This window comes from Salmo salar, chromosome 18 (assembly GCF_965601325.2).
Source record: "Salmo salar chromosome 18, fSalSal1, whole genome shotgun sequence".
Classification (NCBI taxonomy): Eukaryota; Metazoa; Chordata; class Actinopteri; order Salmoniformes; family Salmonidae; genus Salmo; species Salmo salar.
The window spans coordinates 18011291-18083379 of record NC_138308.1 but is presented as its reverse complement, the minus strand read 5'-3'; the positions used below and the strand labels follow the sequence as shown (position 1 = coordinate 18083379).

At 42.2% G+C, this 72089-nt stretch overlaps 2 protein-coding genes across 2 annotated transcripts; one reads left to right on the top strand and one right to left on the bottom strand.

The window, feature by feature from the left end:
* Positions 1-13424: 13424 nt before the first annotated feature.
* Positions 13425-49963, bottom strand: ccdc85a (coiled-coil domain containing 85A). Its single transcript, XM_014154588.3, has 4 exons — positions 49311-49963; positions 46382-47429; positions 16895-16952; positions 13425-14118 (listed from the first exon to the last, which is right to left on the bottom strand). Exons 1-4 carry the CDS (start codon positions 49533-49535, stop codon positions 14103-14105), a joined length of 1347 nt encoding a protein of 448 aa, XP_014010063.3. The 5' UTR covers positions 49536-49963; the 3' UTR covers positions 13425-14102.
* Positions 49964-65953: 15990 nt separating this feature from the next.
* soul2 (heme-binding protein soul2) lies at positions 65954-68569 on the top strand. Its single transcript, XM_014154587.3, has 4 exons — positions 65954-66250; positions 66348-66474; positions 67919-68096; positions 68205-68569. Exons 1-4 carry the CDS (start codon positions 66116-66118, stop codon positions 68377-68379), a joined length of 615 nt encoding a protein of 204 aa, XP_014010062.1. The 5' UTR covers positions 65954-66115; the 3' UTR covers positions 68380-68569.
* Positions 68570-72089: the final 3520 nt, after the last annotated feature.

The window sequence follows — 72089 nt, the reverse complement described above, 5'->3', positions numbered from 1 at the left end:
AAACTGACTTTATCGAACAAAATGACCATTTGTTGTGTAGTTGGGACCCTTGGGATTGCAAACAGATGAAGATCTTCAAAGGTAAGTGATTTATTTCATCGCTATTTCTGACTTTTGTGACTCCTCTGCTGGTTTGGAAAATGTTTTTAATGCTTTTGTGTGTGGGGCGCTGTCCTCAGATAATCGCATGGTATGCTTTCGCCGTAAAGCTTTTTTGAAATTAAAGAGGCTGGATTAACAAGAAGTTAAGCTTTTAAATTATGTATGACACTTGTATTTTCATGAATGTTTAATATTACGATTTTTGTATTTTGAATTTGCAATTTCTGCAATTTCACCGGATGTTGTCGAGATGGGGCGCTAGCATCCCACCTAGCCTTAAGAAGTTTTTAAGTAAAAAATGTATAAGTAAAAAATTTAAAATAGACAATAAAAGTAACAAATAATTAAAAAGCAGCAATAAAATAACAAGCGAGCCTATATACAGGGGGTACAGGTACAGAGTCAATGTGCGGGAGCACCGGTTAGTCGAGGTAATTGAGGTAATATGTACATATAGGTAGAGTTAAAGTGACTATGCATAGATTATAAAGAGAGAGTAGCAGCAGATAGCTTGCCGCCCGGTAGAAGATAGAACAGTCCATAATCATCTCCTTTGTCTTGATCACGTTGAGGGAGAGGTTGTTTTCTTTGCACCACACGGTCAGGTCTCTGACCTCCTCCCTATAGGCTGTCTCATCGTTGTTGGCGATCAGGCCTACCACTGTTTCATCGTCAAACTTGATGATGGTGTTGGAGTCGTGCCTGTCCATGCAGTCATGAGTGAACAGGAAGTACAGAAGGGGACTGAGCACGCACTCCTGAGGGGCCCCTGTGTTGAGGATCAGCGTGGCGGATGTATTGTTCCCTACCCTCACCACCTGGGGGCGGCCCGTCAGGAAATCCAGGATCCAGTTGTGTTTAGTTCCAGGGTCCTTAATTTAGTGATGAGCTTTGGGGGCACTATGGTGTCGAAAGCTGAGCTGTAGTCAATGAATAGCATTCTCACATAGGTGTTCCTTTTGTCCAGGTGGGAAAGGGCAGTGTGGAGTGCAATAGAGATTGCATCATCTGTGGATCTGTTGGAGCGGTATGCAAATTGGAGTGGGTCTAGGGTTTCTGGGATAATGGTGTTGATGTGAGCCATGGCCAGCCTTTCAAAGCACTTCATGGCTACAGACATAAATGCTTCGGGTTGGTATTAATTCAGGCAGGTTACCTTAGTGTTCTTGGGCACAGGGACTATGGGGGTCTGCTTGAAACATGTTGGTATTACAGACTCAGTCAGAGACAGGTTGAAAATGTCAGTGAAGACACTTGCCAGTTGGTCAGCGCATGCTCGGAGTACACGTCCTGGTAATCCGTCTGGCCCTGTGACCTTGTGAATGTTGACCTATTTAAAGGTCTTACTCACATCGGCTACGGAGAGCGTGATCACACAGTCGTCCGGGACAGCTGGTGCTCTCATACATGTTTCAGTGTTACTTGCCTCGAAGCGGGCATAGAAGTAATTTAGCTCGTCTGGTAGGTTTGTGTCACTGGGCAGCTCGTGGCTGTGCTTCCCTTTGTAGTCTGTAATAGTGGGATTTCTTATAAGCTTCCGGGTTAGAGCTCGCTCCTTGAAAGCGGCAGCTCTACCCTTTAGCTCAGTGCGGATGTTGCTTGTAATCAATGGCTTCTGGTTGGGGTATGTACGTACGGTCACTGTTGGGACGATATCATCGATGCACTTATTGATGAAGCCAGTGACTGATGTGGTGTACTCTTCAATGCCATCGGAAGAATCCCGGAACATATTCCAGTCTGTGCTAGCAAAACAGTCCTGTAGCTTAGCATCCACTTCATTTCCGTATTGTGCACACCACTGGTACATCCTGTTTGAGTTTTTGCTTGTAAGCAGGAAATAAGGAGGATAGAGTTATGGTTAGATTTGCCAAATGGAGGGCGAGGGAGAGCTTTGTATGCGTTGCTGTGTGTGGAGTTAATCTAGAATGTTTTTCACCTCTAGTTACAGAGTTTATATGCTGTTAAAAATTTGGTAAGGCAGATTTCAATTTACCTGCAGCATGAGATCGACACAGGTGATGCTCGGCCCATCAAGATGCGTCCCCGCCGTATCCCGCTGGCACGCCAGGAGGCGGCAGACAAGGCTGTGTTGGAGATGCAGCGGGCAGACTTCATCAAGCCCTCAGACAGCCCCTGGGCGGCGCCAGTCGTCATGGTTCCTAAGAAGGGGGGCAAGCTGAGGTTCTGTGCGGACTACAGGCGGCTGAATGAGGTAACCAGGAAGGACTCATACCCCATACTACGTATCGATGAGTCACTGGACCTGGTTAGGGGGTCCTCCTGGTTCTCCTCACTAGACCTCTGCAGTTGCTACTGGCAGGTGCCCCTCTCCCCAGAGGCCATAGCCAAAACTGCGTTCTCCACTAACAAAGAACACTGGCAGTTCAAGGTCCTGCGCTTCGGCCTGTGCAATGTTCCAGCTACTTTTGAGCGTTTGATGGACAGGGTGCTGGATGGCATCCCCTGACAGCAGTGTCTGGTATACCTCGATGACATCCTGGCCCATGGCAGCTCCTTCCAGTTTACCGGGTGCAGCTTTCTCCCAGGGGGAGAAAGGTGTCACTGCACCGGGACAGGTTAGCCTCATACAGAGGGGCCTCTTCTCCCCAAACCCCAGGGACCCCCACAATTCCTCTCTCTGGCAATGACATTCTCCAGGCACCCACCCCCAGGTGCCTCAGACAAGGCTCCAGACAGCCCACTCCCCCAGTCTCCCTCCATGTGTCACCGCGTGGTTCCCCGGAGCCACGGACTGTATTACCCATTCCCGCATCCTTGTCCCCCATATCCCTGCCTTCCTCCCCTGGGTCCCAGAGGGGCAGCCCCCTGCCATGGACAGAGCCCCCTGTTTCACATCTGGACACTCTGCGACCATCACGGCCGCGCAGGCAAAGGAGACCTCCGGGTCGCTGCAGAGACTTTGTTTGTTCCCTCGGGGACGAGGGAATTTGTGGTGGGGGGGCTGTGTAGTGACCCGCACAGACAGATGTGTGTTATGTGTTAGGCTATTAGTTGGTTGTGTTGTACTTACCAGTACCCAGTGTTTGCAGGGTCCGACATGCCAATCAACCCGCTATCTGCCAATCACGGGAATGCCTGGAATGTTCTGATGCCGGTTGGCGGAGTGGTGTGTGTGTGTGTGGGGGGGGGGGGGGGTGGAGCATTGGAAGTTAAGACCAGGTTTAGCCATTGTTCTCTCTCTTACGTCTGGCCTTCACAAGAGGTCACGGTTGTTTTATTCGGTATCCTTCATTTATTTGGCGTGGGCTATGGCCAAACAGTAGCCTGTGTGAAGTTGGGTTAATAAACCGTAAATTCATAAACTCAAACCTCTGTCTGGACAATTGTTCCTTTATGATCTAGTCAGGTCATTACAATAGCGTCTTGAAAATGACTGGTTGCTGAGTTAGACAGGCACGGTCATTGAGGCACAGAGTGTAAAACTGTGGAAACCCAGATAATCATAATAGTGTCTGAGCGTTTAGGTCTGTTGCCATGGTGATGAAGTCATGTCGCCCATGGTTGGGCAGCGTTATGTAAGTGTGTGGGGGGTGGGGATGCGGTTGGATACATCATGGGCAACATGCTACAAAGCAACACAACAGAAAGAGGAGTGTGTTTGTGGCTGCATGCACGTTTGTGATTATTTCACAAGTCTGGATTTCATCAAGTATTTACCTGCTTTCAAGTTTACAAGCAAATATTTAGATGGTGGTAATGTATCAAACATAACCCAGAATCCCTTTGATCAAATTGCATTGAGGTAACTACTGTAAGCGGTCGAATACAATACAATGTATACAATGTATGCCCTTGGGTCTTGCATTACATTTGTGTAAGTAGCCCCTTTCAGACTTCTAGGTCAGTATGACTCAACAGTGTGTGGAAACGGTACTGTACTGAACAACCAGTTGAAGACATTGACCACGTTTACATGCGCACAGTATTCCGGATAGTAGCTCATATCCCGTTGAAGGTCTTATTCAGGATAAAATGTTTCCATGCACCTTTGATATCCCGCTAACAAGTATCCCCATATCCATGAAGAAACAGAATATTCCTAATTAAAGTTAATGGAGTTAATGTTAAATGGAATAGTAATTGAAATATGGACACCGACTGTAGGCCTATAACCGCTCACATGTAGCGTAATATAATATTAACTACTGCAGAATTATGCATTTCTTGTAGTAAAGTGATAGAACAAATGTTTATTTTGTCTCGGGTGCAGAAATTGAGAAATATGATTTATTTCTTTCAGCATCTCTTGAGAAAATGCGAAAGCGCGTGTAATGTGTTATCTTTCACACTGTTATGCAAGCAGACCGTATTTCAACCACTTAAAATATCAGCCTGTTCTCATAGACTAGACTTAACATAGCAAATGTAAATCCGGGACACTCAAATTATATAGTATTATTTGTTAGGTTTGGTATGATTACATAAGACAGAAGGTTATGTAAGGCAAAAACATAAGGAGGGTGTAACAGAGCAACCTGGTCTCAGAGCATTTCATATTACAGTTTTTTACAATCACTTTGGCACTAATTTCGGAACCTTGATGTCATTTTTCAAAACTCTAGACACAAAACTCACAACCAATGATCAAAATGCTAATTTTTCAAAACTCTTAACACTTTTTCCAATTGCTTAGATACAATATACATAAAGCTAAGATCATTTGTTCATTGAACTAAAATCACCTGTTCAAAATGACACAACTTAACATCAAAGTATTACCATTTCAAAATGCAATTCACGGTGTTGTATGTTAAGGGATGCCCTTCTGCACACCACTGTTTTAAACAGCTGTTATTTAAGCATGTGTGGCCTTTCTGTTAGCTTGAATGAGTCTGGACATTCTCCTCTGACCTCTCTCATTAACAAGGTGTTTTTGCCCACAGAACTGCCGCTCACTGAATGTGTTTTGTTTATCGCACCATTCTCTGTAAACTCTAGAGACTGTAGTGCGTAAAAATCCCAGGAAGGCAGCTGTTTCTGAGATGCTGGAATCACCATGTGTGGCATCAACAATTATACCACGGTCAAAGTTGCTTAGATTACACATCTTGCCCGTTCTAATGTTAGGTCGAACAACAACGAAAGCTCTCTATTCTATATACTCTATATATTGAGTTGCAGGCAGCCACATGATTCGCTGTTTGAATGTAACCTTCCTTGATGGGCTAAATCAGGTCTGTAGAGCTGATGGCATGACTTATGTCATTGTGTGGGATAATGTCAGGTTCCACCATGTTCAAATGGTGCAAGCATGGTTTCAGGCCCATCCACAATTTACCACCCTGTACTTACCCCCATACTCTCCTTTCCTAAAACCCGATTGAGGATTTTTTCTCCACATGGAGGTGGAAGGTATATGATAGGTGCCCTCACAAACAAGCCACCCTTCTCCAGGCCATGAATGACGCATGCAATGACATCACGGCAGACCAGTGTCAGGTCTGGATTCGCCCGAAGATTCTTCCCAAGATGTTTGGCTAATGAAAACATCCATTGTGATGTGGATGAGAACCTATGGCCAAATCCACAAGACAGGGTTGAGGGAAATATAGAAGTACAGTAATCAATCATTGTTTTGCTTTTACAGTAAGCCAGGTGAGGAACACTGCAGTTGACGTTTTACTGTAGTTTTTTTCTTTTTTTGTAGCTAATTATTTTTGCTTTGATTCAAAGAAACCTATGAGTGATTTTATTGTATTTCATCAATACATTTCAGATTTTGTTCAAGGATTCCACTGTGTCTGTCTCTTTATTAGTCCTTTTACAGTGATGTATTTACGTGTAGTAGCATAATGAAACATGTATCACATATTTGTAGTACAATATTTAATGATTGTACGAACAACTACACAGTGAAACTATCGGTATCTTGTGTGTGGGTGATCTAAATTAATGTTCCTATGGTATTTCATGATAAATTAGTTATTTGAACCAATGATTCTGCAAGTGCAAGGTTTCTTTAAAGATATGAATGCACAATGCAATATTTTGAACGTTGGACAGCCTGTGTTACAAGTGATGACCGTTTAGAGTTTTGTGTCTAGAGTTTAGAAAAATGACCACAAGGTTCTGAAAATAGTGCCAAAGGGATTGTAAAAAACGGTATTATTATGTACGTAAATCCGAGAAACTCAATTTAGTATATGTTACGTTTGGTATGGTTACATAAGACAGATGGTTACTTCAGGCAAAAACAAAAGGAGGTTGGCTATTCAGGGTGGATGGGTGGGTGTATAATATGAAACTCATCATGGACAACGTTAGCATTTTAGATGAATAGCAACTTTTCAACTACTTACTACTTTTTAGCTACTTCGCAACTACTTAGCATGTTAGCTAACCCTTCCCCTAACCATAACCCTTTTAGCTAACCCTTCACCTAACCTTAACCCTTCAGCTAACACTTCCCCTAACCTTAACCCTTTAACCTAACTCCTAACCTTAACCCTAACCCCTAGCCTAGCTAACTTTAGCCAGCTAGACAACATTAGCCACCTAATCACCATGCTATTGTTAGCCACAACAAATTAGAATTCGTAAAATATAATACGTTTTACATACAGTACCAGTAAAAAGTTTGTACACACCAACTAATTCAAGGGTTTTTCTTTATTTGTTCTATTTTCTACATTGCAGAATAATACAACATAGAATCATGTAGTAACCAAACAAATCAAAATATATTTTATATTTGAGATTCTGAAAAGTAGCCACACTTTGCCTTGATGACAGCTTTGCACACTCTTGGCATTCTCTCAAGAAGCTTCACCTGGAACGCTTTTCCAAGAGTCTTGAAGGAGTTCCCACAAATGCTGAGCACTTGTTGGCTGCTTTTCCTTCACTCTGCGGCCAACTCATCCCAAACCATCTCAATTGGGTTGAGGTCGGGTGATTGTGGAGGCCAGGTCATCTGATGCAGCACTCCATCACTCTCCTTCTTGGTAAAATAGCCTTTACACAGCCTGGAGGTGTGTTGGGTCAGTGTCCTGTTGAAAAACAAATGATAGTCCCACTAAGCCAAAACCACATGGGATGGCATGTTGCGGCAGAATGCTGTGGTAGCCATGCTGGTTAAGTGTGCCTTGAATCCTAAATCAATCACAGACAGTGTCACCACCAAAGCACCCCCACACCATCACACCTCCTCCTCCATGCTTCACGGTGGGAACTACACATGCGGAGATCATCCGGTCTCCTACTCTGCATCTCAGAAAGACACGGTGGTTGGAACCAAAAATCTCAAATTTGGACTCATCAAACCAAAGGACAGATTTCCACTGGTCTAATGTCAATTGCTCGTGTTTCTTGGCCCAAGCAAGTCTCTTCTTATTATTGGTATCTTTTAATAGTGGTTTCTTTGCAGCAATTTGACCATGAACCCCTGATTCTCCTCTGAACAGTTGATGTTGAGATGTGTCTGTTACTTGAACTCTGTGAAGCATTTATTTGGGCTGCAATTTCAAAGGCTGGTAACTGGTAATGAACTTATCCTCTGCAGCAGAGATAACTCTGGGTCTTCCTTTCCTGTGGCGGTCCTCATGAGAGCCAGTTTCATCATAGCGCTTGATGGTTCTTGCGACCGCACTTTCAAAGTTCTTGAAATTGACTGACCTTCATGTCTTAAAGTAATGATGGACAGTCGTTTCTCTTTGCTTATTTGAGCTGTTCTTGCCATAATATGGACCAGGTCTTTTACCAAATAGGGCTATCTTCTGTATACCAACCCTACCTTGTCACAACCCAAGTGATTGGCTCAAATGCATTAAGAAGGAAAGAAATTCCACAAATTAACTTTCAACAACACACACCTGTTAATTGAAATGCATTCCAGGTGACAAACTCATGAAGCTGGTTGAGAGAATGCCAAGAGTGTGCAAAGCTGTCATGAAGGCAAAGGGTGGCTACTTTGAAGAATCTCAAATATTAAATACATTTTGATTTGTTTAACACTTTTTTGGTTACTACATGATTCCATATGTGTTATTTCAGTGTTGATGTCTTTACTATTATTCTACAATGTAAAAAATAGTAAAAATAAAGAAAAACCCTGGAATGAGTAGGTTTGTCCAAACTTTTGACAGATAATATATATTTAAAATATTATATATTTAAAATTTTAAAAATGGTATTCTGATTTTTGAAGAGCCCTAAAGGAAATATTACCATGATTATTCAACCAACCAACCCCAAAGCTGCACAATTAATCAATTGAATTGCAGTAGAAGCCATCTGTAATGTTTCATAAAACAAATTAATGAATGAGTCCATTGAGGGTACGTGTGTACAAAGAACACTTTTTTGGTTACTACATGATTTCATATGTGTTATTTCATAGTTTTGACATCTTCACTATTATTGTCACACCCTGATCTGTTTCACCTGTCATTCTGAATGTCTCCACCCCCTCCAGGTGTCTCTTATTTTCCCCAGTGTATTTATCCCTGTGTTTCCTGTCTCTCTGTGTCAGTTTGTCTTGTATGTTTCCAAGTCAACCAGCGTTTTTCCCGTTCTCCTGCTTTTTGCATTCTCCTTTTTCTAGTCCTCCCGGTTTTTACCCTTGCCTGTTTCTGGACTTTGTACCCACCTGCCTGACCATTCTGCCTGCCTTGACCATGAGCCTGTCTGCCACTTTGTACCTCCTGGACTCTGATCTGGTTTTGACCTTTTTGCCTGTCCATGACCATTCTCTTGCCTACCCCTTTGGATTAATAAACATTGTAAGACTCCAACCATCTGCCTCCTGTGTCTGCATTTAGGTCTCACCTTGTGCCGTGATAATTATTCTACAATGTAGACAATAGTAAAAATAAAGAAAAACCCTGAAATGAGTAGGTAGGTCCAAAACTTTTGACTGGTACTGTATTCGTAATATATCATAAATGTATCAAGTTCACAACATTGTACGTTTTGCAAATTCCGTAACATCATATGAAATGGATGATGGACATCTACAAATTAATACATACCAAACTAAACGTAAAATATGATACTAAATGGAGCATCTCGGATTTACATGTATTTATTTATTTTATTTCACCTTTATTTAACCAGGTGGACTAGTTGAGGACAAGTTCTCATTCGCAACTGCGACCTGGCCAAGATAAAGCATAGCAATTCGACACATACAACAACACAGAGTTGCACATGGAATAAACAAAACATACAGTCAATAATACAGTAGAACAAAAGAAAACAAAAAGTCTATATACAGTGAGTGCAAATGAGGTAAGTTAAGGCAATAAATAGGCCATGGTGGTGAAGTAATTACAATATAGGAATTAAACACTGGAATGGTAGATGTGCAGAAGATGAATGTGCAAGTAGAGATACTGGAGTGCAAAGGAGCAAGATAAATAAATAAATACAGTATGGGGATGAGGTAGGTAGATAGATGGGCTGTTTACAGATGGGCTATGTACAGGTGCAGTGATCTGTGAGCTGCTCTGACAACTGGTGCTTAAAGCTAGTGAGGGAAATATGAGTCTCCAGCTTCAGAGATTTTTACAGTTTGAAAAGCAGTCCAGAATAATATGAAATATTCTGAGAGCAGGTTGCAGCTATGCACCCAAGATGAACTGAAGTCTTATCAGAAACGTGTTTCATAGTTTTCTCGCCTTTCATTTCCTTAAAACCGGTCAAACTGATGACATTTGGACAGTTTGCACAGGACCAATCTTTCCACTGTTTTGGAGTTATTGCGTTTTCTCCCCGGTCCCTAAACGAAACAGATAACTTCACCAGTGTTAACTGCATTCATTCTATAAATGTAAGACATTATTCTGGTGAGCACTACTTTATTTAGTCTTCTAGGGCAACAACTTATGACAGAAGAGAAGCTGCATGTACTGAAGAAAAATATAAACGCAACATGTAAAGTTTTGGTCTCATCATGAGCTGAAATAAAAGATCCCCCCCCAAAAAACATTTCTGTTAGTGAGCATTTCTCCTTCGCCAAGATAATCCATCCACCTGACAGGTGTGGCATATCAAGAAGCTGATTAAACAGCATGATCATTACACAGCTGCACCTTGTGCTGGGGACAAACGGCCACTCTAAAATGTGCAGTTTTTTCACAATGCCACAGATGTCTCAAGTTTTGAGGGAGTGTGCAATTGGCATGCTGACTGCAGGAATGTCCACCAGAGCTGTTGCCAGATAATTGAATGTTCATTTCTCTACCATAAGCCACCTTCAATGTTGTTTTAGGGAATTTGGCAGTACGTCCAACTGGCCTCACAACTGCAGACCACGTGTATGGCGAGCGGTTTGCTGATGTCAACGTTGTGAACAGAGTGCCCAATGGTGGCGGTGGGGTTATGTAATGGGCAAGCATAAGCTACGGACAACGAACACAATCGCATTTTATCGATGACAATTTTAATGCACTGAGATACCATGAAGAGATCCTGAGGCTCATGGCCCATTTTTTTAAGGTACAGTATCTGTGACCAACAGATGCATATCTGTATTCCCAGTCATGTGAAATCCATAGATTAGGGCCTAATGAATTTATTTCCAATGACTGATTTCCTTATATGAACTGTAACTCAGTAAAATCTTTGAAATTGTTGCATGTTGCACTTATATTTTTGTTTAATATACCTATATTTGACTAACAAATGGCCTATCAAATGTCAGAAATTATAATATGGCCACCTAAATTATAAGAAGAAATTTAGGGGTGAAAGTAGCCAGTAGGCTATACGGTCCAGTATGTAGTATCAGCAAAATCAAATATTATGAAATTACTATGGTGGATGGAACTGCGCAGGTAGCCTACTTTTTGAAGTGATTTGTTTGACAATCAGATGAAAACATCATCACACCACACCCATGATATGCAAAACTGAACTTGCGCAGACCGCAAAAAACAACAGTAACAGGATAAGCTGTTTACAAGGCACAGTATCCAGTCTAAGATCAGCATATCCCAGGCATCTTATACGTACGTGTAAGGCGTGGGTGTTTGCTGACGAGGAATCAAGTGCAGGAAGCAGCGAAGCAGGGTATTGGCTTTAATAGGCACAATGGCTGAAGCGACAAGCCAACCCAAACAGCGCTCAGAGCACACAACAAAACAAAGTGCCCCAAACACAAGGGACAAAACACAGCTTGCGCAAAACACACACACCACTGAAATGTACAACAACAGCGTGTCACCACGCACAGCATACAATGAAATAATCCCGCACAAAGAGCAGGCGGGCCTACTGGCTAATAAAGCCCGCTAATCAGCCCAACTCAGAACAGATGCACCTAATAACGAAAAGGGAGGAAACAAAAAGGGAATCAGTGGCAGCTAGTAGGCCGGTGACGACGGCCGCCGAGCGCCACCCGAGCAGGAGGGGGGGCCACCTTCGGTAGGAGTCGTGACAATACGGGTTTCTCATAACCGGGATACAAGCTTTTTCGGATGATTGTAAACAGGATATGATGTTTATATGCATCAACTCAAAAACAGAATCCTTGAGTATCCCGAATAATAACGGGATATTGGTGTGCATGTAAACATGGTCAATGTGACTATGGTGGCCCAGATGGTGATTATATATGGTGTGTTTGGCGATTTCAGATGGTCACAACCATATTGCTACATCCACCAAATGGGAGAAAACATACCTCAAATGCTGTTGAAGAACGGTGCACACAGTTTTGGGAAAATGTGGTTTCAGTACAAACCGCCACGCAACGTAGCAAACGTTGAACGCACCCCAGGTAGACTTCCAGGTGTAGTGTGTCACATAACTGACGGAGAGAGAAAATAGAGGCAAAGGAAAAGCTGCTTTACTCAATCCCTAGTGAGAACTACTGATTTATACACAGACAGTTCCCTACAGGGAACAGGGAATAACAATGAAGGGGAACAATCCATTGCAAATCCAGGACTTTGGATTCCCAAATCCCTAGGCTCTGACATTAGTGTGTGACTGTTATCCTGGATCAAATGTAGGATGTTTAGGACTTGAAAAAACAAGGTAGTTCTTCTATAATGAGAAATCCCCAGGGATCTCCATGCATGCACACACACACCACACACACACACACACACACACACACACACACACACACACAAACACACACACGTGCAGAAACAGACACACACAGAAAGTCACACAGTCACACACACAAGCACACACACCAGGTATCAAAGTGCTAGCGAAGGCATGTTGCTAATTAGACAATCCCAGTTCCTACGAATTGTGTTATTTTATTTGAACAATACTGCAGTAATGAAATCTATGCCATCCTCTTCAGCCCTCCCAGCCTACATTGACATTGCATGTCAAAGTAAGTACAGGCGGATAGACAGACACAGTGTGTTAAGTAGTCAGGTAGGCTGACACAGAGACACAGCTTGCAGGCAGTAGTGAGGGCAACCCTAGTAGGACCCACTACTGGTGCATTGCAGTGGGAACTCAGACAATCACAGGAGTAGGTTTGCAGTTCCGCCCTGCTGACAGAGTTAATGTTAATCAGCCCACCACTCCCCTCGCCTACCCCACACACAGGTGTGTGTTTGTAAGATAATTGTGTACAATGAAAATAAAACATTTTCCTTAGTGTGTATGCTTCCTTTGCGCGTGTATGTATGTTGGTTGGGAGAGTGTAGAGATGTATATGTGTTTCTAACTGCGAGTGTGTGTGCGAAGGTGGTTCTTATTGGAATTGATTTGATCTGATGCCATTTGAGTAAATAAATAATGTTCGACCATTTCCCATGGCAGCAACCCAGAGGAAAATCTATATGTTTACTGTATAATATAGTGTTACGGAAACACACAGACACAAGCTGACAATAGAGAGATATTGATCAGATAAGCCTGTGAATATCATGGAGGCCTCTTCGGTCAAGCGGAATGGTGAGCTTGATCATCATGAGCTTCTATCTGCTGTGTTGTGCCTGGATCGACGAGTTAAGCGCATAATTGCTGAATACCTGTTGCCGTTCCTTCTGCTGGGGTGAAATAGTCATTTTCTTCATCCTTAACATGAATCTATGCACTCCTAAACACAAACACACCTATCGTCAGTGTATGGTGTGTGTGTGGGGCCAAACAGAAGACAAGTCTCTCTGGATTAGGTATTTTACATAAAGACGCTTTATTATATTAGACATACATCTCTTGATATGATATTTATAGATATAATAAGACCAGTAGGTCAAAAATAATACTATCATTGTTATATATAGAAAACTAAGCAGATATACACTACTTTTGACTTATCTTAGTTCTGTCACCAAAAATCTAAAAAGTCACAGGGATTAGAGGTTATACAGTACAGTTTGTTAGTAATATGTGTGTGTGTGTGTGTGTGTGTGTGTGTGTGTGTGTGTGTGTGTGTGTGTGTGTGTGTGTGTGTGTGTATATAAGTGACCCCTCACAAATCACATGAATTGAGATTAGGATTTTGTTATGTTCTCTCCACAACCATTGTCATATTAGCTGGTGTTCACATTTGTAGATGTATAATAAGGGGCCAATATAATGCAATCTTCTCAGTTGAACTTTGACACAAGGTTTATGTACTGTACTGTAACACTGGTTGGAACTTCACACAAAGCTGAAAGGGGAACACAGTACTGTAATGCATTATGGAGAGCATGTGTTGGTCTGTAAAGGGCCTATGGCCTACAAGTCTTGTTCCTTTCTGTTTCATAGGCTTTTTTATCAAAGGAGGTAGGACTATTTTGTTGGCAACAGAGAGATAAAATTCACTGACAGTAATATTAATTTGGCAATCACACTACTGTGTTTCCTCTATCTGACATTAAGAAAGAGCATGGCTGAAGTGGGAGAGTCGCCCTCATCAAGACACTATCTTTCAATCTTTATTTTGGTCTTTCTTTCTTTCTCTCTCTTTTTTTTCTTTCTCTACAGCACCTCTCTCTCTAGTGTTTCTCTCTGTCTCTCCCCCTCTCTCTCTCTTTAGGGGCTCTGGTCACTGGAGCATGTATGTTGGAGGCTTGTCGGGGTCAGGAGGCATCAAAGCTGAAAGACAAGAGGGGAAAATGGGTATTACCATTACTGTGTATATACATTTTTTTGTTGCAAGTTGCGTGTGCGCATTAGGGATGGGGGTTTTTAAATAAATTCACTATTCGAATAGTAATTTCTGTCAGATATCCGGATATTGTAAATACATGTTATTTTTTTACTTAAGTTTTTTTTATCCTGAGCACTGTTGCTATAGCTAGCTAGGCTAATTCAGGCTACATGCTGCGCTTTTTCCCCAACCCCATTCAGATAAAACAACAGCTTACCTGTTGGTTGCTTGTTGTAGCTTACTGCTTCTCATTGAGAACTTTTAATTCCATAATTTTATTCCATCTTGCATTGCATTAGTGAACTCTCACTCCACTTGCTACACATTGAGCCTCTTTGTCACCTTGATTGGCCAACATCAACAAGCTACAGTGCCTATAGAAAGTCTACACCCCGTTGAACTTTCTTCACATTTTGCTGCGTTAAACTTAAATCTAAAATGGAATTATATTCCATGGAATTATATTCCATTTTTTTCTCCTACATATCTACACAACCTACTCCACCTTTTCAAAGTTAAAGAAAGCTATAAAACATTTTCCAAATTTAGAAAAAATAATACAACTGAAATATCATAATTGGACAAGTCTCCACCCGCCTGAGCTAATACTTGGTGGAAGCACCTTTGGCTGCCATTACAGCTGTGAATCATTTTCATTAAGATTCTACCAACTTTGCACAACTCTTAGAGCAACATACAGAGCATTCGGAAAGTATTCAGACCCCTTCCCTTTTTCCACATTTTGTTTCATTACAGTCTTATTGTAAAATCGATTAATTAAAACATTTTCCTAATCAATCTACACACAATAACCCATAATGACAAAGCGAAAACAGGTTCTTAGAATTTATGAAATACAGAAATACCTTATTTACATAAGTATTCAGACCCTTTACTATGAGACACAAAATTGAGCTCAGGTGCATCCTGTTTCCACAGATCATCCTTGAGATGTGTTTACAACTTGATTGGAATCCACCTGTGGTATATGTAATTGATTGGACATGATTTGGAAAGGCACACACCTGTCTATATAAGGTCCCACAGTTGACAGCACATGTCAGAGCAAAAGCCAAGCCATGAGATCAAAGGAATTGTCTGTAGAGCTCTGAGACAGGATTGTGTCGAGGAACAGATCTGGGGAAGGGTACCAACATATTTCTGCAGCATTGAAGGTCCCAAAGAACACAGTGGCCTCCATCATTCTTAAATGGAAGAGCACTCCACCAATCAGACCGTTATGGTAGAGTGGCCAGATGGAAGCCATGCCAAAAGGCACCTAGAAGACTTTCAGACCATGAGAAAGACTCTCTGGTCTGATGAAACCAAGAAACTCTTTGGCCTGAATGCTAAGTTTCACGTCTGGAGGAAACCTGGCACCATCCCTACGGTGAAGCATGGTGGTGGCAGCATCATGCTGTGGGGATGTTTTTCAGCAGCAGGGACTGGGAGACTAGTCAGGACCGAGGGAAAGATGAACGGAGCAAAGTAAAGAGAGATCCTTTTGGCAAACTCCTTGGGGTGGCAGGTAGCCTAGTGGTTAGAGCATTGGGCCAGTAACTGAAATGTTGGTGGATTGAATCCCTGAGCTGACAAGGTAAAAATCTGTCGTTCTGCCCCTGAACAAGGCAGTTAACCCACTGTTCCTAGGCCGTCATTGTAAATAAGAATTTATTCTTAACTGACTTGCCTGGTTAAATAAAAATAAATAAAATAACAATCCTTGTTGAAAACCTGCTCAGGACCTCAGACTGGGGCGAAGGTTCCCCTTCCAACAGGACAACGACCCTAAGCCCACAGCCAAGACAATGCAGGAGTGGCTTCGGAACAAGTCTCTGAATGTCCTTGAGTGGCCCAGCCAGAGCTCGGACATGAACCCGATTGAACATCTCTGAAGAGACATGAAAATAGCTGTGCAGCAACGCTCCTTATCCAACCTGACAGAGCTTGAGAGGATCTGCAGAGAATAATGGGAGAAACTCCCCTAAAACAGGTGTGCCAAGCTTGTAGCGTCATACCCAAGAAGACTTGAGGCTATAATCGCTGCCAAAGGGGCTTCAACAAAGTACTGAGTAAAAGATCTGAATACCTATGTAACAGTGGTATTTCCATTTTTTATTTTTAATACATTTGCAAACATTTCTAAAAACCTGTTTTGCTTTGTCATTATGGGGTATTGTGTGTAGATTGATGAGGAGGAAAAAACTATTCAATACATTTTAGATTAAGGCTGTAACGTAACAAAATATGGAAAAATTAAAATGGTCTGAATACTTTCTGAAGGCACTGTATGTGTGTTTGTTTTTGTGTGTGTGCATGCCTTTGTATGTATAGTACCAGTCAAAAGTGTGGACACACATACTCATTCTAGGGTTTTTCTTAATATTGTACTATTTTCTACATTTTCTACATACTAAAGACATCAAAACTATGAAATAACACACATGGAATAATGTTTTAGAGGTGACTAGCTGGTTGAGAGAATGCCAAGAGTATGCAAAGCTGTCATCAAGGCAAATGGTGGCTACTTTGAAGAATCTCAAATATAAAATATATTTTGATTTGTTTAACACTTTTTTGGTTACTACATGATTCCATGTGTGTTATTTCATAGTTTTGATGTCTTCACTATTATTCTACAATGTAGAAAATAGTAAAAATAAAGAAAAACCCTTGAATGAGTAGGTGTGTCCAGAATTTGACTGGTATTGTATGTCTCACCTGTCCCAAATCTTCACACTCCTACAGGTGTTGGTGCAGCAGCCAGCAGATATGAGAGCTGCAAACAACATCAATAAATATGATCAATAATGACCAAGGGACAAGCACAACATCCTGACAATAAAACCAGAATTGAATAGAATAAAATAAACATATTTAAGATTGAAAATATATTATAGTAGAGTATTGTCATGTGTCTGTCTTGATTTTCACAGTATATCCAGAGCAGTGTGTGTGTGTGTGTGTGTGTGTGTGTGTGTGTGTGTGTGTGTGTGTGTGTGTGTGTATGTGTGTGTGTGTGTGTGTGTGTGGCCATAGTAGTGAGTCACTGTACTAATTACAGTCATTAGGTGGAAAACAACCCCATAATTCAAGTGTGTTGTAATAAGGAAGCATCACTTAATCTGAGAGGACTGGATCTGCTGGTTTGATTTGCTTATAATGCCCTCTTAATTATTTATGTTTGATACACTGAGGACAACACACACACACCCCAGTTAGCACATAACGTTCTGAGAACCATATGTTTCTTAGAGCTTGGTGAGAGCAAGGTTGTCCTATGGTTATTTTGCATACAACCTTCCCACAAAGTTCTGTGAATGGTGCAGGATACCAAGCTAGCACATAACATGAAACATATGTTTATTAGGTGGGAATTTCAGTGCTTCAGCATAATGGTTAAATTTAAAGTAATGTTCTCAGAACGTTCAGAGAACGTTAAGAGACAACAATCTTCTGTGGGAATTTCAGTACTTGAGCATAACATTTTCTACAGGTTTCCTCATGGTTCTATTTACAGTCATGTTCACAGGACATTAAGAAGACATTCCATAAAAAATATAAGAAAACAGTAACATTCAAAGAATGTTATTTAAAAACATACATTCCGTTCTCAGCGTCAACAAAACTCTCTATGTTGTGTGTTCAGGTGTGTTGGCCGCGCCCACTAATTGGCCACACCTGGTTCTTAAAGAGTGCTTGTTTCCTTTGAAATTGGGTCAATTTGAATAGACTAAACTGAACAGCTTTGTATGAGTAAAAAAAACATGGCATGCTACTTCCATTCTGGTGGTGCAGTGGACTAATTCCATGGATAGAAAACAGAAGATCATTGTTTTGAATCTCACTGACGCTGTGCTACAATAAATCTATGCTTGGAGTTCAAATCAGTTAATAAAAACTAAACTGGCGGTGTTATTAAGTCATATTGAAACATTTTCTCAAAACATTATTTAATTACCTTAAAATAACCTATAATTTCAGTTCTCAGAACATTAATAAAATATCCCAGGAAAACATTCAGGGAACCATAGTAAAACATTCTCAGAACCTCCCAGCAACTGAAAAATATTTGTTCCCAGAAAAAGTAAAATTATAATTTCTGTTTTAAGAACGTTTAAAAAACGTTCTGTTTTAACGGTTGTCGTGGAACATTGCAAGATTATGTTATAATGCTTGTATTGTATTATAATGGTTGTTTTATTCGACAGAATAGAGTATTCTGTTAACTATTGTGTGTGTGTTTTACTGAGGATGGGCCTCTATGACATAACACTGACAGAGGAGATTTATGATGTCTTTGGGTGATAAAACCTAAAGAGCATTCCAGAGAACATGAGCTAATGGTTCTGTTCTATACCGTACCAGGGAGAGACGGTTCCAGTTTAGAGTAGGATGACCAGATACTGGTCTATACAATGAAAACTGTTGACACAGCAGTTGCTGTCTGCTATGTTTTATAGATATCTTTCATACAAATCTTAACCTTGTGACCATTCTATGTATCTGTTGTTCATCATGTAGGTTGAGAGGGGTGTATCTTGGCTATAAAAGATCTTTGTACTTTTGTGTTGTCACTTTCAATGGCGCATCATTGAAAGTCAAGTGCTATTGCAAAGCTTTTATTATTAAAGATGTAGTTTAAGTATAACTCTGACTGGTGTGTGAAGTTTAACACTCCTCATTTGGTAATGCAGAAATTAGCCACCACACGGTCAGGAAACTTATGGCTTCGTTCCCAAAACCAATGGGAACCAAAAAAATGTACGTTCCCACAACTTCCTAGAAACTAAATGTCTGTCATTCTGCCCCTGAGCAAAGCAGTTAACCCACTGTTCCCCGGGCGCCGAAGACGTAGATATCGATTAAGGCAGCCCCCGCATCTCTCTGATTCAGAGGGGTTTGGTTAAATGAGGAAGACACATTTCAGTTGAAGGCATTCAGTTGTACAACTGACTAGGTATCCCCCTTTCCCTTTCCCAGTGCAAATGAAAAACATGTTTTAAGTTCCAAAGTTACATCAACCTATAGCTAAGTTTTTGTTATTTGGAGTTAATAAATACTTTTTGATTTGGGTCGCAGCATATTATGCATATCTGCCACTGTAGCATAGCAGCAAAGGCTGGACAAATATTATTTAACTCTTGTTTTAATATGTTAAAATGCATCCTACTGTATGTACATAAGTGGACATTATCAAGGGCCATATTTTTTCAAATACAACAATGGCCAGTTTGGGTCGCAGTTGCACGTCTTTTTGTAAAAACAAATAGGCTATGTCTGGTCCATGAATTCTTTGTGTTTTTTCAATATGGCCCTTGTGCTGATTGAGTTTGACACCCCTTGGCTAGCGTATCTATTTATGTAACTAGCTATTTATTTTGCAAGTTAAAAACACGGAGCCTAACGTTAGCTAGCTAGTTGCTGGGAGGATGACATGTCATTGAATGAGTGGGTGAGTGACAGACTTTTTCCACTCATATCATTTTTCTTTGGCTATAGCTAGAGATGCTGCAGGTTCATTTGGTTAGCGAGCAAGACATGTGAATCACTATGCTAGCTAGCTATGCTGAACTTTATTCACAGTTAGCATATCTCTTAGTTATCAATCAAATGTATTTGGCATCGATCAAATGTGCGGGCAAGCAGGCAAGTTCCCATTCAGTTGTTAAAATGTGGGTTGGGGCAAGCTAGCATTTGCAGGCAAGGTGCAGAAGGACGAGCAGGCCATTATTCCCCATTGTTTATCAGTGCAATTTTGATGGAAAACTAGTTTGAGAGGCTTAATCTACTGTTCCCTCGTTAGATTTTAGCTCATCTCGGTCTGGCTAGCATTAGTTGTTGATCTTGTTGTTGATGTGATAGGCAACTGAGGGAGAGAGACTCCCTTTTCATGGTTGTTCGATCAATAGGATTGTGAAGTTTGCAAATGTAAGAGGACTCCCGTGGTATTTACATATTTGCAGAAATCCATTCAGGTGTATTTTGTAGCTTTTGGTGAATGCGTTCTAGTGATCTAATGTTGCGCTGTTACTACTGCCTGTAAACACACAGTCCAGTTCAAAGTGAATGATGGCAGGCCTGTGTGGCAAATGACTTATTTGCATATAAGTCTACTGTACCTCTGATTGGCTATGATGCACTGGTCTGCATCATGATGCAGGGGTCCCGTGTGGCTCAGTTGGTAGAGCATTGTGTTTGCAACGCCAGGGTTGTGGGTTCGATTCCCACGGGGGACCAGTATGGATAAAAAAAAATGGATAAAATGTATGCATTCACTACTGTAAGTCGCTCTGGATAAGAGCGTCTGCTAAATGACTAAAATGTAATGTAAATGTCTGCGTAGACAATGGTCCCAGACAGGACAGATGTTTTATTTGGTTTTAATTACAGCAGTGTCTATTAATTGTCCAAACGCGAGGCCGCTTTCCCACTCTATATTAATATTGAATTTTCACAAATGCCTTACTATACGTAATTCCCAAACATACTATGAATTTATGAAAACATGATAATGACCATTTCTCTCTTGTCAGAAAATGTACAAAAAAGGTGTAATATTCATCCTGGAGGTGTATATGAATGTTGCAAAAATGCTGTCAGTTCCACTTTAAAACAGTTACAGAGTTTAATTGCTGTGATAGGAGAAAACTAAGGATAGATCAACAACATTGTAGTTATTCCACAATACTAACCTAAATGACAGAGTGAGAAGACTGAAGCCTGTACAGAATAAAAATATTCCAAAACATGCATCCTCTTTGCAAAAAGGCACAAAAGTAAAACTGAAAAAATGTGTCAAAGAAATTATCTTTTGTCCTGAATATTATGTTTCGAGCAAATCCAACACAACACATCACTGAGTACCACTCTTCATATTTTCAAGCATGGTGGTGGCTGCATCATGTTATGGGTATGCTTGTCATCGGCAAGGACTAGGGAGTTTTTTAGGATAAAAAGAAATGGAAAAAAGTCTTTCTTTAACACAACAAAATGTGGAATAAGTCAAGGGGTATGAATACTTTCTGAAGGCACTGTACATATATGACTTGTTTCAGGAAACTAGGCATATGTCGCACTACTTCACAGGAGCGTCATTTGAACGCTCCTATCAAAATGTGTTTTTTGGCAGAAATGCCTTCTGGAATATGTGACCAATTTGTTAGCTTTAGCTAGCTGCAGATTCATACTACAGCTATGATAATGTTTGTATTGGTACTGTAGTACTAATGAGATTATCCTGGTTCATTGTTTAACTAGTTAGCTACCTAGCTAGCTAGCCAACATGTCTAAACAAAGGACTCCACTTCGGCCGGATTATTACATGACCCATCAAATTAGCGAGGTGTATCTGGGGGTAATTATGGCCATCTATTGTATTTCATGAACATGTGTACATGTCTAGACAATAGTGACCCATCCACTTAGCTAGATGTGGCTGGGGAGTGGGTATAGCATTTCCTTCACATGACCCATCAATTTAGACAAGTGTGTCGAGTAAGCATCATATAATGATAAAATATTTATACAATATTTTTATATGGACACTTTCTGTTTTTGATATTGCCACTAAGTAACCACTTCACTGTACCGTTTACACCTTCTGTATCCTGTGCATGTGACAACAAAACTAAGATTTTATTTGATATAGCTTGTGTTACCACATGGCCTCACACTTGAATCCTTAAAGAGATGGGTGTGGCTAAGGCTTTAGAGGGGGTGAACGATGCTGAAAGGGTGTAGACAAAGAACTCTCCAGTAGGTGTACCAAAAGATTCAAGGGCCAAGTGGGGTTAAAAGTTGATCAACTTTCAAAACAGAATTACTTTCCCATTGTTCCTCAACTTCAGTGTATGATATACAATTTTCTAGCTTTGAGTCTCTACTTTTATCCAATGTAAAAAAAAACACAATTTCAGATTTTGCTACATAAGACCAAATCTACTGTAGGCGGTCGGACACATATACATTTTTCCCTGTTGCCTATCGTGGATGTCCTTGGGCAGGGGCAGAGAAAAAGGCAAGACACTGCTTTGATAGTGATGATTAACACACATACCACCACACTGACTTTCTACGTGAAAAAAGGTATTTTAAAACCCAATACTTAGCCATCAATGGTCAAATATTAGGCAGTACATATGTATCCTATTTAGACCCTTCAGCCATCTTGGTTATTCATGCAGGACCAGTGGATCAAACTTCCAGTGAGCATGTGGCAGAACAGCTGTTCAGAAAGAAAAAATAAAGAAGAGGTGACTAGTGACCACAGTCATTCATCATCTGTCATACATGATGTGTGTGTTGTGTGTGTGTGTGCGTGCATGTTTATTTAATATTCTAAGTACAGAGAAAACACTGACAGGTGTTTTGAAGGGCTATCCTGCCCCTATCCTGTCCTCTAAGCAGAGAGACCCTGATCCTCCTGGCCCTCTCTGCCACTATTGACCTGCTTCCTCCTGCCCTCCCATTGGTCCAGCCAGAGACAGGGACAGACACCTCTGGCTATTCCACAGCTGTCTCCTCTGCTCTGCTGCACCTGTGTGTGTGTGTGTGTGTGTGTGTGTGTGTGTGTGTGTGTGTGTGTGTGTGTGTGTGTGTGTGTGTGTGTGTGTGTGTGTGTGTGTGTGTGTGTGTGTGTGTGTGTGTGTGTGTGTGTGGAGGGGGGTTGGCCCTCCTTCATTTTGTTAGGGTCCTCTGAGGCATAGCCTCATTGTGAGAGGAGGAAAGAGGAAAGAAGGGAGAATAGAAAGAGGCGACTGAACAACAGCGCCGGGCTTCTATGAAGACTTCAAAGAGTAAACACACACACACACACAAACACTACAAACACATATAAAGGTAAAGACAGACACACACACCACCTCAACAGTCTTCATTATGTTCCTGAATCCCTCTATGGCAGCCATTAGACACAGTGTCAGTGAAGGTCTGCTCTTAATCTGAACCTCTGCATTAGGCTATTTCCATGGTGGGCGAACAAAAAGCTCAAAGCACCAGGAACGACGCCTAAGTGTTGCTTACACTATCAAATAAACAGAGTGATTTCACTGCCTCTATTTGGATACATAACACACTGTACACTAAGATCAGTCAGAAGCCTGGAGCTGACATGGTTAGGGGAGTTAGTGTGTGTGTGCGTGCGTGCTTGCATGTGCGTGCGTGCCTGTACACGCATACTGTACATGCGCATGTGTGCGTGTCTATGTTCATGACAGTGTGTCTTATGTGGATAGGTTAGCTGCACATGTAAGCCATTAATAATATGTAAAATATTCCTCAGCAGACATAATAGGAAAAAGGCTTCAAAGTGGAAATGCAAATTAGAAGCCAGGGAAGCAGCTGTTGGCCTAGCTTAGGAGCTGTCCCCTGTAGAGGACCTCTGATCACTATCACACACACATACACATACTCACACACACTCACACACACTCACACACACTCACACACCCTCCAACATCCCATAATCCAACAGCAGTCCAGGTCAACACTTAATTAGTTTCCTACCAAATATCTGTGCTGGGCTTACCACCTTATTAACCTACTTCCTGCCTGCTAGCAACCAAAAGATAGAAAAATACTCAACAGTGACAGCACACACACACACACTTTCTTTCTCCCACTTCCACACACACTTCCCTGTTGTAGTTGTTTGTGGGAACTCCTAGCGCTCGCAGCTGGAAGACCCAGAGATGGAGTAAATAGAAGTGATTGGAGCACACCAGGGAACCCAGCGATATTAGGAGCTTAAACTACTATTTAAAAACCCTAAGATCAAACACACTCACACACTTACGCTGTGTGTGTGTGTGTGTGTTTTCTCTGGAGGCAAATTAGGCTCTCATCCTTAGTCCTACTGAAGGCATCCACCCACAACAGACCAATGTTCTATCTCTTCTCTTGTCTGTAGAAACACAGCAGGGGTATTGAGGAACACTATACTGTATTCAGTCCTGGTCTAGCTACTGATTGCCTGCCCTGGTACTGAGAGATCACAGGAGGCTGGTGAGAGGAGGACGGCTCATAAGAATGACTGGGATGGAGTAAATGGAGTGGTATCAAACTCATGGAAACCACATGTTTGATGTGCTTGATACCATTCCATTGATTCCGTCCCTGAGTGTCTAGTTTGAGAAACAGACGCCTCAGAAGTCCTCAACTGGCAGCTTCATTAAATAGTACTCACAAAACACCAATCTCAACGTCAACAGTGAAGTGGCGACTCCAGGATGCTGGCCTTCTAGGCAGAGTTCCTCTGTCCAGTGTCTGTGTTCTTTTGCCTATCTTAATCTTTTATTTTTATTGGCCAGTCTGAAATATGGCTTTTTCTTTGCAACTCTGCCTAGAAGGCCAGCATCCCGGAGTCGTGTTTTCACTGTTGACGTTGAGACTGGTGTTTTTGCGGGTACTATTTAATGAAGCTGCCAGTTGAGGACTTGTGAGGCGCTTATTTCTCAAACTAGACACTCTAATGTACTTGTTCTCTTGCTCAGTTGTGCACCGGGGCCTCCCACTCCTCTTTCTATTCTGGTTAGAGCCAGTTTGCGCAGTTCTGTGAAGTGAGTAGTACACAGCGTTGTACGAGATCTTCTTGGCAATTTCTCGCATGAAATAGCCTTCATTTCTCAGAACAAGAATAGACTGACGAGTTTCAGAAGAAAGTTCTTTGTTTCTGGCCATTTTGAGCCTGTAATCGAGCCCACAAATGCTGATGATCCAGATACTCAACTAGTCTAAAGAAAGCCAGTTTTATTGTTTCTGTAATCAGTACAACAGTTTTCAGCTGTGCTAACATAATTGCAAAAGGGTTCTCTAATGATCAATTATCCTTTTAAAATGCTAAACTTGGATTAGCTAACACAATGTGCCATTGGAACACAGGTGTGATGGTTGCTGATAATGGGCCTCTGTACACCTATGTAGATATTCCATTAAAAATCAGCCGTTTCTAGCTACAATAGTCATTTACAACATTTTATGTTATTTTAATGGACAAAAAAATCTATTTTCTTGTAAAAACAAGGACATTTCTAAGTGACCCCAAACTTTTGAACGGTAGTGTACATATATATATATTTTTTTACACATACTTTTCTCAACATTAACCACATCCGAAACATACCCTTCCACAAACCAAAGTATCAGCCATCACACCATGCAAAGGAACATGTCACGTTGGTATGAATGATTCAGGAGACAGGCGCAGGAATGCGTAATAGGGTTTTTTATTTCTTACCCAAATTACGGCGTGCCGTATAAAAGCACGGGGACGAAAACCAAACAAACACTATACAAAACACAGGGTAGAAACCCAAATAAAAGAGCGAGGAGTACCTCGAATAAATAACACAAGCGCACAATGATTAACACACGGGACGAGACCCGTAATCATCTGCACAATCCACATTTGCACGAAAGCCATAGAACAGGTACTCACACGAACCAACGGACATTGTAACAATAATCGACAGCACAATGGTAAACCAAGGACACACTTACACAATTACTAATCACTGGGAATAGGGGGCAGGTGTGCGTAATGAAAGTTCCGGAGGGATCCATGACAGAACAACCTAATCAAAACCTTTCCTTTATAGAATGCACCTAACTGTCAACTCCGTCAAACAGCACAAAAGGCATGTCTATCTCTGTATCCATTATCCAACAAGTGTTCAAAGGCTTTGATTGTTCTACTCTAACACTAGACTATTCAAAAATGCAATACAAATCTCCAAAACGTCCCCCTGTTCCGTTCCATACCACTGCATAATGATCCAGGGCCAACCCTGCTAGCATCCTGGCATGCCCTTCCAGACTCAGAACATAAAACAAGATCCACAAAGCAAACACCATCCCTTATGTCCAGCACAGCAAGTACTTCAACAGTCTTAGCATATATTGCAGGGCAATGATGAACAATGATTAGCAATCAGTGACGGAGCTGAAAACCATGCATCAATTACAAAAACATCTTCCTTGTCACTATACTGTTGGGTTGTAAAACCCTTTATTCAGTTCGGAACCATTGCTATTCTAAAACGTTTACACAGCTTTTCAGTGATATTGAATGCAGCCCAGTTAGCACATCTGTCATGACAACAGGAAGTCTGACTGACAGTGAGAAGAGGATGTGGAGCATATGCTGACGTCATATCCTCTTTCTCAGCAATCTTTCTTCACAGCTACAACCGGGCTCAAATCTCAGGGCTAAAAATAGACCCAGCATCATACACTGTATGAGAGCCTAGAGAATAAACAGCCACCGTTTCCTGTATTCTCTTATCCAATATCGCTCTCTCTCTCTTGTTCACTCACACACACGCAAACACACACAAACACTGCCCTGAAGAGAGGTAGGTGTGCTTAACCCTTTACTGACAGAGTGGAGAAGCGATGTCATCCTGTCTGGTGAAGGTCTGCTCAGGAGCTTCTCTGCTGACCCGTTAGAACATCATGAGGTCAGGTGACACACTGCCAACCAATGCTATTATCATGAGACTAATTCAGACTTCTGTAAGGGACACCCATAACCAGATTGGAATACAGTACTAGTGCAAAAAGTAAACACTCTGCATCTACCAGGATTGGGATTCAAACATTTCAAGGACGGATGAGGTTTGCGCCATTTTCTCCCTTGGAGAAAGGTTCTGTCTTTGTGTTCTTTGCTTCGCCAGGCTTCTGCAGCTGTCTTTTGTCTGGGTGAACACGTTCTCAAAAGAGGACTTGGGGAGGGGGGGGGGGGCATACAGCCAGATCCTGAAAGACAGAATATGACCTTCAGCTTGGCATACCCCACAAAGAGTAAAGCTCCTTCAAATACAACAGCTCAGCCTTCGTCATACCCTCAATGTGCGTCACACACTCATTCACTCACAGTGAGCGACCACAGTCGGATGGCTGAATCGACCATGGCAGTATGATTGCCATGTGTATTGGTGATAGTGAAGAGGCTATTGCTAATTTCCATATTCTTATGATGGTCCACTCCCTCACTCGCATATGCACACCCCCACGCACACAATACAAACAACACACATACCCTCTATCACTCTCTCTCTCTCTCTCTCTCTCGCTCACTGTTTGAACAGATTTTCATGGCTAGGCCAACATGATTGGTCGTGAGAGTCTGGAAAATGGGATATTGGATTCTCCCATTCTGCTGGTTTACAGGAAGTCCCTCCATCCTACTCTGCATCTTCACTGGCAGGTTTGCTCCATATTCACTATGTGACTGCTGGCCTTACTTCTGGTATTTTATTAACTTCTTAAAGCATGTGCTAAATATTCACAGTGCATATGCTATTTAGCTGCCTAACGATTATACTATTTCCTTTCCCTCTATGTAATGTGGTCCAATTCTGTACAGTCTAGGATGCCCACAGTGAAAGAACAGAGACAGAGTGATGTGTGCCCTCTCATCAGAAACAAAAAAGTTGCCTTCTGTTCAGTCGAGCAACCACTTCTTTCTGCTTATGAACAATAATGCAAGTGCTTTCACTTATGCCCCTTAAAGCATGTACACACACACACACACACACATTCATAATCATATTTTCTGTGACAGACACACACACACTGTCACACACACACACTTTCTCACTCAAGCGAATGGGACACCATCTGTTGCTCCTCAGGCCACACCTGACACCAAGCATGTCAGTGTTCTGGTCTTAATGACACACACACTGACTTCTACACATCAAATCAGTCATCTCTTTTCCATCCATACTATCATTATCTAAAAACACATAATCTACAAAACATAATCATCATTAAAGCTCTAAATCGTGCTATTTAATGCCTGGCAGCATAAATTAAAGCTGGGATTAATTCATGCAACACACACACACACATATGCACACACAGACAGACACCAACACACGTACGTACGCACACACACACACACACACACATTAACATTAATCAAGAATATAATGGACTCTTCTGGTGCTGGGCAATTAGAGCGCAGCAGACAACTACTATAGCATGAGATGAGTATTTGACAGATAGCCATGCACTATCTCTGAGACTGACGGATCTATAAGATGAAGAATGTCTGTTGAGAGCTACAACACATACTTGGGGACGGATTCAATATAGCGTGCTTGACATGTTAGTCATTTCTGATTGAGCCGACCTGCGCAGCACATACAAGTGTCTGCATACAAAGCATTCAGAAAGCATTCCTACCCCTTGACATATTACACATTTTGTTGTGTTACAGTCTGAAATCAAAATTGATTAAATAGATCTTTTTTTCTCACCCATCTACACACAATAGCCCATAATGACTTATTGAAATACAGAAATATCTCAATACATGTTAGAATCATCATTGGCAGTGATTACAGCTATGAGTCTTTCTAGGTAAGTGTCTTAGACCTTTGCACACCTGGATTGTACAATATTTACACATTATTCTTTTTTGTTAATTATTCAATCTCTGTTAAGTTGTTTGTTGATCATTGCAAGACAACTATTTTCAGCTCTTGGCCTCATGATGAAATTCCTGAGCGGTTTCTTTCCTCTCCGGAAACTGAGTTAGGAAGGACACATGTATCTTTGTAGTGGCTGGGTGTATTGATACACCATCAAAAGTGTAATAATAACTTCACCATGCTCAAAGGGATATTAATTGTGTGCTTTTTTATTTTTACCCATCTATCGTACTACACCGACGCTCGTCGGATGTGGTAGGGCTTGCAAACGGACTACAAAGGGAAGCACAGCCGTGAGCTGCCCAGTGACACAAGCCTACCAGACGAGCTACAGTTGAAGTTAGAAGTTTACATACACCTTAGCCAAATACATTTAAACTCAGTTTTAATGAAAGAAGTAAAAGCTGAAATAAAGCATTCACTATTCTATTATTCTGAGATTTCACGTTCTTAAAATAAAGTGGTGATCCTAACTGACCTAAGACAGGGAATTTTTACTAGGATTAAATGTCAGGAATTGTGAAAAACTGGGTTTAAATGTATTTGGCTAAGGTGTATGTAAACTTCCGACTTCAACTGTATATATAAAGCACAGGAAAAATCACGTTTTGGACTGCCCTGGATCTTTAAACTCATAGCACATGTCATGCCAACTTTAGGCAACAATATTTTACAGTTGAGACATAAAACACCCACCTGTGAATGAAAGGAGACTCAGTTCAGAATAGACTCAGGTGTGTGAAAGTTCATTTTTTCAGAATTTCACCACAAAAAAAACAAGGGTTGTCCTTGGCAACACATTGCGGGGGAATTCAGCCCATGCTTTTTCACTCTCCCTAGTCCCAATTCCTGATTGAATCTGAATGCAAGTCTGATAACAACAACAATTGGCCTTAACAAATGAGCCATAATAGATCTGTCATACTGACAACTCCTTTGTGTAATATCAGACATGTTCATCCTTATTGGACAACTGCTAATAGCCTTGTATGCATTGCATTGGACCAACTTTATTGAAATCCCAATCCCAAGACACTGGTCAGGGTGTTAACAAGTGAAGGAGGAAACACAGAGAACATGGCCCTAAGTACTGCTCAGTGTACCAGACTGATTATTCAGAGAACTGGGCTTCCTCATATGCCAAAAGCTGGGTATATACAGTAGGAGGTTTTCTCAGAAAATTACTTTAGTTTCTGAGAAATAGGGCGATGGAAGGGAGGGAGAGAGACAGTGAAAGAGAGAGGGAGCAAGAGATAGGGAGCGTGAAAGAGAGAGAGAGAGAAAGAAAGAGGGAGGGCGGGCAGGAGGGATGGATGGAGGGGGGGGGAGGGAATGAGTAAAGAAGAGAGAAAGTGCAATATTGAAAACATCAGACCGACGCTAAAGCCTTGTTTATATTGGCAGTTTGAAGTGACTAAAATCCATTTTTTTTTTGCATTTCCGATTGGTTTGAATCTGTTATTTTCCCTGCTGTCTGAACAGCCCAAAAGCACATGGAATAGGATATTTCGAGCCACATTTTCATATGCGGTTTGAAGTCAGATATAAATCTGATTCCTGGCCATGCGACTTGTGTCTGAATGGTCAAATCTGATTTATTTTACCTCAACTGGTTTTAAGACTTATTTGGCATATCTTGTTGCTTGCTAGCTACTCTGTTGACAGTCTGACAAGGACATGTGGTAGCTAACTAGGTTGTTTGAGGCTTTGAAAGTGTTCTTACACTATGATTTTAAACATTCAAAGCAATCGGGAAATGTCCATTGTAGGCATTGTTGTCACCGTAGCTTGCTACAGAACGTCTGAGTGATAGGAAGCACGAGCACCACCACCAATCAGTCTACACCACTGCACACATGTCAGCAAAAGACTACTGTCTGAACACACACAAATCCGATTTCGTCACTTGTAACTTGCTGTTTTGTCAGTCAGTATTCCATAACGGATTTGAGAAACACAACTGATTTGAGAATTAAGGCCTGCAGTGTGAACAAGGCTTTAGAGGATCCCTGCCAGCTCCCTCTTTCCCTCATCAGTAACACCATCTCAAGAGAGGATAAATTAAATTCCAGCTTGATGCCAAAACAGCCGATGTTCAACCTTCTACACCCCCACCCACCTCCCCCCAACACTCATTGAAACCCAGAGAGCAATTCAAAATCCCTCCAAATTAAATTAGGTTCATACTGCAATATAAACATCCTAAACCAAACAGAACAGGACAGACACGAGCAGGGCTTTCGACATTCTTACGATTCTATATGTATTGTGATTTGATACTGCAATTTTATTCCGATTTGATGTTCCAAACATATTGCTCACTATACTGTATGTCTACTACAGAGAGACAAGTGAGAAAATGAGTTTTGGTCATTCACGGAAATAAAAGTGGAGAAAACATTTTGGCTCAAAATGTAAAAAGAAGATGGATATCTATAGGATTGGATAGGAGTACTGCCGACTAGCGCTAGCTAATACTACCCAGCAAAATTCAAATCAATACTTGGAGTCAAAGTATCGATATAATTTAGTCAAAGAAAATATCACGATATGTAGGCTAACTGTATCAATTTTTCCCTACAGGATACGGAAAGGAAAACCTATGTTGCATGAAGTAGCCTGAAAATTCAGCAGAGCCTGTTGTGTGTCACATCTCCAACGCTAATGCCTGGGCACCCTGGGCACACAACAGGGAGAATTATGGCTTATTTACACAGCAACTGACACCAGGCCTCACTGACTGACTGGCTGACACACTGAGATCACTCCACCAAAGCCCAGAGAATATTAAGTGCTCTCAAAAGACAAACATACACAGTGCCTTCGGGAAGTATTCAGACCCCTTGACTTTTTCCATATTTTGTTACGTTACAGCCTTATTCTAAAATGGATTAAATGTTATTTTTTTCTCAGAAATATACACACAATAGGTTTTTATAATAATAATTTAAAAAAAAAAATATATATATATATATATATATATGAAATACCTTATTTACATTCAGACCCTTTGCTATGAGACTCGAAACTGAGCTCTGGTGCATCCTGTTTCCATTGATCATCCTTGAGATGTTTCAACAGTTGATTGGAATCCACTTGTGGAAATTCAATTGATCGGGCATGATTTGGAAAGGCACACACCTGTCTATATAAGGTCCCATAGTTGAGAGTGCATGTCAAAGCAAGAACCAAGCCATGAGGTCGAAGGAATTGTCCGTAGAGCTCTGGGACAGGATTGTGTCGAGGCAAATGGTTTCAAAAAATGTCTGCAGCATTGAAGGTCCCCAAGAACATAGTGGCCTCCATCATTCTTAAATGAAAGAAGTTTGGAACCACCAAGACTCTTCCTAGAGCTGGCCACCCGGCCAAACTGAGCAATCGAGGGAGAAGGGCCTTGGTCAGAGAGGTGACCAAGAACCTGATGGTCACTCTGACAGAGCTCTAGAGTTCCTCTGTGAAGATGGGAGAACTTTCCAGATGGACAACCATCTCTGCAGCACTCCACCAATCAGGCCTTTACGGTAGAGTGGCCAGATAGAAGCCACTCTTCAGTAAAAGGCACATGACAGCCCGCTTGGAATTTGCCAAAAAGCACCTAAAGACTCTCAGACCATGAGAATCAAGATTCTCTGGTCTGATGAAACAAAGATTGAACTCTTTGGCCTGAATGCTAAGCGTCACGTCTGGAGGAAACCTGTAACCATCCCTACGGTGAAGCATGGTGGTGGCAGCATCATGCTGTGGGGATGTTTTTCAGAGGCAGGGACTGGGAGACTAGTCAGGATCGAGGCAAGGATGAACGGAGCAAAGTACAGAGAGATCCTTGATGAAAACCTGCTCAAGAGCGCTCAGGACCTCAGACTGGGGCGAAGGTTCACCTTCCAACAGGACAATGACCCTAAGCACACAGCCAAGACAATGCAGGAGTGGCTTTGGGACAAGTCTCTGAATGTCCTTGAGTGGCCCAGCTAGAGCCCGGACTTGAACCCGATCGAACATCTCTGGAGAAACCTAAAAATAGCTGTGCAGCGACGTTCCCCATCCAACCTGACAAGAGCATGAGAGGATCTGCAGAGAAGAATCGGAGAAACTCCCCAAATACAGATGCTTGTAGCGTCATACCCAAAAATACTCTATGCTGTAATTGCTGCCAAAGGTGCATCAACAAAGTACTGAGTAAAGGGTCAGAATATATACATACACTTTTTTTTAAATTAGCAAATAATTCTAAAACACTGTTTGTGCTTTGTCATTATGAGGCATTGTGTTTAGATTGATGAGGGAAAAAAACAATTTAATACATTTTAGAATAAGGCTGTAACGTAACAAAATGTGGAAAAAGTCAAGGGGTCTGAATACTTTCTGAAGGCACTGTATATAGTGCTACTCTGGGGCTGTAGCAGATCATTGACTTCAATATATTGATATGTTGTTGTTACATTGACATAACAATACAGTTGTGTCCATTTTACACCTGTGTGTTGATATGTATTGTTGTGTGTTGTCAACCTAAACAGAAATCAAATGCAGTGCATCATGTCACCGAGATAAATCCAATATGGCATTGTTTTCTTTGAGATCAGTTGTGTTTTTTTGTGTCATTAGTCCAAGGTTAACACCTCTAGGGAAGGAACATAACAAAATCAAGCACCAAGAAAACTATACCCAGACTCTACATAGTGAATAAATAGGAACGTTATGGTGCTATACTAATAGTGGGTGACAAGCAAGAGCCATGATGCTAATCGAAGGGGACAAAGAAGAGACACTTATTATGATGTTGTGTTTGGAAGGTGCTTATTCAAGGTAGTCCAGATCACAGCCCATGTCCTCTCAGATGAGCACCCTAGCACTGGATTGGTTTCCCCCAGGGAAGGGGTGGGTGTGTGTGTGTGTGTGTGTGTGTGTGTGTGTGTGTGTGTGTGTGTGTGTGTGTGTGTGTGTGTGTGTGTGTGTGTGTGTGTGTGTGTGTGTGTTTGTGTTAGGGCAGAGGGCAGTTTCAAGGGGACCCTGTCAGGTGGTATGCACTGTGCAGTTACACACACACACACACACACACACACACACACACACACACACAAACATAAATACAAACACAGACATCATAACACCGGTATAAGTTTTTTCACTAGGATCAAGGTTGAAGCCCCCTAGAAGCAGTCCCAGCGTGGTTAGAATGGAGCTGGTTACCTCACCACCCTCTCTGAAGGAACAACGTGAATGTCTGACCTGCACAGGGCCAACTGTCCATAAAGCATCTACAATGCATTACAAACTGGTTGATAGAACTGACTACTGGCTTTCCCAATTATTGAACACACTAGGCCTTAATGACCGTAGTTTGTTAAGGTGCCCACTCTTGTTGGCACATCTGTGTGTTATAATAAAGATTTACCCAGGGATGAAAGTAAAACGGTATAGCATCCCGGCAAAATAAATCTTGGGGGTACGCCGTACCGGTAAAACATGAGCCTATCACAATAATTAACACAAAATGCCAAGAAAACGATATATAACATTATTTAACATTACCGCATGTCAGCCACAGTATACACTCCAAATTGAGTTGCTTTGACGAGAACACTTACATTTTGCCAAGGCGGAGGTGAGTGGCTGATACCAAGACACACACGGACATCAGGCTAAGTGTAGGCCTAATGAAAATCGCAGAATGTCATCACAATACAAGTTTAGATGTTTTCTAAAAATATGTCTTCTTTCCATTCATCAAATTGTGGTTGCACAGTGCACTGTTTGGATGCTGGAATTATTTTGTGAGTGGACGAACATGCATGAGTAGCTTACAGGAGCACTTTTTTGAAGTGATTGTTTGAACAATCAGATGAAAACGTCATGACTGGTTGTGTTTATGCTACATTAAAAGGTAATACATGTTAGAAGCTACAGTTGAAGTCGTAAGTTTACATACACTTAGGTTGGAGTCATTAAAACTCATTTTTCAACCACTCCACAAACTACTTGTTAACAAACTATAGTTTTGGCAAGTCGGGTAGGACATCTACTTTGTGCATGACACAAGTCATTTTTACAACAATTGTTTACAGACAGATTATTTCACTTATAATTCACTGTATCACTATTCCAGTGGGTCTGAAGTTTACATACACTAAGCTGACTGTGACTTTAAACAGCTTTGAAAATTCCAGAAAATTATGTCATGGCTTAGGATGCTTCTGATAGGATAATTGACATCATTTGAGTCAATTGGACGTGTACCTGTGGATGTATTTCAAGGCCTACCTTCAAACTCAGTGCCTCTTTGCTTGACATCATGGGGAAATCAAAAGAAATCAGCCAAGACCTCAGAAAAACAATTGTAGACCTCCACAAGTCTGGTTCATCCTTGGGAGCAATTTCCAAATGCCTGAAGGTACCACGTTCATCTGTACAAACAATAGTTCGCAAGTATAAACAAGATGGGACCACGCAGCCGTCATACCACTCAGGAAGGAGACGCGTTCTGTCTCCTAGAGATGAACGTACTTTGGTACAAACAGTGCAAATCAATCCCCGAACAACAGCAAAGGACCTTGTGAAGATGCTGGCGGAAACAGGTACAAAGGTATCTATATCCACAGTAAAACGAGTCCTATATCGACATAACATGAAAGGCCGCTCAGCAAGGAAGAAGCCACTGCTCCAAAACCGCCATAAAAAAGCCAGACTACGGTTTGCAACTGCACATGGGGACAAAAATCTTACTTTTTGGAGAAATGTCCTCTGGTCTAATGAAACAAAAATAGAACTGTTTGGCCATAATGACCATTGATATGTTTGGAGGAAAAAGGGGGAGGCTTGCAAGCCAAGAACACCATCCCAACCGTGAAGCACAGGGGTGGCAGCATCATGTTGTGGGGGTGCTTTGCTGCAGGAGGGACTGGTGCACTACACAAAATAGATGGCATCATGCGGGAGGACAATTATGTGGATATATTGAAGCAACATCTCAAGACTTCAGTCAGGAAGTTAAAGCTTGGTCGCAAATGGGTCTTCCAAATGGACAATGACCCCAAGCATACTTCCAAAGTTGTGGCAAAATGGCTTAAGGACAACAAAGTCAGGGTATTGGAGTGGCCATCACAAAGCCCTGACCTCAATCCTACAGAAAGTTTGTGGGCAGAACTGAAAAAGCGTGTACGAGCAAGGAGGCCTACAAACCTGACTCAGTTACACCAGCTTTGTCAGGAGGAATGGGCCAAAATTCACCCAGCTTAATGTGGAAAGTTTGTGGAAGGCTACCCAAAACGTTTGACCCAAGTTAAACAATTTAAAGGCAATGCTACCAAATACTAATTGAGTGTATGTAAACTTCTGACCCACTGGGAATGTGATGAAAGAAATAAAAGCTGAAATAAATCATTCTCTCTACTATTATTCTGGCATGTCACATTTTTTAAATAAAGTGGTGATCCTAACTGACCTAAGACAGGGAATTTTTACTAGGATTAAATGTCAGGAATTGTGAAAAACTGAGTTTAAATGTATTTGGCTAAGGTGTATGTAAACTTCCGACTTCAACTGTATATGACAACATTTTTACTAGGCCTACTAGGCCCATAGAGATCATATTAAATGAATAGGGATTCTATATGTGATTCTATGATTACACCTAGGCTATAATAAATGTTTTTTTGCACACATGACCTAATGTATAATTACTGATACCAATAATGTAGATATGAGGTGATGTATTGTAGATGACTCCAAAGGACTATGATATTTGTTTTGTGTCTCAAAACTCTATTTGGTCCCTTACTGGTAAGAAATTAAATCTACTTTCATCCCTGGACTTATGAATGCCTGAGACTACAGCACATACTGCCATGCTGAATGTACATCAAAGGAGGCTGGTGGGAGGAGCTTTAGGAGAATTGTAATGGCTGGAATGGAATAGATGGAACGGTATCAAACACATCAAACATAATGGAAACCACATGTTTGACTCCATTCAATGAATTCCATTCCAGCCATTACAATCAGCCAGTACTCCTATAGCTCCTCAAACCAGCCTCCACTGATGTACATGTACAGTTGGTTCTTTGGAAAACACATGACATTGCTGAACTTAGATGCAGGTGCAAAGGAGAAGAGCAGAGGAGTAGCAGGCAGGACAGAGGGAGACCAGAGAGAGAACAGACACACAGAAAGGGTTAGGCTAGAAACCATAGAGACAGAGAGCATATTATCAGTTTTTTTTTTAAATTTGATAAAGCATTTCTTAATTGCTGATTGTGCATTTATTTATAAGTGCCTAAATGTATTTTTATCCACAGTCTTCATTTTTTGTTGCTGCATACATTGTATAGATGACCTAATGTATAATAACTGATACCAATAATGTATATATGAGGTGATGTATTGTAGATGACGACAAAGGACTATGATATTTGTTTTGTGTCTCAAAACTCTATTTGAGTGGTCCACAATGTGGTTTTTAAAAAATCTGTATTTTGTACTGCCAATTATTGTATCATTGTGGAGTGACACTTTAATACATTCTTCTTACCCTCTATTATTCTGTGATTAACCATGTTATTTACTGCCGGTAAAATATTTACAGTCATGCCAGTAAAAACTGAATTCAATTTGATAGAGTACAACACAAGGCACACACACTGCACACAGACATAGGGAACAGGATTGTCACAGACACGTACAATGGCAAAACACCAGTAAGGCACAAGCAGATACAGGTAAAGATAGAACTGGCACAGAACCGAGAGGGCACAGGCGGACACACGACACCAGCACCAACAGTGAGGGGTTAACTGGATAACTGGTGCCTCTATTTTCCTATAATCCTCAGACCAACAGACCAGACCACAGTATGTGTTAGCCTAATTGGTTCTGCAACATTAACAGAGGGATGGAGACAGAAAGAGTGGGAGGCAGAGGGGAAGAAAGAGAAGGCGTTGGGAGGAAGGGAGAGAGGTAGGGTGATTTGGAGACTGCGAGACTATGGGGTGAGTGGAGCAAGAGGGTGGATGAAAGAAAGGGATAAAAAACAGAGAGAGAGAGGCAGGAGGATAGAGAGAGAAGGGGGAGGGAGAGCAGTGCTAGGCGGTGTCAGCTCCTGTAGACTGTTCTCAACTCGTTAGCTCATGGTGTCAAAAGGGTGAGCACCAGACGGAGACATTCATTTCCCAATAAACTCAGCTTCAACAGCAGGGAGGGAGGGAGCAGAGAGAGGGTGAGGCTGAGAGAAAGAATGAGGCAAAGGAACTAACAGAAAAAGAGAAAGAGAGAGAGGAGGAAGTGAAAAGAGTAAGGATGAGATACAGTCTGCCCAGCTAGCACATTGTGGGAACGTACATTTTTGGTTACCCATTGGTTCTGGGAATGAAGCCATACGTTTTCTGACCGTGAAAACTGAACGTTTTTTAAACGTTCTGAAAACAGAAATGATCATTTTACCTGTTCTGGGAACATACATTTTTAAGTCGCAGGGAGGTTCTGAGAACGTTTTACTATGGTTCCCTGAATGTTTTCCTGGGAAGTTTTATTAACGTTCTGAGAACTAAAATTCTAGGCTATTTTAAGGTAACTAAATAATGTTCTGAGAACATGTTTCAATAAGACTTTTAATAACACAGCTGGATTAGTTTGGATTAACTGTTTTGAACTCCAAGCATAGATAGGACACATGGAAATGAATTTGCTTAGGCAATAATCATACAAGCCCATTTTTTATTGTGGCACAGCGACAGTGAGATTCAAAACCATGATCTTCTGTTCTCTATCCATGGAATTAGTCCAAGTCCACTGCACCACCAGAATGGAGGTAGCATGCCATGTTTTTTTTTACTCATACAAAGCTGTTCAGTTTAGTCTATTCAAATTGACCCAATTTCAAAGGAAACAAGCACTCTTTAAGAACCAGGTGTGGCCAATTAGTGGGAGCGGCCAACACACCTGAACACACAACATAGAGAGTTTTATTGACGCTGAGAACAAAATGTATGTTTTTAAATAACATTCTTAGAACGTTCTTTGAATGTTACTAATGTTTTCTTGTTTTTTTATGGAATGTCTTCTTAATGTTCTGAGAACATGACTTTAAATATAACCATAATGGAAAACTGCAAAAAACGTTATGCTGAAGTATTGAAATTCCCATAGAAGAACGTTGTTACTTAACGTTCTCTGTACGTTCTGAGAACATTACATGAAATAGAACCATGTAGAAGCCTGTAGAAAACGTTATGCTGAACTACCAAAATTCCCACAGAAGAACATTGTTTCTTATCGTTCTCTGACCGTTCAGAGAACATGACTTTAAAGCCGGATGTGAAGGGCCTGGGCTGGCGTGATTACACGTGGTCTGCGGTTGTGTGGCCAGTTGGATGTGCTGCCAAATTCTTTAAAACGATGTTGGAGGCAGCTTTTGGTAGAGAAATTAACATTAAATTCTCTGGTAACAGCTCTGGTAAACATTCCTGCAGTCAGCATGCCAATTGTACGCTCCCTCAAAACTTGAGACATCTGTGGCACTGTGTTGTGTGACAAAATTGCACATTTTAGAGTGGCCTTTTATTGTCCCCATCACAAGGTGCACCTATGTAATGATCATGCTGTTTAATCAGCTTCTTGATATGCCACACCTGTCAGGTGGATGGATTATTGTGGCAAAGGAGAAATGTTCACTAACAGGGATGTAAACAAATTTGTGCCCAAAATATGAGAGAAATATATTTTCTGTGCATATTGAACATTTCTGGGAACTTCCATTTCACCTCAAGTGACATGGAACCAACACTTCACATGTCGCATTTACAATTTTATTTTCAAAAGAATTCAGACCCCGTGACTTTTTCCACATTTTGTTATTACGTTACAGCGAATTGATTAAATATGTTTTCCCTCATCAATCTACACATAATACACCATAATGACTAAGCGAAAACAGGTTTGCAGACATTTTTGCAAATAAAAAAACTGAAATGCCTTATTTACTTAAGTATTCAGACCCTTTGCTTTGAGACTCGAAATTGAGCTTAGGTGCATCCTGTTTCCATTGATCATCCTTGAGATGTTTCTACAACTTGCCTGGAATCCACCTGTGGTAAATTCAATTGATTGGAAGGCACACATCTGTCTATATAAGGTCCCACAGCTGACAGTGCATGTCAGACCAAGCCATGAGGAATTGTCCGTAGAGCTCCGAGACAGGATTGTGTCGAGTCAAAAATCTGGGGAAGGGTATCAAAACATTTCTGCAGCATTGAAGGTCCCCAAGAACACAGTGGCCTCCATCATTCTTGAATTGAAGAAGTTTGGAACCACCAAGACTCTTCCTAGAGCTGGCCACCCGGCCAAACTGACCAATTGGAGGAGAACGGCCTTGGTCAGGGAGGTGACCAAGAACCCGATGGTCACTCTGACAGAGCTCCAGAGTTCCTTTGTGGAGATGGGAAAACCTTCCAGAAGGACAACCATCTCTGCAGCACTCCACCAATCAGGCCTTTATGGTAGAGTGGCCAGATGGAAGCCACTCCTGAGTAAAAGGCACATGACAGCCCGCTTGGAGTTTGCCAAAAAGCACCTAGACTCTCAGACCATGAGAAACAAGATTCTCTGGTCTGATGAAACCAAGATTGAACTCTTTGGCCAGAATGCTAAGCGTCACGTCTGGAGGAAAGCATGATGGTGGAAGCATCATGCTGTATGGATGTTTTTCAGAGGCAGGGACTGGGAGACTAGTCAGGATCAAGGGAAAGATGAACGGAGCAAAGTACAGAAAAATCCTTGATGAAAACTTGCTCCAGAGTACTCAGGACCTCAACAGGACAATGACCCTAAGCACACAGCCAAAACAACGCAGGAGTGGCTTTGGGACAAGTCTCTGAATGTCCTTGAGTGGCCCAGCTAGAGCCCGGACTTAAACCCGATTGAACATCTCTGGAGAGACCTGAAAATAGCTGTGCAGCGACGCTCCCCATCCAACCTGACAGAGCTTGAGAAGAGTTTGAGAGGATCTGCAGAGAAGAATGGGAGAAACTCCCCAAAAACAGGTGTGCCAAGCTTGTAGCGTCATACCCAAGAAGACTCGAGGCTGTAATCGCTGGCAAAGGTGCTTCAACAAAGTACTGAGTAAAGGGTCTGAATACTTATGTAAATGTAATACTTCAGTTTTTTCTAAAAAACCTTTCTCTAAAAAAACTTTTTCTAAATAACTGTTTTTGCTTTGTCATTATGGGGTATTGTGTGTAGATTGATGAGGGGGGGAAACTATTTCATCAATTTTAGAATCAGGCTGTAATGTAACAAAATGTGAAAAAAGTCAAGGGATCTGAATACTTTCCAAATGCACTGTATGTATATATATTTATATTCCGGTCTCTGACATTGCGCATTCTGATATTTCTTAATTTCTTTATTATTTTTTTCTGGATTAGGTGTGTATTGTTTATTTTATTATTGCTAGGTATTACTGCACTGTTGGAACTTGAAACACAAACATTTCTCTGCACCTGCAATAACATCTGAAAATCTGTGTATGATTTGATCATACTGTACTATACACCCTGTTCTGACAGTGATGTGCATTCTAAAGCCTTATAATAATCTGTGCACAGTACCACAGGCCCACTTCTCAATTACTACGTCATCCCCTTTCAACATGCCTCCAATAATCAATCCTCTCATCAATACTGGATCCTAAATAGTACTTCTTTAGATCTTTGAATAAGGTAGCAACTACATCACCCAAAAACAGAAACACCCAGTCCACATTATGTATCTAGTGTTTTTCCTACTGACTAGACTAGTGTGAAAATGAGCGTGTAGTGTTGTGGTGATATGCTCGCTTCGAGGCAAGTAACACTGAAAAATGCATGAGAGCATCAGCTGTTCCGGACAACTGTGTGATCACGCTCTCCGCAGCCGATGTGAGTAAGACCTTTAAACAGGTCATCAGGGCCAGACGGATTACCAGGACGTGTACTCCGAGCATGCGCTGACCAACTGGCAGGTGTCTTCACTGACATTTTCAACCTGTCCCTGTCTGAGTCTGTAATACTAACATGTTTCAAGCAGACCACCATAGTCCCTGTGCCCAAGAACACTAAGGTAACCTGCCTAAATGACTACCGACCCGTAGCCCTCACGTCTGTAGCCATGAAGTGCTTTGAAAGGCTGGTCATGGCTCACATCAACACCATTATCCCAGAAACTCTAGACCCACTCCAATTTGCATACCGCCCCAACAGATCCACAGATGATGCAATCTATTGCACTCCACACTGCCCTTTCCCACATGGACATCTATGTGGAAATTATATTAATTGACTACAGCTCAGCGTTCAACACCATAGTACCCTCAAAGTTCATCACTAAGCTAAGGACCCTGGGACTAAACATCTCCCTCTGCATCTGGATCCTGGACTTCCTGACAGGCCGCCCCCAGGTGGTAAGGGTAGGTAACAACACATCCGCTACGCTGATCCTCAACACGGGGGCCCCTCAGGGGTGCGTGCTCAGTCCCCTCCTGTACTCCCTGTTCACTCATGACTGCACGGCTAGGCACGACTCCAACATCATCATTAAGTTTGCTGATGACACAACAACTGTAGGCCTGATCACCGACAACGATGACATAGGGATTGTCAGAGATCTGGCTGTGTGGTGCCTATTCCCCATCAGGGGACTGAAAAGATTTGGCATGGGTCGTCAGATCCTCAAAAAGTTCTACAGCTGCACCATCGAGAGCATCCTGATTTCTTTGCATCACTGCCTGGTATGGCAAATGCTCAGCCTCTGACCGCAAGGCACTTCAGAGGGCAGTGCGTACGGCGCAGTACATCACCGGGGCCAACCTTCCTGCCATCCAGGACCTCTATAACAGGCGTGCCAGGGGAAGGGCCTAAAAATTGTCATAGACTCCAGCCACCCTAGTGATAGACTGTTCTCTCTGCTACCGCACGGCAAGCGATACCGGAGCACCAAGTCTAGGACCAAAAGGCTGCTCAACAGCTTCTACACCCAAGCCATAAGACTCCTGAACAGCTAATCAAATGGCTACCGAGACTATTTGCATTGCCCCCCCCCCCCCCCCCCCCCCCGTTACGCTGCTGCTATTCTCTGTTTATTATCTATGCATAGTCACTTTAACTCTACCTACATGTTCATATTACCTTAATTACCTTGACTAACCGGTGCCGCCGCACATACTCTGTACCAGTACCACCTGTATATAGCCTCACTATTGTTATTTTGCTGCTGCTCTTGAATGATTTGTTACTTTTATTTCTTATTTTTTTACTTTTTCTTAAAACTGCAATGCTGGTTAAGGGCTTGTAAGTAAGCATTTCACTGTAAGCTCTACACCTGTTGTGTTCGGCGCATGTGACAAATAAAATGTTATTTTATTTGATAAGTGACGCATCAGGCCAACTGCTCACAACCAGGACTCATTCCCATGGCCTTACACAGAGGATCCACTCAGCACTCTACAATAATCTTTAGATCTCAAGGCTGCAGATACACACACATACAAACATAGGCACACACACACACACACACACACACACACACACACACACACACACACACACACACACACACACACACACACACACACACACACACACACACACACATACAAACACAAACATGTGCACACACACACTCTCTCTCTCTCTCTCACACACACACACACACAAACATGTGCACACACATTCTTAAATGGAAAAACATACTCACGTAATTTCTCCCTAATAAATGCATACTTACTAAGGGACAGAGTGTCTATAAATACATACTCAGATGTTCCTCAGTCAATGCAGTCACTGAAATGGATTCCATGAAATCTTTTTAGGTATGAAAGAGGCTTTTACTATTAAAAGAGGTACCATTTGTCAAGGTTATTAAGAAAATCTATTTGATTTAATGTTATTTAACTGTCAAATGAAAGCCTTATATTTAACTAAGTGGAGACTAGAGGTCGACCGATTATGCTTTTTCAACGCCGATACCGATTATTGGAGGGCCACACAAAAAAAAGCCGATACCGATTAATCGGCCGATTTTTCTATTTATTTATTTATTTGTAATAATGACAATTACAACAATACTGAATGAACACTTTTATTTTAACTTAATATAATACATCAATAAAATCAATTTAGCCTCAAATAAATAATGAAACGTTCAATTTGGTTTAAATAATGCAAAAACAAAGTGTTGGAGAAGAAAGTAAAAGTGCAATATGTGCCATATAAAAAAGTTTAAGTTCCTTGCTCAGAACATGAGAACATATGAAAGCTGGTGGTTTCTTTTAACATGAGTCTTCAATATTCCCAGGTAAGAAGTTTCAGGTTGTAGTTAATATAGTAATTATAGGACTATTTCTCTCTATACCATTTGTATTTCATATACCTTTGACTATTGTATGTTCTTATAGGCACTTTAGTATTGCCAGTGTAACAGTATAGCTTCCGTCCCTCTCCTCGCCCCTATCTGTGCTCGAACCGGGAACACATTGACAACAGCCACCCTCGAAGCATCGTTACCCATCGCTCCACAAAAGCCGCGGCCCTTGCAAAGCAAGGGGAACAACTACTTCAAGGTCTCAGAGCGAGTTATGTCACCGATTGAAAGCTATTAGCGCGCACCCCGCTAACTAGCTAGCCATTTCACATCGGTTAAACATGCCTAATCTCGGGAGTTGATAGGCTTGAAGTCATAAACAGCTCAATGCTTGAAGCACAGGGAAGAGCTGCTGGCAAACGCACGAAAGTGCTGTTTGAATGAATGCTTACGAGCGTGCTGCTGCCTACCACCGCTCAGTCAGACTGCTCTATCAAATCATAGACTTAACTATAACATAATAACATACAGAAATACGAGCTTTATGTCATTAATATGATCAAATCCGGAAACTATCATTTCGAAAACAAAACGTTTATTCTTTCAGTGAAATACGGAACCGTTCCGTATTTTATCTAACAGGTGGCATCCATAAGTCTAAATATTCCTGTTACATTGCACAACCTTCAATGTATTGTCATAATTACGTAAAATCCTGGCAAATTAGTTCGCAATGAGCCAAGCGGCCCAAACTGTTGCATATACCCTGACTCTGCGTGCAATTAACGCAAGAGAAGTGACACAATTTCCCTAGTTTAATATTGCCTGCTAACCTGGATTTCTTTTAACTAAATATGCAGGTTTAATAAAATATACCTCTGTGTATTGATTTTAAGAAAGGCATTGATGTTTATGGTTAGGTACATTCGTGCAACGATTGTGCTTTTTTCGCAAATGCGCTTTTGTTAAATCATCCCCCGTTTGGCGAAGTTGGTCTTCACACAGTTCGCAACGAGCCAGGCGGCCCAAACTGCTGCATATAGCCTGACTCTGTTGCACAGAACGCAAGAGAAGTGACACAATTTCCCTAGTTAAAAGAAATTCATGTTAGCAGACAATATTAACTAAATATGCAGGTTTAAAAATATATACTTGTGTATTGATTTTAAGAAAAGCGTTGATATTTATGGTTAGGTACACATTTGTGCAACGACAGTGCTTTTATCACGAATGCGCTTGTTAAATAACCATTTGGCGAAGTAGGCTATGATTCAATGATAAATTAACAGGCACCACATTGATTATATGCAATGCAGGACAAGCTAGATAAACTAGTAATATCATCAACCATGTGTAGTTAACTAGTGATTATGTTAAGATTGATTGTTTTTTATAAGATACGTTTAATGCTAGCTAGCACCTTACCTTGGCTCCTTGCTGCACTCGCATAACAGGTAGTCAGCCTGCCACGCAGTCTCCTCGTGGAGTGCAATGTAATCGGCCATGATCAGTGTCCAAAAATGCCGATTACCGATTGTTATAAAAACTTGAAATCGGCCCTAATTAATTGGCCATTCCGATTAATCGGTCGACCTCTAGTGGAGACCCTTACTGATAGATTCCCTCTCCATGTTTATCCAGGACAGCAGACTCCCTGAACTCTTATACACACACACACACACACACACAAACACATGCCCTTAGAACTGTGGGTAAAAATAACTAAAAGATGCTGCTAATAATAATAATGAACCAAGAAGACAGGACCCTGCTGTGCTGAGTGGCACATATGTGTGTGCGTATGCGTGTGTGTGTGTTGCCTGAATCACGGCCCTGAACGCACACAGCTGTGTTACCTGTGTTGACTTCAGACACCCTGAGGAGTGTTACATCATATGCCCTCCACCATCCATCCACACACACACACACACACACACACACACACACACACACACACACACACACACACACACACACACACGCACAAACACCACCACCACCACAACCCCATGTGACCCACAGAGAGAGAATCACAGAGCGGTAACATCACTGCTGCTTGGCTAACACCATAACTGCTGCTGAACCACATAGGCGATACCACAGTAACTGAACCTGCCATAGCCCCAACCTCCCAATTGGCTGCTAAACACATTACACAGTCAATTGTGTTACATCTGCCTATATGCTTGTTCTAGTCATATACAGTGGTCCTGGAAGGCTACCGGGTGTGCTAACCCATAATGTCTGCACACCTAAAGACCGCGTTAGCCCACTCAGCTAAAGCCTAGGTATTAGCACAAGTGTTTACTGTATGTCTCAGACAGTGTTAATGTATAAGACTCAACACACAGATATCGTTACCTGAACCACCACAGCTACATACAGTATTTCCCCTTATAAATAATCAAATAAAACATTATGACTATTCTGAACAAAAACGCACCGTTCATGCCATTGTAGATGCTGCGGTGGTGAGGGGACAACTCGTCTCCAGTGGTCCTCCTCTGTACCCCCTCCCTGCCTGCTGGGGGGCTGCTGCCGTACCTCCCCTTCCCGTGCTCTGAACTGGGGCTGTGGTGGAGGTTCTGGTGTCGTAACACTTCAGGGCTCCCCACTATCACCCGACCCTTCCTCAGGTGCTCTGGTGTCCCCGGCAGTGCCTGTTTGGCCTCAGGGCTCCCACATCCAGCCCCAACCACGACCGGATTACCCCTGTGTCTCTGTGAGAGGTCTGGACTTGACTGACCCGGACCCTGGTTTGGCCCTAGCCCTTGCCCAGCCCCCAAGAGCTGTTTCTGGGCCAGCATGTCAGCACTGCTGGGTTTGGACTGAGCCTCGGCCTCCAGTCTAGTAGGGGATTTGCCGTGTTTCTCTGGGCTGCAGGGCCCCCGGAGGCCCCTGGGGTCAGGGCTGGTGAGGGACCCCCCGCGGGGCCTGCAGGCCTGGGGGAAGGTGTGGTAGTCTGGGGTGGAGCTGTGGCGACGGCCTGTAGACTCTGGGCCTGGGCCCTCTGGTTTGTCATGGTTGGAGCCAGGGTTGGAGCCCAGCCCGGAGCCCTGGGTAGGGGGCTTGTGATGGGGATGGTCAGGATTGTCCGTGCTCCCCGCACTGGAGTTGCTGCTCCCATCCCCCACATCTCGGAGCAGGCACGTTGTAGCCCCCGCAGTTTGAGACAGACTACTCTGGCTGTCGATGGAACTTCTGCACCCTGCACCCTGCACTGCTCCTCCCCCTCCTCCCCTCTCCTCGTCCAGTAGGATACACAGCTCCTTGAGCTCCAGGTTCTCTCTGATCACCTCTCCCTGGCGCTGCTCGAGCTCCTTCAGTTTGTGCAGGTAAAGGGACACCTCTTTTCTCATGAGGCCGGCGCTGTAGCGTCCCAGACGCTGCCACTCCCGAGACACACGCTTCCCCTTCTGACGGTCGTCATCAAGGAAACAGCACAGGTCCCGCAGCTCTTGGTTATCCTCCTGCAGCTTCTGGTTCACGTCCTGAATACACACACACACACACACACACACACACACACACACACACACACACACACACACACACACACACACACACACACACACACACACACACACACACACACACACACACACACATACGCAAGCACAGAGGAGGTGATACAGTTGAAGTCGGAAGTTTAGATACACTTAGGTTGAAGTCATTAAAACTCGTTTTTCAACCACTCCACAAACTTCTTGTTAACAAACTATAGTTTTGACAAGTCGGTTAGGACATCTACTTTGTGCATGACACAAGTCATTTTTCCAACAACTGTTTACAGACAGATTATTTCACTTATAATTCACTGTATCACAATTCCAGTGGGTCAGAAATGTACATACACTAAGTTGACAGTGCCTTTAAAGAGCGTGGAAAATTCCAGAAAATAATGTCATGGCTTTAGAAACTTCTGATAAGCTAATTGACATAATTTGAGTCAATTAGAGGTGTACTTCAAGGCCTACCTTCAAACTCAGTGCCTCTTTGCTTGACATCATGGGGAAATCAAAAGAAATCAGCCAAGACCTCAGAAAAAAAATTGTAGACCTCCACAAGTCTGGTTCATCCTTGGGAGCAATTTCCAAATGCCTGAAGGTACCACGTTCATCTGTACAAACAATAGTACGCAAGTATAAACACCACGGGACCACGCAGCCGTCATACCGCTCAGGAAAGAGACACGTTCTGTCTCCTAGAGATGAACGTACTTTCGTACGAAAAGTGCAAATCAATCCCAGAACAACACGGGGGTGGCAGCATCATGTTGTGGGGGTGCTTTGCTGCAGGAGGGACTGGTGCACTTCACAAAATAGATGGCATCATGAGGAAGGACAATTATGTGGATATATTGAAGCAACATCTCAAGACTTCAGTCAGGAAGTTAAAGCTTGGTCGCAAATGGGTCTTCCAAATGGACAATGACCCCAAGCATACTTCCAAAGTTGTGGCAAAATAGCTTAAGGACAACAAAGTCAAGGTATTGGAGTGGCCATCACAAAGCCCTGACCTCAATCCCATAGAAAATTTGTGGGCAGAACTGAAAAAGCGTGTGTGAGCAAGGAGGCCTACAAACCTGACTCAACCAGCTCTGTTAGGAGGAATGGGCCAAAATTCACCCAACTTAATGTGGGAAGCTTGTGGAAGGCTACCTGAAACGTTTGACCCAAGTTAAAAAATTTAAAGGCAATGCTACCAATTACTAATTGAGTGTATGTAAACTTCAGACCCACTGGGAATGTGATGAAAGAAATAACATATGAAATAAGTCATTCTCTCTACTATTATTCTGACATTTCACATTCTTAAAATAAAGTGGTGATCCTAACTGACCTAAAACAAGGAATCTTTACTAGGATTAAATGTCAGGAATTGTGAAAAACTGAGTTAAAATGTATTTGGCTAAGCTATGTAAACTTCCGACTTCAACTGTACATCACAGAAGATTGAAATATAACAAAACCATTTGACATAGAAACACAGGATTATTATTATTATTAAATAATATGTATTTATTATGAAAAATATTAATAACATTCCACCCATGGGGACACGTCATTTTGACTGCAGGCAAGGGCTACTACATATCTTCAGCAGTTCCAGCTCTTATGATAAGCATACAAGCAACAAGTGGTCCATTGGGTTGAATTATGTAAACCACTTGAAGACTACCTTGCTACCCTCAAAACCACCTACCTTTGTTATTTTTAAGGAGTTGCAGTGGTAAATTACAGCTTTTTTAACGCATGAATGATAATAATAATAATTAGACCATGGCTTGTTTCACCAGGAATCCATCGGACATCCATAGAGCAGTGCGCAAACTTGTGCGCCCAGCATTATCAACATCACACCTGCCTCACCTTCAAACCCCGGATCTCTGTCAGGTGCTGCTGGAGTCGCCGGTTCACCTCCCGGATCAAATTTCCGTGGTCAAGCATGACGCCCATCTTCTCGGCTTCTGCCCTCCGTAACCGCCGCACCAGCTCCTCTTTCCTCCACTTCAGCAGCTCCTCGTCGCTTATTTTGGAGAGTTCCTCCGCCGGACTCTCTGCGCTCTTGGCCATCAGCTGGGGATGCTTCTCCATCGTTGAATTTAGGCTAGCCTACTCTAATGCGAAGATAACCCTACGACAGTAACCTACTAATTTAGTGCAAAAGCCACCCAAATGTAACTCTGCACCTGCACTTACCCAAATGTACACTCTTTATCTAACGTCCAGATATTTATATCAATGTCATGTTTGTTCTCTCTCTCTGACGCCCATTTTGAAGCTATCCAAGACAAGCAGTGCTCTCCTATATTCCCGCCTTTCTCAAAGTAGTCCGCACGCGGTCTCTTCTGGAGAGCCCATCGCCAGCTCGTGGGCTGTTTCTGGGCATGCCTGCTGCCTCGCACATAAAGCCTTTGCCTAGGGCTCTCCTGCTCCTGCGTTTCGGCCAGAAGGGAGAAGTAGTGGCTGCAGATGCATCTCGAGAAGCAACCGTGCGTGCTAAAATTCGGCTGACTGGAAAACTCGTGCCCCCCCCCCCCCCCCCCTCTCTCTCTCTCTCTCTCTCTCTCTCTCTCTCTCTCTCTCTCTCCCTTTCTCCCTCAGGGATTGAGTGGCGAGGACGCGTTGTCTTCTTGCGCCATCTGCTGCATGATTTTATCCATGTAAACCAATAGATTTAGCACAAAACTGTATTAATCAGGTTTCCAATCATCTAACTAGGCCTAGTGGGGACTTTATTGAGATTGAAAACCCTGTGAAGATATTGGTCGGCATAAAAAGGTCTACTATGGAAGCTCGTTCCTGCCACCAAAAAAAGGAATGGCAATCTGTATCACATAAATCCAATGTGCACGTTGAATTTCAGTCATTTAGCACACTCTTATCCAAAGAGACTTTCATGCGGAATTAGGGTTAAGTGCTTTGCTCAAGGGCACATCGACACAGTTTTCACCTAGTCGGTTCAGGGATTCGAACCAGCAACTTTGATTACTAGGCTACCTGCCTTTGCACAGGCCCTCTTCAATTTTCAAGGATAACCCTAAGCATATCCTATAGTCAATAACACATTGTGTGTGTGTGTGAGAGAGAGAGAAAGAGATAGAGAGAGAGTGTTTGTGGTGATATTGTTCCATACTACTGGATTGGAGAGTTTTGTAGATGTTAGTGGGTGCCTGATTGATGACATTCATAAATTCAATTCAATCCATTAAAGGGGCAATCTGGGATTGATACATCCATGTTCGAACTTTAAAGTTATTAATATATAGCCTTTGACTCTTGAAGAATGTCACTTCGTAATGCCTCATGAGCAACGGTCATACCCCATCAGAACCCAAAATATAAGCTTGTTTAACAAGCTGTAAACAAACACTGTATAGCTTGAAAACATATAATTATATATAAACATATAATTTTGATCTCATGGATGGTCAGTCCTCATATCAATATCTGAGTTTCAGGACTCAGGCTGAGACCCAGATGCAGACACAGGAGGTGGATAGTGCGAGTCTCAGAGTTTTTTATAGTACAAGGGGCAGGCAAAAGGTAAGTCAAGGCAGGCAAAGGGTCGTAGTCCAAATCAGAGTCAGGCAGGTACAGGACGGCAGGCAGGATCAGGACAGACAGAAAGGTCAGAACTGGGAACACTAAGGATAACTAAAGATAGAGCACAGGAAACACAGGAACACGCTGGTAGGACTTAATGGGACGAGACGAACTGGCAACAAACAGAAAACGCAGGTATAAATGCACAGGGGATAATGGGGGAAACGGGAGGGGGTGGAGACAAGCACAAGACAGGTGAAACAGATCAGGGTGTGACAGTGAGAGTCATTGCGTCTATGTACACTCAGCAAAAAAAGAAACGTCCTCTCACTGTCAACTGCGTTTATTTTCAGCAAACTTAACATCTGTAAATATTTGTATGAGCATAACAAGATTCAACAACTGAGACATAAACTGAACAACTTTATTTCCCTCACCAACTTTAAACATCAGCTATCTGAGCAGCTATCGCTGCAGCTGTACATAGCCCATCTGTACATTGCCCACCCTATCTACCTACCTCATCCCCTTACTGTTTTTATTTTATTTACTTTTATGCTCTTTTTGTACACCAGTATCTCTACATGCACATCTTCATATGCTCATTTATCACTCCAGTGTTAATCTGCTAAATTGTAATTATTTGCTCCTATGCCGATTTATTGCCTACCTCATGCCTTTTGCACACACTGTATATAGACTTTCTTTTTTCTACTGTATCATTGACTTGTTTGTTGTGTTATTGGCTTGTTTGTTTACTCCATGTGTAACTCTGTGTTGTTGTCTGTGTCACACTGCTTTGCTTTATCTTGGCCAGGTCGCAGTTGTAAATGAGAACTTGTTCTCAACTTGCCTACCTGGTTAAATAAAGGTGAAATAAAAATAAAAATAAACATGTGACTAACAGAAATTGAATAATGCGTCAGTATCTGGTGTGGCCACCAGCTGCATTAAGTAATGCAGTGCATCACCAGATTTGCCAGTTCTTGCTGTGAGATGTTACCCCACTCTTCCACCAAGGCACCTGCAAGTTCCTGGACATATCTGGGGGGAATGGCCCTAGTCCTCACCCTCCAATCCAACAGGTCCCAGACGTGCTCAATGGGATTGAGATCCGAGCTATTCGCTGGCCATGGCAGAACACTGACATTCCTGTCTTGCAGGAAATCACGCCCAGAACGAGCAGTATGGCTGATGGCATTGTCATGCTGGAGGGTTATGTCAGGATGAGAATGCAGGAAGGGCACTACATGAGGGGGGGAGGATGTCTTCTCTGTAACGCACAGTGTTGAGATTGCCTGCAATGACAACAAGCTCAGTCCGATGATGCTGTGACACATCGGCCCCAGACCATGACGGACCCTCCACCTCCAAATCGATCCTGTTCCAGAGTACAGGCCTCGGTGTAACGCTCATTCCTTCGACAATAAATGCAAATCCAACCCATCACCCCCATCCGACCATCACCCATACTTTTTGCCAGTCCTGTCTGGTCCAGCGACGGCGGGTTTGTGCTCATAGGCAACTTTGTTGCCGGTGATGTCTGGTGAGGACGTACCTTACAACAGGCCTACAAGCCCTCAGTCCAGCCTCTCTCAGCCTATTGCAGACAGTCTGAGCACTGATGGAGGGATTGTGCTGTCCCGCAGGTGTGATGTTCGGACGTACCGATCCTGTGCAGGTGTTGTTACACATGGTCTGCCACTGCGATGATGATCAGCTGTCTGTCCTGTCTCCCTGTAGCGCTGTCTTAGGCATCTCACAGTCCGGACATTGCAATTTATTGCCCTGGCCACATCTGCAGTCCTCATGCCTCCTTGCAGCATGCCTAAGGCACGTTCACGGAGATGAGCAGGGACCCTGGGCATCTTTCTTTTGGTGTTTTTCAGAGTAAGTAGAAAGGCCTCTTTAGTGTCCTACATTTTCTGTGGCCTTAATTGCCTACCGTCTGTAAGCTGTTAGTGTCTTAACGACCGTTCCACAGGTGTATGTTCATTAATTGTGGGAAAAGCATGGGAAACAGTGTTTAAACCCTTTACAATGAAGATCTGTGAAGGTATTTTGATTTTTATGAATTATCTTTGAAAGACAGGGTCCTGAAAAAGGGACATTTATTTTTTTGCTGAGTTTATTTGAGTGGTTACATTTCTCCTGCCCCCTTCCTGAGCTGCTTACCAAATTAAGTGGCGGGGAGAGTGCTTTGTTATTGTTTGGGATCCCAGATTGCCCTTTAAAAGGGGCCAACCTGCAGGACTGTTCAATGTCCAGGATCCAGACTTACTATCTCATAATTATGACTAACATATCTCATAATAATGACTTACAAATCTCATAATTATGAATTACTATCTCATAATAATGACTTACTATCTCATCATTAAGAGTTACTATCTCATAACTCTTAATCAGATAATTTTTGGTGGTGGCAGGAATGTGGTTTTGTATATGAAAGCTCGTACCCTCCATTACTATGTCATATGTCATTTATGCAAACTGTATCACATGAATCACAGGTGTGTGTGTGTGTGTGTGTGTGTGTGTGTGTGTGTGTGTGTGTGTGTGTGTGTGTGTGTGTGTGTGTGTGTGTGTGTGTGTGTGTGTGTGTGTGTGTGTGTGTGTGTGTGAGTGGGTGAGTGAGACATAAAGAAATCCCCCTTCGACCTACAGGAATATTTAATGTCCACGATCCAGACTCACTATCTCATAATGATGACTTAACGATGACTTACATATCTCATAATAATGACTTACTTACTATCTCATAATTATGACTTACTATTTCATAATAATGACTTACTATCTCCTAATTATGACTTACTATCTCCTAATTATGACGTACTCTCTCTTAATTATGACTTACTATCTCATAATTATGACTTACATCTCCTAATTATGACTTAATATCTCCTAATTATGACTTACTATCTCCTAATTATGACTTACTATCTTACTAGCACAGTCAGGTCATGGCCCATCCTCAACTCCGTGAAAGCAGTCCAGCGATTCCTGGGGTAAGCCAACTATTTCCGGAGGTTCATCCGGGGCTTCAGGACGATGGTCGCGTCTATTACCTCTCTGCTCTCTCCTTCCTGAGCGGTATGATGGCTGCGTGGTCCCATGGGGTTTATGCTTGCGTAATATTGTTTGTACAGATGAACGTGGTACCTTCAGGCATTTGGAAATTTCTCCCAAGGATGAACCAGACTTGTGAAGGTCTACAAAAAAAATTCTGAGGTCTTGGCTGACTTCTTTTGATTTTCCCTTGATGTCAAGCCAAGAGGCACTGAGTTTGAAGGTAGGCCTTGAAATACAACCACAGGTACAACTCCAATTGAATCAAATTATGTCAATTAGCCTATCAGAAGCTTCTAAAGCCATGACATAATTTTCTGGAATTTTCCAAGCTGTTTAAAGGCACAGTCAACTTAGTGTATGTAAACTTCTGACACACTGGAATTGTGATACAGTGAATTATAAGTGAAATAATCTGTCTGTAAACAATTGTTGGGAAAATGACTTGTGTCATGCACAAAGTCGATGTCCTAACCGACTTGCCAAAACTATAGTTTGTTAACAAGAAATTTGTGGAGTGGTTGAAAAACGAGTTTTAATGACCCTAACCTAAATGTATTTAAACTTCCGACTTCAACTGTATGTGCCCTCTGTTCCCCATTGTCCTTGTCGGTTATTGTTACCATATCCGTTGGTCCTGTGAGTACCTTTGCTATTGTATCGGCTTCCATGCTGCATGTTATTGTGCACTTGTTTTATGTGTCTCGTCCCATGTATTATTTAGAGGTTTACACCTCGCCCTTTGTTTGGGTGGAGAAAATAAAAAACCCTATTTTGTATTCCTGTGCCTGTCTCCAATCTTTAGACAACGTGACACTTACAATCGGATAATTGTGACTTAGAATCTCATTATTCTGATTTACTAACTCGTAATGAGTTACTTTATTAATAATGCCCGAGAAGACGGTATTTGGAGAATATAGTGGCACGGGTGTTGTTAGGCCTGAGACGAAGTTGATTTCACCTGGCATAGAACATTTGCTATCTCACTGTTCAGAAGAGATAGCCAACTACACAGCTAATACAATCGTTTCAAACTGAAACTGTAATGACAGTCAACTAGCTGCTTTTATTGCTCTTCTATTAACATTTCTTCTTATATATCCATAAACATGATGCTAATTCATGATTTTGACTGGCTGAGAAAAGCTGCCAGCCTGTCTGTCACGTCCTGACTCCCAACATGTTCATTACCATAGTACAGCTGGAGATCGAATTTCAATATTCAAACAATGTTGCAAATGTCGGAGAGACAGACAGCAAGGTTATTACAAATCTCCGTGGTTGAAAACCAAATGCTAGTCTAAAAGAAAGTGGAGATAATGTCTGTATGCTTTTTACAATGAAATGGGAGATAAAGTCTAGATGCTTTTTAGAGTGTGGATCTAATATATAAATTGCCTGGCTGAGCTGATGAGACAGTGGATTTCGCAGTCAGATGGAACAGAGTATATAAGCCTTTCAAAATCATAGATTTAGCTGGTGGTAACTTGTGGAATAGACACCGGCTGGAATACGGTTTTAACCAATCAGCATCCAGAATTAGACCCACCCGTTGTATAATATCTCATAATTGTTACTTACAGTACATATCTCATAATAATGACTGATTATCTCATAATAATGACTTACTATCTCATAATAATGACTTCCTATCTCATAACTCGTAGTCCAATAATTTTTTTGTGGTGGCAGGAACAGGCTTCCATACAACTTCCATATAAACTTTTAAAAAATATAATGGTCAAGCGTGAAAAGGCAATGAAGGCATCGGATAGAAGTAGCCTAAATTAGTCCACGAATATGAATATATAGCGATGTTTAAGTGACCACGTGTTTATGAATTTGATCTTAAAGTCCAACCAAAAGCAGCATGGGACTGGATCCAGGAAGTAGGCCTAAGGTGGAAAATGTGAGGAAATGAATGGTTTGCATTTATGTAGCCCTAATTATATTTAGGTTGCCTCGAAATTAAAAGTTTGGGAACCCCTGTGCCATTAGTCTCTAGACCAGTGATGGGCAACTGGCCTTACTGTTGAGAGTTAGAATAGTAGAATACACCAAGGTACAATTTTGACATTTGCTTGTGCATCAGCAGTTTTTCTCTTGTTATGTCAATCACTGGTAGTCACTCAATTAGCCCAGGTCAGCAATTTTTTTTGTTAGTCTAGCCAGATATCTAGACTTATAGTAATCATAGTCGAATTACTAAAATTAACTCTGAAAATGTATATACGTTTTCTCTCCAGGTATGGATGTGGATACCCAGACCCGCCAGCCACTGAGGCCCTTCATGATGAGTTTAGATTTTTTGTGACCCCCACCGGCATCAGTTGTCCATCCCTGCTCTAGACCAATGGATTTCAATCTGTGGTCCACAGACCACGGGTGGTCCGTGGGGATACTGCAGGTGGTCGGCAATTTGTTTCATTATTTATCAAATCTTTCTTCAAAAAATAATATCTGTTGGGAGTATTAATGGTATTATAATACATTTTTCGTTACTTTTCGCAATGCAAATTGTTTATAAAAATAATAATATTATTTGGCATTTATCTGTTACATTCACTGATAAAATTGAAAAAATGTAACTGACAAGATATTTTATGTAAAGAAATTCTGCGACTTTGGGAATGGTGGTCCTCGAGAGCTGTTAACAGTGAATTGGTGAACCTCCGAATGGAAAAGGTTGGGAACCGTTGCTCTAGATAGACAGGTTGCCTCCCACAATGTAGGCCAACTAATGTTCCAGCTTTTTCTGCCCTTTGTCTCAGATTTGCTATGACCTCACTGTTATAGTAGAAGATATTTAGTTGCTCTAATGACCACTAAAATGAGCTCTGATACCGTGACTGGGCAGATTTCAACCACTCATCATGACTATTTGAGCGCAATAACTCACTAATGAACGCTACAACATAGTGTTGTGGACAGAGAGGTGGTCTTCGTGGCAGGAACAAACCAGGAAGTAAGGTGTGTTGAGGAGTGGATGCTTTTATTTACCACTGTCCAAAAGTGCAGGTGCCAAATGTAAGCAAACAAAAGGAGCAGGTAGATTTACTGTATACAACAGCCTACAATCCACTGGGCACAGTCGTCAATTCAACATCTATTCCACGTTGGTGCAACATAATTTAGTTGAAATGACGTGGAAAATACATTGATTCAACCAGTGTGTGCCCAGTGGGAAGTAGGTTTACTACAGGCCTACCTAATCAACACCTACCTAATCATCAGACTTAACCTACAATTCAAATGACCTAACAACAATAGAAATAATAAAAAAGGATACCATAGAATGAATATCTATTGTTAAGCTATATACCGTAGGTCAAGAGTAGCCTGGTTGCTGTCTCTGCGCAGCTATTCAATCAAAACAAATTGTATTTGTCACATGCGCCGAATACAACAACACCTTACAGTGAAATTCTTACTTACAAGATCAAACCAACAATGCAGTTAAAAAAATTACAAATGAAAAAACGACCTAAAAAAATAAATAAAAGTAACAATAGCAAGGCTATATACAGAGGGTACAGAGTCAATGTGCGGGGGCACCGGTCAATGTGCGGGGGCACCGGTTAGTTGAGGTAATTGAGGTAATATGCACATGTAGGTAGAGTTCTTAAATAACAGAGAGTAGCAGCAGTCTAAAAGGGGGGGGGGGTCAATGCAAATAGTCTGGGTAGCCATTTGATTAGATGTTCAGGAGTCTTATGGCTTGGGGTAGAAGCTGTTTAGAAGCCTCTTGGACCTAGACTTGGCGCTCTGGTACCACTTGCCATGTGGTAGCATAGAGTAAGGTCTATGACTAGGGTGGCTGGAGTCTTAGGGCCTTCCTCTGACACCGCCTGGTGTAGAGGTCCTGGATGGCCGGAAGCTTGGCCCCAGTGATGTACTGGGCCGTACTCACAACCTTCTGTAGTGCATTGCGGTCGGAGGCCGAGCAGTTGCCATAGCAGGCAGTGATGCAACCAGTCAGGATGCTCTCGATGGTGCAGCTGTAGAACCTTTTGAGGATCTGACGACCCATGCCAAATCTTTTCAGTCTCCTGAGGGGGAATAGGTTTTGCCGTCTTGGTGTGCTTGGACCATGTTAGTTTGTTGGTGATGTGGACACCAAGGAACTTGAAGCTCTCAACCTGCTCCACTACAGCCCCGTTGATGAGAATTGGGGCGTGCTCGGTCCTCCTTTTCCAGTAGTCCACAATAATCTCCTTTGTCTTGATCACGTTGAGGGAGAGTTTGTTGTCCTCGTACCAAATGGCCAGGTCTCTGACCTCGTCCCTATAGGCTATCTTATCGTTATCGGTGATCAGGCCTACCACTGTGGTGTCATCGGCAAACTTAATGATGGTGTTGGAGTCGTACCTGGCCGTGCAGTCGTACCTGGGCATGCAGTCATGAGTGAACAGGGAGTACAGTAGCAGACTGAGCATGTATCGCTGAGGGGCCCCCGTGTTGAGGATCAGTGTGGCGGATGTGTTGTTACCTACCCTTACCACCTGGGGGCGGCCCGTCAGGAAGTCCAGGATCCAGTTGCAGAGGGAGGTGTTTAGTCCCAGGGTCCTTAACTTAGTGATGGGCTTTGAGGGCACTATGGTGTTGAATGCTGAGCTGTAGTCGATGAATAAGTATTCTCATATAGGTGTTCCTTTTGTCCAGGTGGGAAAGGGCAGTGTGGAGTGCAATAGAGATTGCATCATCTTTGGATCTGTTAGGGCTGTATGCAAATTGGAGTGGGTCCAGGGTGTCGGGGATAATTGTGTTGATGTGAGCCATGACTAGCCTTTCAAAGCACTTCATGGCTACAGACGTGAGTGCTACGGGTCGGTAGTCATTAAGGCAGGTTACCTTAGTGATCTTCGGAAAAGGGACTATGGTGATCTGCTTGAAACATGTTGGTATTACAGACTCAGACAGGGAGAGGTTGAAAATGTCAGTGAAGACACTACCAGTTGGTCAGCGCATGCTCGGATTACACGTCCTGGTAATCCGTCTGGCCCTGCGACCTTGTGAATGTTGACCTCTTTAAGGGTCTTACTCACATCGGCTGCGGAGAGTGTGATCACACAGTCGTCCAGAACAGCTGATGCTCTCATGCATGTTTCAGTGTTACTTGCGAGCATAAAAGTAAATTAGCTAGTCTGGTGTCACTGGGCAGCTCTCGGCTTTGATTCCCTTTGTAGTCTGTAATAGTTTTTAAGCCCTGCCACGTCCGACGAGTGTTGGAGCCGGTGTAGTACAATTCAATCTTAGTCCTGTATTGACGCTTTGCCTGTTTGATGGCATAGCGGGTTTTCTTATATGCTTCCGAGTTAGAGCCCCACTCCTTGAAAGCGGCAGCTCTACCCTTTAGCTCAGTGAGGATATTGCCTGTAATCCATGGCTTCTGGTTGGGGTATGTACATACAGTCACTGTGGGGACATTGCCTGTAATCCATGGCTTCTGGTTGGGGTATGTATGTACAGTCACTGTGGGGACAACATCATCAATGCCAGCTTCAGACGCGATCGTTAGGCAAGGGTAATTTCAGTGTAGGAAAGGATGAAACAGCGTCTGTGCCACCAGTAAGTACAGATAGTAACGTTAGTATAAACCCCCTCGCACGGTCCCCGCAGCCGGACATCTTTCTCATGGCTTCTGGAGGGAAACGCTGTAGGAATTCTCAACCGGTGTCGCTTATTCAGCCGACAGAAACTTTCAACCGGTTCTCCCCATTAAGCGAGTCGGAGTCGGAGGCCGAGACTTCTCTGGTCTCTACTCCTCCCGTTGTGGGGTCTGAGACGCCGACGGCTCCCACCATTAGCTCTGACAAATTGAAAACCCTAGTCATTGGCGACTCCATTACCCGCAGTATTAGACTTAAAACTAATCATCCAGCGATCATACACTGTTTACCAGGGGGCAGGGCTACCGACGTTAAGGCTAATCTAAAGACGGTGCTGGCTAAAGCTAAAACTGGCGAGTGTAGAGAGTATAGAGATATTGTTATCCACGTCGGCACCAACGATGTTAGGATGAAACAGTCAGAGGTCACCAAGCGCAACATAGCTTCAGCGTGTAAATCAGCTAGAAAGATGTGTCGGCATCGATTAATTGTCTCTGGCCCCCTCCCAGTTAGGGGGAGTGATGAGCTCTACAGCAGAGTCTCACAACTCAATCGCTGGTTGAAAACTGTTTTCTGCCCCTCCCAAAAGATAGAATTTGTAGATAATTGGCCCTCTTTCTGGGACTCACCCACAAACAGGACCAAGCCTGGCCTGTTGAGGAGTGACGGACTCCATCCTAGCTGGAGGGGTGCTCTCATCTTATCTACGAACATAGACAGGGCTCTAACTCCTCTAGCTCCACAATGAAATAGGGTGCAGGCCAGGCAGCAGGCTGTTAGCCAGCCTGCCAGCTTAGTGGAGTCTGCCACTAGCACAGTCAGTGTAGTCAGCTCAGCTTCCCCCATTGAGACCGTGTCTGTGCCTCGATCTAGGTTGGGCAAAATTAAAAATGGCGGTGTTCGCTTTAGCAATCTCACTAGTATAAAGACCTCCTCCATTCCTGCCATTATTGAAAGAGATTGTGATACCTCACATCTCAAAATTGGGTTACTTAATGTTAGATCCCTCACTTCCAAGGCAGTTATAGTCAATGAACTAATCACTGATCATAATCTTGATGTGATTGGCCTGACTGAAACATGGCTTAAGCCTGATGAATTTACTGTGTTAAATGAGGCCTCTCCTCCTGGTTACACTAGTGACCATATCCCCCGTGCATCCGGCAAAGGCGGAGGTGTTGCTAACATTTACGATAGCAAATTTCAATTTACAAAAAAAAAAACAACAATGACGTTTTCGTCTTTTGAGCTTCTAGTCATGAAATCTATGCAGCCTACTCACTCACTTTTTATAGCTACTGTTTATAGGCCTCCTGGGCCATATGCAGTGTTCCTCACTGAGTTCCCTGAATTCCTATCGGATCTTGTAGTCATAGCAGATAATATTCTAATTTTTGGTGACTTTAACATTCACATGGAAAAGTCCACAGACCCACTCCAAAAGGCTTTCGGAGCCATCATCGACTCAGTGGGTTTTGTCCAACATGTCTCTGGACCTACTCACTGCCACAGTCATACTCTGGACCTAGTTTTGTCCCATGGAATAAATGTTGTGGATCTAAATGTTTTTCCTCATAATCCTGGACTATCGGACCACCATTTTATTACGTTTGCAATTGCAACAAATAATCTGCTCAGACCCCAACCAAGGAGCATTAAAAGTCGTGCTATAAATTCTCAGACAACCCAAAGATTCCTTGATGCCCTTCCAGACTGCCTCTGCCTACCCAAGGACGTCAGAGGACAAAAATCAGTTAACCACCTAACCGAGGAACTCAATTTAACCTTGCGCAATACCCTAGATGCTGTTGCACCCCTAAAAACTAAAAACATCTGTCATAAGAAACTAGCTCCCTGGTATACAGAAAATACACGAGCTCTGAAGCAAGCTTCCAGAAAATTGGAACGGAAATGGCGCCACACCAAACTGGAAGTCTTCCGACTAGCTTGGAAAGACAGTACCGTGCAGTATCGAAGAGCCCTTACTGCTGCTCGATCATCCTATTTTTCCAACCTAATTGAGGAAAATAAGAACAATCCGAAATTTCTTTTTGATACTGTCGCAAAGCTAACTAAAAAGCAGCCTTCGCAAATGGAGGATGGCTTTCACTTCAGCAGCAATACATTTATGAACTTCTTTGAGGAAAAGATCATGATCATTAGAAAGCAAATTACAGACTCCTCTTTAAATCTGGGTATTCCTCCAAAGCTCCATTGTCCTGAGTCTGCACAACTCTGCCAGGACCTAGGATCAAGGGAGATACTAAAGTGTTTTAGTACTATATCTCTTGACGCAATGATGAAAATAATCATGGCCTCCAAACCCTCAAGCTGCATACTGGACCCTATTCCAACTAAACTACTGAAAGAGCTGCTTCCTGTGCTTGGCCCTCCTATGTTGAACATAATAAACGGCTCTCTATCCACCGGATGTGTACCAAGCTCACTAAAAGTGGCAGTAATAAAGCCTCTCTTGAAAAAGCCGAATCTTGATCCAGAAATTATAAAAAACTATCGGCCTATATCGAATCTTCCATTCCTCTCCAAAATTTTAGAAAAAGCTGTTGCACAGCAACTGACTGCCTTCCTGAAGACAAACAATGTATACGAAACGCTTCAGTCTGGTTTTAGACCCCATCATAGCACTGAGACTGCACTTGTGAAGGTGGTAAATGACCTTTTAATGACGTCAGACCGAGGCTCTGCATCTGTCCTCGTGCTCCTAGATCTTAGTGCCGCTTTTGATACCATCGATCACCACATTCTTTTGGAGAGATTGGAAACCCAAATTGGTCTACATGGACAAGTTCTGGCCTGGTTTAGATCTTATCTGTCGGAAAGATATCAGTTTGTCTCTGTGAATGGTTTGTCCTCTGACAAATCAATTGTAAATTTCGGTGTTCCTCAAGGTTCCGTTTTAGGACCACTATTGTTTTCACTATATATTTTACCTCTTGGGGATGTCATTCGAAAACATAATGTTAAATTTCACTGCTATGCAGACGACACACAGCTGTACATTTCAATGAAACATGGTGAAGCCCCAAAATTGCCCTCGCTAGAAGCCTGTGTTTCAGACATAAAGAAGTGGATGGCTGCAAACTTTCTACTTTTAAACTCGGACAAAACAGAGATGCTTGTTCTAGGTCCCAAGAAACAAAGAGATCTTCTGTTGAATCTGACAATTAATCTGGATGGTTGTACAGTCGTCTCAAATAAAACTGTGAAGGACCTCGGCGTTACTCTGGACCCTGATCTCTCTTTTGAAGAACATATCAAGACTGTTTCAAGGACAGCTTTTTTCCATCTACGTAACATTGCAAAAATCAGAAATTTTCTGTCCAAAAATGACGCAGAAAAATTAATCCATGCTTTTGTTACTTCTAGGCTGGACTACTGCAATGCTCTACTTTCCGGCTACCCGGATAAAGCACTAAATAAACTTCAGTTAGTGCTAAATACGGCTGCTAGAATCCTGACTAGAACCAAAAAATGTGATCATATTACTCCAGTGTTAGCCTCCCTACACTGGCTTCCTGTTAAGGCAAGGGCTGATTTCAAGGTTTTACTGCTAACCTACAAAGCATTACATGGGCTTGCTCCTACCTATCTTTCCGATTTGGTCCTGCCGTACATACCTACACGTACGCTACGGTCACAAGACGCAGGCCTCCTAATTGTCCCTAGAATTTCTAAGCAAACGGCTGGAGGTAGGGCTTTCTCCTATAGAGCTCCATTTTTATGGAATGGTCTGCCTACCAATGTGAGAGACGCAGACTCAGTCTCAACCTTTAAGTCTTTACTGAAGACTTATCTCTTCAGTAGGTCCTATGATTAAGTATAGTCTGGCCCAGGAGTGTGAAGGTGAACGGAAAGGCTGGAGCAACGAACCGCCCTTGCTGTCTCTGCCTTGCCGGTTCCCCTCTTTCCACTGGGATTCTCTGCCTCTAACCCTTTTACAGAGGCTGAGTCACTGGCCTACTGGTGTTCTTCCATGCCGTCCATGGGAGGGGTGCGTCACTTGAGTGGGTTGAGTCACTGACGTGGTCTTCCTGTCTGGGTTGGCGCCCCCCCCCCCCCCCCCCTTGGGTTGTGCCATGGCGGAGATCGTTGTGGGCTATACTCGGCCTTGTCTTAGGACGGTAAGTTGGTGGTTGGAGACATCCCTCTAGTGGTGTGGGGGCTGTGCTTTGGCAAAGTGGGTGGGGTTATATCCTGCCTGTTTGGCCCTGTCCGGGGGTATCATCGGATGGGGCCACAGTGTCTTCTGATCCCTCCTGTCTCAGCCTCCAGTATTTATGCTGCAGTAGTTTATGTGTCGGGGGGCTAGGGTCAGTCTGTTACATCTGGAGTATTTCTCTTGTCTTATCCGGTGTCCTGTGTGTATTTAAATATGCTCTCTCTAATTCTCTCTTTCTCTCTTTCTGTCTTTCTCTCGGAGGACCTGAGCCCTAGGACCATGCCTCAGGACTACCTGGTATGATGACTCCTTGCTGTCCCCAGTCCACCTGGCCGTGCTGCTGCTCCAGTTTCAACTGTTCTGCCTGCGGCTATGGAACCCTGACCTGTTCACCGGACGTGCTTGTTGCACCCTCGACAACTACTATGATTATTATTATTTGACCATGCTGGTCATTTATGAACATTTTAACATTTTAACATTTTGACCATGTTCTGTTTTAATATCCACCCTGCACAGCCAGAAGAGGACTGGCCACCCCTCATAGCCTGGTTCCTCTCTAGGTTTCTTCCTAGGTTTTTGGCCTTTCTAGGGAGTTTTTCCTAGGGAGTTTTTCCTAGCCACCGTGCTTCTTTCACATGCTTTGCTTGCTGTTTGGGGTTTTAGGCTGGGTTTCTGTACAGCACTTTGAGAATATCAGCTGATGTACGAAGGGCTATATAAAAATAAATTTGATTGATTTGATTTGATTGATTTGATTTGATTTGAATGCACTTATTGACAAAGCCAGTGACTGATGTGGTGTACTCCTCAATGCCATTGGAAGAATCCAGGGAACATATTTCAGTCGTGCTATTGCATTCCACTCCTTGACAAGTTCTAAGTCAGGAGGTGAGAAATATATATTTTTTTTTACATTTTAGTCATTTAGCAGACACTCTTATCCAGAGCAACTTACAGTAGTGAATAAATACATTTCATACAATTATTATTTATTTTTCCCCCCGTACTGGTCCCCCGTGGGAATCGAACCCACAACCCTGGTGTTGCAAACACCATGCTCTACCAACTGAGCCACACAGGACATATATAATACATTTATTAGAAATGGAGCATTGCAGTGGAATACACTTTCACATGCACATTGATTTGGATAATGTCTCAATTGGTAGTTTTATCAAAATATAATAATAGTTTCAATAAAATAATTATATAATCTCTACCTCCATTTTATTGCAATATAGAGGGATTGCTACAGTAAACATTTCTTCTTTTTCAACACCATCACTATTCTTTTAGTGTACATACTAGATTTTGACATGTACCATTTCACATGCTACACTGTATTCGACAGTTTGTCATGTGGTCATCTCCGTCATGGTAATTGAACAAATAATTATGTTAAGGCTGGAGCCTCAAATATCTGCTGAATGCCATCTGATATGTCTGGTGTTTTTTTGTTATTCTCCCCAGGCTCCATCCATCAAGGACAAGCCAGGAGCAATCATGGCCCACACAAAGTTAATGTACATCCACAGACACCTAGACCAGAAAACAGTTATCAATTCTCCTCTGATTAGCAAACCAAAGACGTCATAACTTGTCTCACTGCTTGTCTGTTTAGACGAAGTCGCCCCATCAAAGTCATAACTTTGCATTACATTGTGCAGCTGAAACTGGCTAGACTAGTTTAAGAAAATAGGAAAAGGAGTCTGTCAGAATGAGATTTTGGATCTGGCATCCTGCAGTGACCCTGGACCAGTTGGACCAGTTCTATACGGTTAGCCACCCCCTGTAAGCAGAAAAGCTAGGGTCTGGCAGATACTGTATATCTTGATCAGGCAATGGAATTTACATGAAAAGTAGCATTGCCATTTACTTTACATTAGTTATTGTCGCATTTAATGTGTTTTTCTATATAGTAGTAGCCTTGGTTATCGTGGCTATACGTGTGCAATTTCATAGGGAGTATGCCTCAAGGGCACCGCACTCCTCTCTTTTATCTTCTTCAGGTATTCAACTATTCCCAGCGGAGGGGTTGGGGCGTTGTCTTGTTATGGACGGAGACCATAACCAGGCAACTCCGCGCCACAGCGCACGACTCCCCGGCGTATTGCAAAGTTGTGTTTATTTGTCTCTCTTTCCCCACCCCCCGAGGAAGAAAATAGTCAGGCAACACCTGTTTGTAGGTGTGTCCTGAAAATGCAAAGATAGTAGAGAGCTGTTAAAATTGAAAGTGTCATCCGAGTTTAGGCAGCGACAAGATGAAGTATCCCGAGGTAACAACGCTTCTCTCGGTTCTGGCCGTGGTGTTTTTACACGGGGCGCACGGTTGGGATGCGCCGCCGTTTTGCCATAGTTATGATTGTCCTGAGTTCACGGTCGTTAATAAATATGAGGTAAGTGAATATAGAGATCTATGACACATATGATAACTGATGTAAGATGCTTGAGATGTAATTGTTAAATAGCCTAGCGTTGTTTTTATTTAAACAGGACTTTGAGGAACGTGCGTACCAAGTGAGTCGCTGGATAACCGTCGACGGTCTGGGTGTCTCTGACCACGACGTGAAGGCTGGATTCACGAAACTGTGGGACTACACCCAGTGGGACAATCAAGCAGGTGGATGTCTCAATATTGTTTAAACTGCAATAATGACCTTCTTGATTAATTGCAAGTTCTAGCATGCAGTATTGTGTTTTACTGAATTGTGCTTCAAGGAAATGTAATTTGCATCAATACCAATTAAATGTTAATTCCCCTATTTAGTGGACATTCGTTATTTAATTGTTTTATCATGACATATCAAGGTTATTCGCTTATAAATCAACTTATTTTAGGCCAAATAGCCTCGATTGACTCTTGGATATGTAGCCACTGCCGTGTCTCCAAAAACCGAGTGTTACGGTTTTCAAGGGAATTGGAAAGAGAGCCTGTGACACGACTTCCGCTTTTGGACATTAACAAGGCAACACTCCCATCTTAATACCTCCTCCACATTTACTGGATCGGTTGAACAGTGCAGAAGAGAACCTCTCCCGACAGTTTTTTTCTTCTCGGATGACCAGTATGTAGGGGAAGTAGTTTCAGGCGTTTCTTTTTACGCCTGCTAAATTAGGTTAAATGTATCAAGTTATATATCCACAGCCGTTGGTGGCTCGGGCATAACCGTACATCTCAGGCACATAAGCAGCATAGCGCTGCAATGCTTATAGGGTACCGCAGCGATATGAAAGTGTACCATTGTTCTATGATAAACACACGTCGATTTGTTGCTAATTTAAAATAAATACAATTGAACACAATGTCAAGAAATCACTTTGTTCACCACAGAGGGACACACTTTATATTATATGAAAACTGCTATTGTGACAAATCAGTTGATTCGCTAGCCAACTGGTACGTTCACCGGGGGAGAGACAACAATGAATGAGAGCAGTCCACCAGGAAATTCTTAGGATTTCCCCTGATCACGAGTTATCTAAAAATGATTACAGTATAAAGCAGCTCAAATCGTATATCATGTCAATTGTAAAGTTGAGTATATGTAGATTAAGCCCTGTTCCCCTATTTTTCATGAATAGGTTGTTCATAGCATATGACATTTGAAAATAAAATCTACGACGTACTATTTTTCATTTTATTTACTATAGCAGTGCATACTAGTGGACAAATTGCATACAAATCATAGATAAATAATAAATACCCCAAAAAGCAGGACATCTGAGCTTTCTAACTGTACGTGTCATTACTAGGTACTGTTTATGGCCCTCTTATGAAGATATGTTTAATATGACCATCAACTTAACATTAACATTCAACATTAAAGAGAAAAATACCTATTATTACACGGTAGCCTAGTAACATAGACAAGTGTAGTGTAATTACAGTAGCCTACACAACTGGAAGCCTACCTGTTGGAATGCACAATTTCAATATTTAAAATATTATCTTAAAATCTTTCTAAAGGATGAATAATTTGAATGAATATCATCTTTCAATGAGCCCTTTTTATCTGGTTTTTGGTTGTAAAATGTATGTCGTGTTTTTTATCATTCCTTCTCAGGTGAACATGTCAATACTCATACCTGGCCTGCACTTGTTTCTACGACTGAGGTAGAGGATGGTGGTGAGAAGCATGCATCTTTCTCTTTCTATGTGGCTCCAGAAGATACAGTCCTCCCCACTCCCAATGATGCCTCAATCAGGAACGAGACTATGCCTGCCTGCACCATATATGTCAGGTGAAGAACCACCGTTGCCATCCTGTTTCACTAACTGGAGGCCAAATCTTGCTGTAGAAGTTTTAAGTCCATGTCTCTGTTTTTTAACTCTCTTTCTCTCTCTCTCAGGACTTTCAGTGGTTTTCCGTCAGAGTACAACTTCCAGGAAAATTTGACGAAGCTACGTGATGCTCTGACACAGGCTGGGAAAGCCTTTGACTCCCACCGGTACATCGCGGCAGGGTATGAAGGCCCGTGGACTCTGATTGGCCGACACAATGAGGTCTGGGTCCACGCCGCCTGAGGAAGGCAGATGAAACTAATAAACACAGAGATTTAAAATTCCAAACAAATGTTCAATGGTGGGTGCACTTGCCCATGCATATAGTGTGCGCCATTTGGAATGTTCAATTAGTACGCTATGAAAGTTGATATGTCAACTACAAAATGTCATTGGTTTATTGCCTTAAACTAAATTATTTGCAACCTCAGAATGCTGTAGCTACTTTTATCTCATCCAACCATCCAACCATGGCAATTTCTAAATTGGGTTGAGGGACTTCTAGTACACATGTGAAGCCATTACTGTGTCCGATAGAAAAACATACTGGAGTTTCTTCACTTTGGGGGAGTGGTTTTCTATAGTCTTTACTAGCTAAATATATTTTTGGGCACCCGTTCTGTTAAAATTATAATCTTTCAACCATCTAACTGTCGCAAGTCAAACAGAGCAGGTTTAGTAAAATATAGATTCAGTATTGTAATCCACAAACACAAGTTGCAGTTTTTTAAACATCGATCCTTAGCATTTTATCAGCAATCTTTATTTACACTATAAATTATTTGTTCTATAAATTATTTGGTCTTTCTACTGCCACTTATATGCCTAGTCTCTCTTGTAAAATATATTTTCCAATCTCAATGGCCTGCTCCTGGGTAAATAAAGTTCAGATGAGAATGAGAACGATAACAACATGCTGTATAAGAAAGTAAAGTTAGTCCACAGTCTCAGGTTAATTCTCTGCCAGAGTGATTAGAAAGCGACTGGTTTTAGGAATGTTGTGCAGCAAGTAACTTCGAAAGTATCAGGCCACATTCTCAGAATATCATTCTCAATTTCAGCAAGAGATCATCAAAGTAAAGACACATGAGAAGCTTACATATTACATAATCTCAGAGTAGTGATATTTACAGATAGATGTACTTTTGTACCCGCAAATTACTTTACTTATATATTAATGCAAATCAATAAAAATATAAATATACCCAGCTTTGCTTTAAGAATCTTTTGTTGACAAGGAACAAGGAAGTGGTTGGATACATGTCAGACATGACAATGTTGTGCTGTTTTTCTTTTTTCACCAAAATGATTCACATTTACCCTGCAGTACCCCACCATACCAGATTGACCACTTCTGTTTTGACCATCTAACCCCCACCCTCAAAATAGCCTAGGTGAAGTATGTAAATTTTCTTATTTTATGTGTTGTGTTATGTTTGTTTTATATTCTGACATTCCTTTTAGACTGTGCCAAACACATTTACTGACCCTTTTCAATGGTATTGACTGTCTTGTACTAAGAGCTGAATACTAAATTGAGATTCACACTGCCATGTACAAACCTAATCTTCCTTTCACTGAAACTGCACATCATCTGCATATTAAATGAGCTTGTATGGACAGGAACCCTAGCTGTTTTGAAATTGCTTGTCACTGCCTGTAAACAAGCCTGGTTTGAATCTCGCCCTCATCAACCCACTTGACCTACCGCTGAAACTGAGTTAATTAATGACCTATTGTATCTGTAGTGGGGGTGATAACAAATTACTAATGTGCTCATCGATTCTGATAATACAGAAATGTTTGTCTTTTATAGCATGGCCATCTAGTGATTGCCCTCTACAGGTGAGCAGGAGCAGTATTTTTAAGCACAATACTGTGGGTAAACTGTTGGTATGGTATGGCATTGATTTGAATCAGTAGGCTACATGGCTGTGTGTTGTCAGGAGGGCTAATCTGGGTTAGCCCACAAGGGACAAAGCTATGTGGGTTTGGTATGTGACTGATTCAGGAACAGCCTAATTGGGCCCCAGTGTTTCCCAAAGGACCAAGAATTGTGATGACGTTGCGTGTTTACTTCCTGGTTTGGCTTATTTGTGCTGGAGCAGAGAAATAGGAGCCAGCCATCACCTGATCACAGCAGTGTTACATACAAACAGAACAGAGGGAGAGAGGAAAGGAAAGGAGAGTTATACCTACCATCTCACAGATGATAAAAGACAACTCTTTAAGTAGACATTAGAAGGGAGTCTGTAAAAAGCGTTATGGTACTACGCAGCCATCATTTCATTTGCCTGCTGTGGTGTACAATTATGTCCTGTAGATGGTGGTGTTGCTTTTCTGGATTGTAGCTTTGTCAAAGGTAACAATTACTGACAGCAGTGGAAAAACTTGGGTTTCTGCATCATCTCATTAGAGATACAAGGTTCTTTGTAAAAATGTAGGAGTTGTTGGAAATATTAATGAAATTGAGATGATTTATTGATTATAGCTGCAATATATTTTTTTGTCAGCCTCCAAAACCTGCACTGTTGATAACAATTCCAAGGGTGTGTGTGTGTGTGTGCGTTTGTGAGAGATTGTGTTGGTGTGTGTGCATGGCAGGATGTGTTCACACTATACATCGGCATCGCTTGGTGAAACATCGGAAGCCATTCACTTTCAATGGAAGGAAAGCAAGAGAAGTGGAGTGGGTGGGGGACCGTTGAGCGATGCGAGCATGGGCGAGGGAGCTGAACAAGGTAGGACTAAAGTTGGGTAAATCTGAACTTCATGCAAATCCTCTGCGATATTGCGACTCGAGTGACCAGTCGAAGCTCACCATAGCTTCCAGCCCCTACTGGATTAGCAGAAAATGGCTGTTGATACCTAGCACTACCTAGCTTGCTTGCTAGTTAGCATCCACATGAGGGAGAAGCTAGCGTGGCTAGGCAAGTGTCGCTTGTGTAGTCAAAACCGGGCTTTCAATCCATATTGCTGAAGTTCAGCGTTACAGCGTGATTGACATTTTAAAGTCAATTGCACTTCCTGATTTGGCCTCGTTTTTCATCAATGCTCATTAAGAAATGTTAGTGGCCATGACAGAAGGCAAACGAGAGTTGTCTTGGTGGTGTGGTCTGATATGGGTGATTCTTGGGTGTGACTTTGTCATTCAATCACAACAAACAAGAGCAGTAGTGAAAACAGCGAAGTAAGATAAGCTAGCTTTGCTAAGGAGAGCACGAAGTTTTGAAGTTGAGGACTTCTCCCCTCCTGACTGACTCGCCATCTCAAGAAGGTCAGATAATTCAGTTATATGTGAAGGCTGAAGCCTGCGCTGACCTTGTGTTTAGTTAAGCTGACAGCAGCTACCAAGCATAGGTTGGTGATAGCTGAACCTGGCTATACAATCTAGATGATATTTCTCTGCCAAATCAGTTATGTCAAGATAGCAAGAGCCAGTGTCTGGAATGTGTATTATAAGACACTCATTCTATACTGAACAAAAATATAAATGCCACATGCAACAATTTCAAAGATTTTACTGAGTTACAGTACGTATAAGGAAATCAGTCAATTGAAATGAATTCATTAGGCCCTAATCTATGGATTTCACATGAATGGGAATACAGATATGCATCTTTTGGTCACAGATACCTTAAACAAGAAAGGTTGGGGCGTGGATCAGAAAACCAGTCAGTATCTGGTGTGACCACCATTTGCCTCATGCAGCGTGACACATCTGATCTGGCTGTTGATTGTGGCCTGTGGAGTGTTGTCCCACTCCTCTTCAATGGCTGTGCGAAGTTGCTAGATATTGGCGGGAACTGGAACACAGTCGTACACAATGATCCAGAGCATCGCAAACATGCTCAATGGGTGACAGGTCTGGTGAGTATGCAAGCCATGGAAGAACTGGGACTTTTTCAGCTTCAAGGAATTGTGTACAGATCCTTGCGACATGGGGCTGTGCA

Coding starts and splice junctions, on each gene's coding strand:
- ccdc85a (XM_014154588.3), bottom strand. CDS start 49,535: ATGGAGAAGCATCCCCAGCTGATGGCCAAGAGCGCAGAGAGTCCGGCG. Junction 47,430..49,310: donor CAGAGATCCGGGGTTTGAAG/GTGAGGCAGGTG, acceptor GTGTGTATTCAG/GACGTGAACCAGAAGCTGCA. Junction 16,953..46,381: donor CATCTACAATGGCATGAACG/GTGCGTTTTTGT, acceptor TGTTGTTTGCAG/CTCTCATATCTGCTGGCTGC.
- soul2 (XM_014154587.3), top strand. CDS start 66,116: ATGAAGTATCCCGAGGTAACAACGCTTCTCTCGGTTCTGGCCGTGGTG. Junction 66,475..67,918: donor CCAGTGGGACAATCAAGCAG/GTGGATGTCTCA, acceptor ATTCCTTCTCAG/GTGAACATGTCAATACTCAT. Junction 68,097..68,204: donor GCCTGCACCATATATGTCAG/GTGAAGAACCAC, acceptor TCTCTCTCTCAG/GACTTTCAGTGGTTTTCCGT.